The 72089-nt window shown below is 43.3% G+C and overlaps 1 pseudogene; it reads right to left on the minus strand.

The window, feature by feature from the left end:
* Positions 1-22299: 22299 nt before the first annotated feature.
* Positions 22300-49391, minus strand: LOC133010560 (tripartite motif-containing protein 16-like; annotated as a pseudogene).
* Between the last annotated feature and the right edge of the window lie 22698 nt (positions 49392-72089).

Raw genomic sequence — 72089 nt, forward strand, 5'->3', positions numbered from 1 at the left:
TTAAGGTTGTACTTCCTGTTTGACTGTTTCAGATTAAACTTCCCAGCAGTCCATGCAGTTTTTCAAAGTCTCTTGAGTTTGATTAGCCTCAGCTGTAAAATGTTGTTTTCCACTATGTCATGATTAATGCTTTGTTACATTTCATTGAGCTGACGCCTTTATCCAAAGCGACTTTACAAGGTTTACAAGTTGAAACTAATGGTTTTATTAACGATGATCAACATCGTGCTAATGGGATTCATCCTTTCTCAGTATATATTTCTCAACTGTTACATTTAGTATTTTAATGTATGAGGAGAAACCTCTTGAAACGTTCGACATCTTACTCTTTCACAAAGTGTCGTAGAGCATCTGGACCAAAACGCGTCTAATTACTTATTAACTATTTATCTATTTTATCGGAATACTTATTATCAATCACAATCAACCACTGACTTCATTTCTCCGATTGAACCACAAACATATTTCTCTTGTTTATTGGCCTCTGAGACCTTTAAGTGGGATTCATATCACTGGGCGGTTTCACTGGGTTTAATGGTTAATCCCCAGAAGTTTCATCTCAAACAAACAAACCATCAAACCGACTGCAGGAGATGAATGTGCGGTTGTTTGAAGACGAGTTATTATCAGCGAGTTTCAGACGCTGAATCTGAATCCATTGCATCTGGGCTCTGACCAGTATGGCACCAGTCCGCCCAGTGATTCAAGGATCACGCTTCCGTCCCTCGACTTTCTCTAAACCTCAGGAGAACGTCACACGCCTCATGACGAGAGATGCTCAAGTCTTCTCACGTTACGTTTTTAATTCTCTTTTCCTGTACGACTTCAAGCGTAACTCATTTACATAATCTGCCCTTGTGTAAGCATCCATTAGCCGTCCTCCCTGGGCGCGTGTCGTTGAGCCGCGGCGCTGTCAGACTCGTCGTGGCACCTGAGTCCCGGTGCAGCAGTAATGTGACGGATAGCGCCGCTGTCGGGCCCCGGGGCCTCTTCACTGTGTGATAGATGCACTAGCAAACACTCACTCACGCCTGTTGGGCCCCGGGTTACCATCCTGGGGGGGCATCCCAATTAGTCTGTGGTCGTAACACGCTAAGGCATCGATGTGTGTTTATAAATTGTGCTCTCAAGCACACGTCATGCGCTGCTGTCATGGTTAGTGTCATGTGTTCCGGGCTGTGCTGCTTTTCTTGTCTGGGATATTTTTAGGATAAATCGCTTTCTCTAATAATATCCTCTCTGGTTGTTGTCCACATATTTTGATACGCTCGGGGGGGGGGGTTCAAATTCAGACCACAACCACAAAACCAAACAAACTGCTCTGTGGGCTGCAGCTTGCACACAATTGATTCCAGTCTACATTTGGTACATTTAATAGAAACCATTATAATTCATAATAACAATAATAAGCTGCTGAATGAGCTATTAGCAGCTCCTGTTGGCATTGTACATGTGGACAACTAGAAATTGTATTGTATTGCCAATGTATTTGCAAGGTCTAATAAACCCCCTAAAGCTGAATGAGATGAGTTCTGTGAAAAAAAGAAAATTAATTTGAAAAATAATGATTGAAAAGCCAAGAAAAGTCAAGTAACCAAGCAGCTGTGTATTGACAGGAGAGTGAGGACGAGGGAACCTCTGGGAAACGATTGTTTTCTTGTGTGTGAGACAATTTAGAAAACTCCAAAATACTGTAATGACAGATATTATTCTTTTCTTATATATGCGATCATAACATAAACTTAAATGTCCTTCCGGGTTTTCCAAGAGAAATCAGTAAATTATAAAGACGAACCAGTGGCACCAGCAATGAGAGAGGCAACACGGAGCTTTCACGAGACCACATTCTGCCAGACTGAGACTTTATGCATATTTGACAAAGGTTTGATTCCTCACAAACCATCTGGAAAACTAAACGTCCTCCTGTTTACATCCGTATTAACGTGTTTCGCTTCTCCTCTGGGTTTGTTGTGCACGTTGTTGTGTTTGTTGACACGTTACTGCCACCTGTCATATCGCTGGAGTCGTGTGACGGCTGGGAAAATGTAAATGTGCGTGAGAGAAGAAAAACAAAAACACAACGGTTAATTAACAACGGCTTTAGAGCGACGGATGAATAAATCTACCAGTGACCTTTTGAGTGATATTGGTATAAATATTCACAGCGAGGAAGTAAAGGTAAAAATTTATGGGATCTTTAGAGTGCAAACGAGAACAAAGCCTTGGAGAGAGCAGTTTGTAAAACACACACACACACACACACACACACACACAGACACACACACAAACACACTCTGGCTAAATGTATGCTCAATCATGCATCTCTGTGGTGCCACATACACTTAACAGCGGGACCCATCAATTATTGCAGATGAATCCTCGTTCCGAATTCGATGTCGGCACCTGCACTTTCCCGTGTTGTGGTGTCACTGAAGGAAGGAGATTGACGAGCACGACTGGTGAGGACAAAAGATCACGGGGGCGGAGAGACTTCCAGCAAATGGTGCTTTTGTGTGTGTGTGTGTGTGGAGGGGAGGAGGGGGTGCATGAGGTAGAAAAAAAAAGAAAAGAACCTGTGACGGATGAGCAGTGGCTAAGACTGGAACACGAGGTGAAAGGGAGACAAAGAACGAGATGTTCCAGGTTAGACTCGAACACCCTGGAGTAATTCTCTCAGAGTGTGTGATGCCGGATGGCGTCGTCCTGCAGGTCGCCAGGAACAGAACGGACTGATCGAGACACGGAGGAGAAGACAGGATCTGAGGCAGCTGTATGACAATCGGGCAAAAAAAACAACCAGAGTTGAGACAGTGAGGTGTGCAGAGATTGAAGCTTCCTGCTTTAATGAACCCTGCAGCGCTGGTCCCTGCTGCAGCCTCTGCCCCCCCCCGGCTGTCAGGACCCAGGCTCGGGCCGAGCAGAGCGCCGGTGACAGCTCTAGCACGCCGGCTTTGGAGTCAGCAACAGGAGAGATAACGACCCCACCAATCTCCTCCCACCGCCCTGTCAGCTTCCCCCGGCCTCGGCGCAGGCCAGGCAGACAGAGAACCCTAATGAGCATACTTCTCTGGACAAGTTTCACTGAAGGCGGATGCATTAATTCTTGATTCGCTGCCACCCTTTGTGGCGCTCAATCCTCCTCCGAGCGAGCGCGGATGAGTCAGGGCGAGCGCCAGAGCCACTAATGCATGTTTCAGAAAGTAAAAAAAAAAAAAACGACAGACAGACAGACAGAGAGTGAAGGAGACGGGACACGGAAACGAGGAGAGATCTTTGTCGAGCGGCATGACGGAGCGAGGAAGACCAGGGTGCAGACTGCAAGGATTTAATGACATCCAGGTAAATAAGCTTCTGTCTGCTTTCCCGAACACTTAGATGGCCGAGCCGTCCGTTATCTGGCATAATTTATTAATGTTTACCTGCTTGAGATCCCGGCGCCAGGTGCGGCCCGAGGAGAGATGTTGAATGCTTCTTCATTTGGGCTGTCAGGGTTACAAAGAGGACAGGTAATCCAAATCAGCTCCGCCAGGGACAGCTGCTTCATCACAATTATAACAAGGTGTCTGCCGTACCTGCGGCGCCTCCAACAGGTCGAGACTAATCAATCCACAGCTCTTCTCGCCGGCAGCGGTGGCCCTGGCTTTCTTTTTTTTTTACACCGCGGGAGATGTTTGATGTTGACCGAAGTTCCCGCCGTCGTTCCATTAGCGAGATCCGGTTCAATACGGCAAAACGGAGGCTTCATGTAGCGAAATGATTCGTCGTAACCGGGGCTTCGGGGGAGATGCGTGAAGAAGGGAATCGCGTTATTGGTGTCAGAGTCATGTTTAAATGGTGACTGATAACGGCAATTTATGTAGGTTTAGGCGGAGCTCATTTATACTCCCATTTCCTGCAGGCGAGGGAAAAATACAATTACAGCCTCCGCCACAGAACCAGCAATCATTTCATGCTTTTCTTTTTCTTTTTTTTGTGTTTAAAACTGGCACGTTAGCACATCTCCAAACAACAGGTTATCTATTTCACTCTGTGGCGCATTGCCACATATTTGAATGTGTTGTATCTGTGGGAGTTGCTCTACTTTCTTTCTGTGCAGCCGATGATGAACGGGGTGTCGATGCCCTGAGAGATCTCTACCTGCAGAACCACTGGATGTGACATCGGAAGCAAAACAAAACACAGAAGTGTTATCAGCTCGACCAGGACGTGCTCCATCGGCTCCATGCATCTCTCTGTGGTTTAAAAATGCAAACACGTCTCAGAGAGAACAAGTAACAGTGAGGCCAATGGGAGGAGGGACGAGTCGGACATGTCCAAAAACATGCCTAGTATATGTTATCATTACCCACAAGGTTATGGGCTTTTGTATGAGATACTCAAAGGGTTGTATTATGGACAAACTGATAAATATGGAACTAGACGGACACTTGGACGGCACACATCTTCACCAATTACGCAGAATGGGCACTTGTGCATTATATTGCATATTGAGATCAACAAACAACTATCAACACTGAACTATGCTGCAAACATATTTAAATAATTGTAATAATAACCAAGTTTCACGATAATCAGTCTGTTAGTCTTGCGTCCTACCAACAAAATAAAACGTTTGGATATCAAGGCCAAACTGTCGCCTCACTTCAATTTGCAACAAATTGTACACACAAAGAAATCAGTCCCATTCATATGTCTGACTTTCTGTCATCAAGATTCATAAATTATTCTCTGGGAAACTGGTAAAAATGATCCACCCCCTGATCCGTATCAGCAAGAGAATGTATTTGGCTCTTCCCCTGACACATAACCCAACCTTCGACCAAGTGTCGTGATATTCTATTTGGTACTTTCTGCATAATCCTACTCAACAACAAATGAAAATGCTGATAAAAACATAACCTAATATTTTCAGTCTATTCAGTGAATCCGAATATTTGTAAAAACCCAACAGCAGTGATTCCACAAACCTTCATGTGACCGAGCCGAGCAACAGGGATGTTGTTTTTTGTTTATTTACATCTTCAAATATAATGTTTCAGGACTTTACACAAGATAAATGGATTGCTGTTCATCTCCATTGTATTGGGAAGTAGCAAGAAAACCAAAGCCAATGAACATTGAATGATACAGATAATGATGCAGTTAGAACAGACATTTCCAGGCTGAATTAAATTGTGTTTTATGGCTAAATGTTGGTTTGGCAGGAAACCGTGTGGGTAGAAATCTGTTGGGTAATGGGCCAACCACAGCCCTCTGAATCTCACAGATTCTTATCCAGCATTTTATTGTCTTTCTCTCGCTGCAGCCAGGGAACATCCCATAAACACTTTCTGAACGAGATGTCAATCCCTACATCTCCATCATGCAGGCTGGATATTGAACAGTGTGGATATCAATTTAGAAATGGAAGGAGAGGATCTATTTGTGTTTGGAATCTACTGCCACATAGATTCGATTAAATTTGAAGAATAAATATATATATATATATATTAATATTCAGTATACTGTATACGTCAGTATCTGATAGATGTTGTAGCTGGAAAGTCAGAGGATCAACAAAGTCATCTTCCTCTGGGGACAATCTCCAGATTTCATACCAATCCATCAACTGCTCCCAGGCCACAGACATCCTGGACGCCATGGAGGTATCACGGTATCAGAATCCAATTATACGTCAACATGTCAACCAGAAGATCCCGGTTTGAGCCGCTCTGAAGTCTCCATGGCCACCACACTCCTCCCAGCATGCTCCGCTTCCTCCTGCACTTTCCCTTCATAGCAACAAGAGAATTTCCCTGAGGTCATGAATGAAGTATCACAGCTTTATTGTCGCCTTTACACAACCGAGACACTGTGTGTGTTAGAAGACGCACGGCCATCTCCAGCAGTCACTTATCAGATCTTTATGTTGTTGGTCCCAGACGAGTGAAGCCGGAGCCGGGTGGAGACGCTGCCACATGCACCAGTGTCTCCACCCGGCTGCAGCATGTGTGGCAGTAGATCAAGCACCTGTTTCAACCCTCTGCGGATCTTATCAGGCCGACAGTTATGGATGACCGTGCATCCCGAGGCCGATGAACAAGTGACTCGGCTCTCTTCTCTCTCTCTTTCAGTCGTCACAGGAGCAGGACGGGGGGGGGGGGTTATTCCTCACACCACAGCAGCTCTGCAGCCTGTCCAGTGGTCGAGAACACTCTGCTCTGATTAGATAAACCAAGCTGCATCTCACAACCGCCCCCCCCTCACACACACACACACACACACACACACACTCTGAGAGCAATTCCCACTCACGCTTCATTTCCTGCACTTTCTTCTTCCTCCTGCACTCATCTTTGTCACAGTTTTCACGCTCTCTCTTTTCATTAGGCACTGACACAAAGTGAAAGCCGGGGCTCGGGGATGTGCCGAGCTGGCACCGCACCACTTTGCCGCCTTGACGAGAAGTCGGAGAAGGGAGAGCACGGGGAGAAACATTTACTCATTCTGTTTGCAGCAAAGGGGCCGGGCGCTCGGCTCAGACTCCCTTTGATTGTAATCCTATCTAGGGCAGCACAAGACACTGGAGACTTCATTCCCTGAGTCTTCGTTTTCATGGATAAACAGGAGACGGGCTCCAACGGTATAGAGAAGGTTTTCTTTTTGCATGTTAGCTAATTTTGCAAGCGCTGCAATGCATCCTACAGAAAAATCTTCACACAGTAAAGTTGTGTTATTGTTTTGTTGTTGCTGTGGGGTATGACGCCGTTGTGTGCTTCTTCTTCTGATTCCCACCAATGCTATCTTTAGATAAGTGGTGTGTGCAAGTTGCTGCTGCACTGATGCAACTGGCTCTAATGCCCTTGAAGGTATTTCAATATACATCTTCATGCACTCTCTTTATCGTTTCTACACAGACGTTGTGTCAACTATCAAAGCTGAAGCAAAAAATTACAGAAATTCTCAAAACCTGGTAAGAGTTTGTCAATTGCGCCAAATTCTGCTGAGCTACACTACGTGAAAGTTTGATTTAATTTGTTTTTTTTGCAGTATTTGGAGATTCGGATCAAATCCAAGGCCGCAGCACTTGTGAAATGAAAGTCTGAATTATTCATAGATATACACTTGAGGATCTCAAAAGGCTTCTGTGTCGGGGGACCTGTGAAGTCAGTGGCCTCTCCACCCCCCCCACCCCCCCCTCACCGCCTGCTTTAGAGCCTGTACATCAGCCCGACACGCGGATCTGTCGTGCCGCCTTTTCAAGTCAGGTTTTTTTCACAAAAGCGTCAGAAGTTCAAATATTTCATGTGCTCAGCGTCAGGCGGCGAGCAGCGGCTGCACGCGCGTCTGAGCCGGAGACTCGCTGAGCAGCTTCTTCCCCCCCCCCCCCCGAGTCGACAGTGAAGTCATTTAAAAAGTAATGAAGAAGAGACGAGCGGCAAGTCAATCTCACGCAGCAAGTGTGATCACTGTAGCATGGCTCCATCATCTATCATGCATGTGCAGCAGAGACGTGCAGCTGTTCTCTCTCCTCTCGCCTGTCGAGATGTCTTCAGTGGAAAGCCGCTGTCATGACAGAGCGTGTCATGTGACACGGACGCTCTACTTAGCAACAGCGTTAAAATATACAACAACCTTAAGAGCTCACGGTGACATCATCTAATCCAGGGTCACATTCAGATACTCTAGCTTTATTAACATATGACTCTGATGACGACATTAGTATGCAGGCGTGCTTAAAACATTTAATTCTTAAGCTACACTGAATTCTAGACCCAATAATATCAGGTATAATGGCACTGAAGATTAGTTTGTTCGGGGTTCGCGTGGCTGAATGTTTGATTCCAGAAGAGATAGTTCTGGTTTCCATGTCTCAATGCCATCAATATTTAACAAGAGTTGTTAAATAATAGTTTAGGGTTTTCAGAATCTCTCGGTCTTGTGCACGCGAGATGGGAAGATGGAGCAGGAGAGGGACAAGGAGATGGACCAGGAGAGGAACCAGGAGAGGGACCAGGTGATGGACCAGGAGAGGAACCAGGAGAGGGACCAGGTGATGGACCAGGACAGGGACCAGTAGAGGGACCAGGAGAGGGATCAGGAGATGGACCAGTAGAGGGACCAGGAGAAGGACCAGGAGAGGGACCAGGAGAAGGACCAGGGACCCAGGAGAAGGACCAGGAGAGGGACAGGAGAGGGACCAGGAGAGGGACCAGGTGATGGACCAGGACAGGGACCAGGAGAGGGACCAGGAGAGGGATCAGGAGATGGACCAGTAGAGGGACCAGGAGAGGGACCAGGAGAGGAACTAGAAGAGGGACCAGGAGATGGACCAGGAGAGGGACCAGGAGATAGGACCAGGAGAGGGATCAGGAGAAGGACCAGGAGAGGAACCAGGAGAGGAAAACGAGAGGGACCAGGTGATGTACCAGGATAGGGAAAGGATACGGAAAGGATAGGGAAAGGAGCGGGACCAGGAGAGGGACCAGGAGAAGGACCAGAAGAGGGACCAGGATAGGAACCAGAAGAGGGGCCAGGAGATGGACCAGGAGAGGGACCAGGAGAAGGGCCAGGAGATGGACCAAGAGACGGACCAGGAGAGGGACCAGGATAGGGGCCAGGAGATGGACCAAGAGACGGACCAGGAGAGGGACCAGCACAGGAACCAGGAGACGGACCAGGAGAGGGACCAGGAGAAGGACCAGGAGAGGAACCAGGAGACGGACCAGGAGAGGGACCAGGAGAAGGACCAGGAGAAGGACCAGGAGAGGGACAGGAGAGAGACCAGGAGAGGAACCAGGAGAGGAACCAGGAGAAGGACCAGGAGAGGGACCAGGAGAAGGACCAGGAGAGGGACAGGCGGATTGGTGCAACATCTGGAGTAATGCAGATGTTGAGACCAAAACAATGCGACTGAGGATACAAGTTGATAAAATGAGGGAGGCTTGGATAAGCCTTGGAGATGGGGTTAGAAGTTTGGAGAGAGCTATACTCTTCATGCCAAAAGGAGCCAGTTGACGAAGGTATATTTTCAGGATACCTCCTGGGTGCCTTCCATTTCCAGGCACTACCACCTGGAAGGAGACCAGAGAGGTATGACCTGAGTTTCCCAGAGAAAGGGCTGCTGGAAAGACGGATATCTGCAATGTCCTTCTCCACCTTCTGCGTTTGTAGCCTTCAGCATTTTTTTATACAGTTTCTTTCAGGGCAGGATTCTGAGGATGTTTGAAGAACTGAAGCTCAGTTTATCTGAGGGCCGACCGACAGTCTGAGCAGGAGCAGAACAAATTTGCATGTGAGCTGCGGCTACTGTCGAGAGAGGACTGGGTTTTTAGGGGGTGACGCTGCAAAATGTGAACATGAAATGAAGAAATATAAAACCGTTATGAATGAAAGTCGGGGGGATAAGCTAGGATTCATCAAGGGAACACGAATGTCAGGAGGGAATAACTTATTCAGTGTGAACCAAACTCGACATTTGCATCTTCAGAGCCAATACGGTGCAAACATAAAGTTGGTTGCCCAAAGATACAGAGTATATTATGTTAAAAAAAAAGAAGAAAATTCTATATTTTTCCATCCTTACAACCCATTTCATCTATTTTATCCACTGACCTGCAATGTTTGGCCTCACCACTGGATTGTAAAACCTTTATGCATCTGTAACCCTCTCGACCTCTTGACCCTTGTGACTGACAGCCCCTTGCATCAAGGAAAAGTTAAAACCGTGGGGAGAGTTTCACCTGTGTCCCGGAGAACATCAGGCCAGTGGATGAGAGTGCTGAGTTTAGCGGGGGGGGGTATCGTGATCACTGGAATACAGAGACGAGGAAAACAGCTCAATAACAAATCGACGCCATCCTTTAAAGTTCAAACGAGTGCTGGCGCCCCGGGGGGGGGCCACGCTGCAGCCCACCGAGGCCCATGTTAAACGGGATGACCTGACATTTTCAGCTTCCGTCTTGTTCACACTTGGCATTAACATGCATGTGTGTGTGGGGGGGGGGGGGGTCTCTAGTGGACAGCCCGGAGTTGTTCGGTTCACACCTGGTGTTGGATGGAGTCTCTGCGTGTGTGATCAGATCTCACTTCCACCGCTTCATATGCAAATAAACATGGTTTTAGGTCATTTCTGTTTACAAAGAACAAATGTTTCTCACCGAGTGTGAGAGGAAGGTCAGTTCTGTGTGTGTGTGTGTGTGTGTGTGTGTGTGTGTGTGTGTGTGTGTGTGTGTGTGTTTGTGTGTGTGTGAGACAAAGGGCGATCTGGGAAAGGAGCTGAGCGAATTTATGGGCTGCTTCAAAGGTTTTTACTCTTTTGAAGTCCAAAACAACAACAACATTTAGAGGATGAATGTGGGAGCCAAGACTCCCGAGTGTCGTCGGCTGCCACATTAACGTGGACGCATGGGACCAAAATCAATCAGAATCACAATGAACGGCTCTTTATTTTGGCGGTCCATTTGCTGACACTGCACCTTTTCCATGAACCTGTGTTTACTTATTGTTTCTTTATTACATTTTTATCGTCAACTTCTCAGTTTCTTGACGGAACAAACTTGCATAGACACTCGATGTTGGTGTAGAAGAGGTGTTAGACGATATCGATGTCTCCCTGCGATGCAACCCGTCTTCAGAATGGAGTTTTGTTTCATTCACCTTTGTTGCTTAATGCCGTTCTGATAACACAACCCACTGCAGTCAGAGGTTCCTACTTCTCAGTCTGAGCGTGTAATGTGCAGGATGAAGTCACATTGATCCTGTGGTCAAGTTACAGCTGAATAATGTAGAAACAATACTTAATGAGCCACAACTCACACACGCGCTCTGTTTGTGTGGTTATTTTATTGTGTGGGTTTCTGCATTATTTAATATTAACGTTGTAACTGGGTCAAGTGTCACTGTGTCTTGATTATTCTGGGCTTTATTCTCTGCACTGTTGCTAAGCAAAGCTTTGTGTTGTCTCCTTAATTACAGAACATGAAACCAGGGCACAAATGTTCCGAACCCAAGTGTTTTTGAATTAAGGGATTAAAACAAATATTAAAAATATTATTTTTAATAGTGTTTTTCAGCCTGTGGTGACGACAACTACTAAATCAGGATTTTTCGAGGTCCTTTAATTGCTGCAGTGCTGTTTGGGAACTGGCTTTTTACTTGTAACTTGTCATTCTCACAGTAAAAACACCTCCACTGAGGGAAAGTCACAGCGGTTGGTTTGCAGCGGGGGGGGAGGAACATTTAAAACCAAAGTGAAAAACAATGGAAAATTATGCTGGAGACAAATGTGTGTAATCAGCAGCCGAGGTAAAGCTGCTCCGCCTCTTCTCACCTCTTCGGTTTCAAAACACCTTCAAGTGTTTTTCCTCTGGCTCGTTTTATTTTTTTATTCTCACCATGAGAATAACAGAAGCAGCGTCACGTCAACGCTGCAGTTTCACAAACAGGACGGCTCCTGGTTAACTCCCTCACACTTTAACAGAACCTCTAGCGTCCTTCTCAGGTTAAAGAGCCGCTGGTAATGATATCAATTATGTGACAGAATTGCACAGTTAGTGTCGCGGCGACTCAAGTGTTAAATGTGTCCAATTTAAGAAACAAAAACTAATTGATCAGCAGAATAAATCAAAAGCTCATTATGCACAGAGCGCTGAACACGGCACTGAGCTGGGAAATGAGTTGTGCCGTTTACTCACTTGCTGCAAGTGCAGGAAAAAAAACAGCATCTGCAGTCGGAACTAAAGCTTCTTTCTCCAGCGTAACGTGACCCTGTTTAATTCACCGTGGGGGGGGCTCATCGATACCGATGTACTTAAAACATTAATATCACACCTATTAGCCACATCATTGGAGGGATTGTGGGAAAAAACGAGAATTCATGCTGTGCTGTACGATTCGGTGGAAATTCATCCTGATGAATTGGATAAAATGATGTAAAAGTTTTCATTCCACTAGTAATGGTTTGTTTTAACTGTTTGCATTCGTTCAATTCCTCTTTGCACACATTTGTAATACCTGATTATACCTTTAGGTTCAATCCTTTAAAAGAGGCTGTATATTTCCTGCTCATATTCAGGTTGATAATTTAAATAGGAGTTATTATTCAAAGGTTTTTATAAACAATCACTTTCCTCAAACTTTCCATTGCTGCAGCTCCTCTTTTCAGCCTCTGTCTGAAACACTTGGTTTTGCTCCCTGTCTCTTTAAGGTACACACCCTGATACAGTATAGTCTACTCTGATTGGCCAGCTGGTCCCCGCCGTTGTGATTGGTCAACTGTTTCCAACACGTGTCGGAAATGTCGGCCTCTGCTTTACGTTCCCCTAGATATCGAACTAGCTGCTAGGTTTGTATCGTGAAAATGTAGAGGTGAAGTCCTGCAGGATCTTTACCTCGGACTTCACAGAACTTTTACATTCACAAAAAAAATCTATATACCACAGTGTAGGAGAGAAAACCTGGAAAGGAATCTTAGTCAATATAAAACAAAACAGACTTACGAAACTGCACAACAGATGTAAAGATGGTTTCCCAGTTTGTGGAGTTTTCAGGCTCTTCCATTGTCTGCGTAGTTTTTCTGCCGTTACTCCGGCTTCCTCCCAGAGCTTAATGGGAGCGCTGGGAGTAGTTTCCCTGTGATACACTGGGGTCATGTCCGTCATGTTCCCTCTCCTCTCGCCTCCTATCAGCTGGGATTGGCTCCAGTTCCCTCCTGCGACCCGAAACGGTTCAGATAATGGATGTTACCGTGACTGCAGTAAATATTTGGGTGGATTTCAATTGCTTAAGCAAATATGCCCTTGAAACAGAGTCACTGGGTAGAACCGTCAGAGAGCTTGTTCTCAGTAACTCCAACATGCGACTAAAACCTGGTGTATCAGGGCCTTTGGATGCATTTACCAAGCAAACAGACAAACAGAAAGTGCAACTTACCCCAAATGCACGTGGCTTCCAATTCCCACACGTCTCCTCCTCCTCTATGTGTGTTTCTAAAACCAAATGTTCTGTTTGAGCAGCGACGCGACGACACGTCCGTCCACAGCTGCGTCTTCCTTTTGATATGCAGCGTGACACTTCCTCGCCAATTTTCTGTCCAACAAAAGACATGTGGCTTTAATTTAAAATTAAGGGACGTGAAGAGCTCGGCGTGGAAGGATATCAGTGTTTGAACGAGAACGGCTGATTGTTGCTGAAGACAGAAAATGGATCTATCATCTCAAGAGGATTTAAGAGCACCTGGCCCTCCACTCCGTCACTGCAACTAAATGACCCTTTTTTTCCTATAATACGGAGGAGCCGGCTCATTGTTGGCAATTTCATTCAGAATGCGGCAGAGTATTATCAGAGACAATTGGGTCTGAGCTGAATCCGGGTAAGGTTATCAGGCGAGCCGAAAACTCAGCAGTTCCATTTCGGAACATTAATCATTCTGATTATTCCTCAACAAAGAGTTCGGATTGAAGACGAGGTGGTGGTGGTGGTGTGTGGGGGGGGGGGGGGCTGCCTCTCATTAGCCAAGGAGAAATGATGTCTGCAGGAAAAAAAAAAAACTTTTTCCCTCCTGGTGAACCTGCATGAACGTGTGGAGCGTGAAAACTGAGCAACAACAATGGTCCCGCTGCCAGAAGCCCACATCACCACGTGGAGCTGGTGATTTCTGTCCATCTGTTCCCCGGCACAGGCGGATATTCAAGCTAATCACCATGACGACTATAATCAGCGCCGGCCATTCAGGAGGCCTGATCTGCTGAGCTCACCAGAGACCTGTGTGTCATACAAAGGCAGGAGTTGTGGAAGAGGGTTTTGGAAAAAACTAAAGAAATGTGGAGAAAGTAGCGAGAGCAGCAGCAGCTATAGATAAAAATCTAGAAATTAGTACATAAAGCATTAAGTACTCAAAAGGCACTTCTGGCAATAATGAATGTTATAATATGGGAAATATATTTAAGTGTGTATTTACAGACGTCAGTATTCATGATTGAAAATCAACAATTACTATATATTATATCACCTCCGTTCCTCTGGGGTCTAATTATGTCTTCGTTCTCAATGTTTGTTGGACACGGCACAAAAAACGCCAAATGAATATGGGATATTTCGGTATCGATTAATTAAGGGAAGGCATATTGGGAGTTCCTGTTATCCACAAGCATGGGAGAATATTTCAGCTGTACTGAAACATCGTCTTTTATTCCACACAATAGGATTTAAAATGTGACTTTAATCTTCATGTAAAGATGCATTTCCCATTCAGATGAAGGGAACCACAGCATCTGGAAGTAAACATGTTGTGTTGATGGTGAATGTTAGCAGGGCGAGCAACAACAGCTTGTTTACTTTCCAGGTGAACACTACGTAAAGATGGACGACACAAAATATCCTGATCGCCCCCTGGTGGCTGGCTGCAGTGTAAGTCATAGACCCCACCTTCCAGATGTTAGAAGATGTACACTATGCATTAAAAACATGCAGTTTTTAATCTTGTTTATTCATAACATTACATTTCATTTAGCTGACGCTTTTATCCGAAGAGACTTACGATAAGTGTTATTCAATTATTTTGTGTTTCTGGTAAGTTTGGATTTAATTAATTGGTAATTTGATGCTGTTAAGACTGAATTAAACGTTATGATTAACAACTCACTGACTCCTTATTGTTTAAATTGGGGACTTTGATTCCAGCTTGGATACAGATCCAAGATATTTTGACTTCAAACTGTTAGAAGTGGAGACGTGTTTATATGCAGTCTATTATTTACACTGAGGTGCTTGTGCTGAATGTGTATTGCTCCTGTTGCCAATTATAACAACCTTATTTTAATTCTCTCAAACTAAATTATCAAAAATATTTGTATCTACACCCTTGTTACTGGTTGAAGTGTGTTGAAGTACCTTTGAGCGAGACATTAAACTTCTCATTGAATGAAACAAACACGGTGAAGGACTTTGTGGTCGACTGGAAATGCCTGAAATAAATACTTGTCCATTAAAAAAGAATTAATGTATCAACATTGTCTCACTGACACTTAAATCGTTAATAAAAACCCTGAGAATCTGTGAAATAAGATCACGACCCCGGGAGGAGTAAACAAATCAATCTTATCTGGATGTGAAGACAGCGAATAGACAGAACTGTCCTCTTCTAATATTTCAAAAGGGAATCAGACGTTCTCCAGAAGAAGGCTTTCAAAGAGACAGGGACACATTTGTGACAGACAGGGTCTTATTCTCTGTCTCATATCCTCATCTTGACAGCACACATTACGTTATTGTTCCTCCCTTTATCTCTCATTCCAATCGCTCCCCCTGTCAGATTCTAACCCCCCCCCCCCCCCCCTCTTCCTTCTGTCGCAGGACAACTAAATGGCTTCCTCCCGGTGGGTTTGATGTCACCGCTGCCCTTTAGAAACAGAGCGAAACTTTCAAAACGTCGCTGAAACAGAGAAACCTCCACAAACCAGGATGTGAGCTGCTGACATGTCGGAGCTTAGACGCGGCAGATTGTCTGTCATCTTCTTTTCATTTTCATCTCAGGTTCCATGTGTATCAGCCTTTGTTACGGACCCGTCTGAACACTGGCTGCATTGTATTACACATAACACTGATGTGCACCTGTATTCATGTTTAATATGACGCTAAGCTCAGTAAACTGCGAGTTACGACCCGTTTTCTGCAGAAATGTCATGAATTACAACAGTTGTTGCAAGAAACTGAAAGATTTGTCTGCAGCATCACAGAAAGTTAAGTCAACGTAAATTAGTTTTGTTCATAAAATTAAAATAAAGATGTTCCTGTTGTTAGGCCTGACCCAAAACGGTCATATTATATTATATCATAGAACATATCACGGATAAAAAGGTGCTGCCATCATGTACTTTAGATATTTACCCATTTTTATGGCCTCAAATTATGACCAATTTAAGCCAAACTTACCAGAAAACATGAAAAATGCATTAGTGTGATAAGAAAAAACTAAATGACAGAAAGCAACTTTGTCAAAAATTGATTGAACATGTATTTCTACATTTTATGTCCCATCTGCTAACATGGGGGAGGAATTGTTCATTCTGCCAGTGGACGTCTTATTACACAACACTGTTCTTCTTCAAAATCCTATAAATATAAATAATTATGGTGCTGGTTTATACTTTTGTTACCTCATATACAACAACAGCTAGCAAACAGTTTGCCTCTATTTTGCAAATACATTGTTTTTTGTTCTTTCTTACAAAAGAGAAGCAGTTGAAAGTCAAATGGATTCATCACAGTGTTTCCAAACATCCACAGTGATGATGATGTTGAAGAAGATGGATTTCTGTTTCAACCTCATCTCCATCGAGTCCAAAGGAAAATGTCCAAAAACAAATGAGAAGGAATTAAGGGATTTTTCAGTTTGAGTCTTATCGAATTTGGAGTCTTATCAACTTTCCTATTAGTCGACCTGAATGGGAATAATTTGTGCGGTTGGAACGTTTTGCTGCACAACCTGAAAGCGATTCCAGCGGCGACGTGGTCATTAACAGATCTGGACCTGGGTAACCACAGGTGTGAACACTTGTCATATCTGCTCCCTGGCTGGATAATTGAATGTTGGCAGGTGCGTGAGCTAAGTGACTGGGAGAGCCAACCTCTCTGCCACTCTGTCACTTACACTCTACACCACTGACACAATTACAGTGTGTCACAGGGATATTCTTTGCTTGTTTTGAAGTGTTTTTTTTTTTTGCTGTATAATTAAAATTGCAATTAACACCTAGAGTCAAATTACTAGAACACGTAAATGGTAAATAAATCAGATTTTGATGTGGTTAGGATATTGTTGTGCGTAATTATGATTTAAAAATATTTATTACATGTTAATTAACCAATTAACTATGAAAACAATGTAAATTTTCTCCTGTAAATGAACTAAACGGAAAATACAATCACTTTTGCACCGTCACTGCTTCTGTGTGTCGTGTTTATCCTGCTAATGCACATAGATTGAACTGGAATTAATGTGTAGTTTCATACATATTAGCGTGAGAGTGTGGGTTTCGCAATTTAGAGATATTGTTTTGCCTCCTAGAACAGAACAGGCCTTCTTCTCTCTAATGACATTTTAATTTGAATTAAAAACCCATTAAATCAACGCCTTATTGTGTTTTATTTAACGGTAAAAGGAGTTCAAATGCAGCTGAATGCAATTAATACCTGTGTTTATTAGATCTTCGCGGGGATTAGTTTGGTTTTATATGTAACTGCTGCACATGTTTGCGTCTGTCGGCCGATTATCATTTTTCCATTTTCATGTTTTGCTGCAAGTTACAAGTATTTCCTCGTCCTCTGGCGCGGATCTGTTTGGCAGGTGCAATCAGCGTATGTTATCCTTCCATCTGCTGTTTGGATAATATCGCACCAATATTGCTTTTCTCTGAGTGACTGCCTGCCGTCAGTGTCGTGTCGAACCCTTCCATTGCGGGAAAGTTTACTTTTTCATTTAACAAGAAAAAAATAGAAAGAGGAAATAGTGTTGATTTAGCCCATCAGTCTCTTGGCTCAGATCCCACATCACCGAACCTTTTCTGAGCACAGACGATAATGTCAGCTGTCGACGGCAATGGAAAGAAAAACAAACTGTCCAAAAAATGTGAGATGTCAGGTTGTTTGCAGGACACCAGTGAGGATGAGTGGGGCTGGTTGTGATCTTCCACTGGGAACCTTTCAAGCCATTATTCATCTGCACAGTTCCGTGGGTCCAAAGAAATTGCAAGTTAATAACTCAAGCTTCCGCAGAAATAAATGTGTCTTGCTCAGGAAACGCTAAGCCATTAGATAAGTATTATATAAAATCACAGTTTAATCCTCAGCACTGATGTAATCAGCGGAATGGCGCACATCTGAAATCTGATGCTGGAATTGGGAAGTCTCCAAAGTACACTGAACGCTCCGGCCCTCTGCTGCCAGGCAGCTGTGAGCTCGGCTCTTTGTGCCAGATGCTGGGAGCTCGGCACACGGTGGCCCGGGATAACTCACGGACCGGAGGATGGATTGGGTCCGAGCACGCGGCACAGACACATCCTGGGTTTGGATTTAAAAAGGACTTTTCCCCCTGATGAATTGAATCCATATTAGAAAATATCAGCTGTTGGATTTGTTCCCTCTGATCCTGTCCGCTGTCATGAAACCTGGCAGACGACGGAGTCTGAAGAGGCTCAGATTTCTCTCCAGTTTATCAACCGGTGGAGAAATGGAATGTGTTAAATCATCATCTGCTCCGTATGGATCAGGAGCTGGAAGAGATTTAACTGGTGATTCAGACGTCTTCTATAATTTGTACATGTTCTACTCTCGTCTTTGTGTTTGTGACAATGAGAAATGTGAGAGTGAGCGTAAAGGTGAATATCAGTACAAGAGGAAACGGAACAAGAAAATGTCTTTAAAGTAAGGACGCCTTAAAGTTGTGTGTAGAAAAGACAAAATACAGGAACGCAGGATGGATAATGAAATACTTTACTAATTATCAGAATGATGGGATAGACAGTTATTTTATAAAATGATCACAGAGATATTACTACTTAGAGTAGGTCAAGCATTTGTCACATATTTTTAAGATTATTTGTCTAACAATTGGGCTTTGTATCATAACTTTATGAATTTGACTTATTACCGTATAATTATCACGTTATCTTATGATTGTGACATGAATTTAAGTTAACTTACATATACGTGTACTTTTTGCTTGGTTATTCAAAATTGTACTTATAATGTCATAATTTTCACTTAAACATAAGTTTAAATACTCATTTACTTAAAAGGACAATCTGCTGGTGTGTATTAAAAATTGAATAAGACCTAAAAACCTGAACCTGAAACATTCTCCCTGAACAGCTGCAGCGTCGCATAAAAAAAGAAAAAAACATGACGTTGTAATGAGATTTGCAATAATTTGTTTCAAAGTGTAAATCACAGGAGCCCAGATGTCACTTCTGTTCAGACTGAGAGGCAGAGATGTAAAAAGGGAAAAATTCATTCTCTGATAATCTGTCATGTATCATCTCCGGCTCTCATCTCGGTCCCACATGATTCTGCGACGCAGGTTTGTCTGAACTTTTGTCGACCGAGTGATTCCTCCTCCGTCTGGCGTCTTCTTCCTCAGGTCGTCACTTCTGAACCAGACGATGGTTTTGATCTTGTTTAAAGATGTTGAATATTTGAATAAAACAGTTGGACTCATCAGTGAAGTGATGAACTGAGTTAAACTAGAAACAGACGAGATCCAGATGTTCAGGTGCATCTGCTCCAAACTTCACACACTCAGATTTTGGTTCCACTTCATGTGCCTGATTATTTCACCATATACAAAGGGATATACTTTACATCAACATTTAAAATGTGTTAAGTTCTTCCTTGTTCCAAACCTCATGCTTCCACCAAGCTTTGTGTAAATCTGTTGTTTTTGTAAAGATAATAACTTCAAGTCAAGGCAGATTCAACCAACTTTAAAACCAAAATAAAATGTTCAGCTAAGAGCAAAAATAAACCTATTTTCATGTTAATCCATGTGTGAGATCTGTGTTTACTTCTCCTCATTGTTTACCGAGCTGTTGGAACATTTTCCTCGTCTGGCGTCTTCTTCCTCAGGTCGTCACTTCTGAACCAGACGATGGTTTTGATCTTGTTTAAAGATATTTAATATTTGAATAAAACAGACGAGATCCAGATGTTCCCGTGCATCTGCTCCAAACACCACACATTCAGAGAGTGGTTCCCTTTCATGTGCCTGATTATTTTTTTATCACCATCCATGAACCTGGGAAAACAGTTAAAATATAGAATTTTCAGAAAGTTGAACAAAGGGAAACACTTTATATCAACATAAAATGTATAAAGTTCTTCCTTGTCCCAAACTACAATCCTTCCACCAAGCTTTGAGTAAATCTGTTGTTTTTGTGAAGGTAATAAATTCAAGTCAAAGCAGATTCAACCATCTTTAAAACCAAAACAAAATGTTCAGTTAAGTGCCAAAATAAACATATTTTCATGTTAATCCATGTGTGAGATCTGTGTTTACCGAGCTGTCGGAACATTTTCCTCGAGCACAACTTGTCAATTCACATCAGCGAAAAAAAACAACATGCACCATTTTTTCTTTCTGATTTCAAATATTTGTTGGAAACTGTATCTGGTGCGAGTCGGTGTGTGCTGCCAGGATCTCAGAGCTCGCCTCCAGTGTGACTCTTTCCCCTCACGTAGGTCGATTCCAAACTCTGCCAGCTCTTTATCAAATTCACATTGTGAAGGTACATTTCAGACACGCTGGTACAATATGGCACCGTGCCTGGATTGGCCAATTAAAATAAAAGACTCACAACAAAATATATTGTTTCACTGTTTGTCTGTTTAAAAAGAAAAACCTGCCAAAATAAATAAATCTCACAAGAAATTACTTAATTTTATGGAATGAATTGCATAACTAATATATTTTCTTCTTATGTAAGATCTCAGTCTATGTGTTAGTATCACAGTTCCCCACATTCGCAGCTCTAATCCTGAAGACATCCTGTCAGTCGGCCCAAAGGAACAGTGTGAACCGGAGAATATTACCAAACACGTCAGTAGTTTCCATGGCAACCACACAGATGCACTACCTGCTACATGGAGGTGTTATTTGAGGATTTTCAGAGAAATCCAACACGATCATTACCTTTACGTTTTTCCAACGAACACCTGGAAGTCGGTCGACACCGCAGGCGAGAGGTTCATCTCCTGAGAATCTCACCCGCAACCGCCGATCAGCTTTGCTTTAGCAAATATGCAAATGAACCGTGGAGAATTAGCCGCCGCCGCCGCCGCCGAACATTTCAATTAGTTTCATTGTCAGTCATATTCCGTTCATCATGGTAAATAGCACCATATGCTCTCAGCCTTTACTGCAAGTTGGGGGAGAGATTACGAGCAGATGATTTAACAAGTGCACGGCTCCTGATGTAAAGTGAAATGAAGCTCGGCACTCGCATGAGTCGAGGGCAGCGCTTCCTTCCCCCGTGATTAACCAAACATTTAGCGGGCGATTTAATTGGCTCGGTAACAAAGTGACCACGGGGCCTGAATACATTTGTAAGAAACTCTTCGATCAGACTCGGAGGCTCGTCGGCAGCTCGGGCGTCCCTGGCCGCGGCGGGCTGTCAGCATCGTGTGGTTATGGCGTGAGAGGCAGGAAATGCAACACGGGGTAAATACTGTGAAGGGCGACTAAGTAGGTTCACTTGTACACTAATCAAACATGATTTATTTCCCTCTACTCAAGTGGGAACAACTACTGTAGTTTTCCCGTCGAAGATTGAGGGAAATCGTAGCTTAGCCTCGATCCAGGGACCCTCTGATTTGTGATGCACTATAAATGCATGAAAGAAAAGAAAATATTCACAATGTTCAATCAAGAATCTAACAAAAAACATGATTTTGGCAGCTCTGAAAAACATGTGAAGTCCATATTAGAGCGCAAACCTCTGCCAAGGCCTCTTAAATTATAACAAACCTCATAGTTAAGGTCACATTATGTTTCTCATTGATGGTAGTTACAGGTTTCAAGTCTTGTTTGTTACTATGAAGCGGTAGAAAATATCCAGTTCCAGATCTAAATGTGCATTGGCAACACATTACACACACTCGTAGATATCAGTGGGGAAGGAAAGGCAATTTTAAACGCTGTGTCTTGCAATGTTCAAGAAATGGAAATAAATCCAGGATCTGCAACAAATGTGAAAAACATGTGAAATGTTCCTTGGATCGTGACCCATCATGGAAACCGGTTGAGTAATATTTGCGAAATCCTGCTCACTAACAAACAAGTTGAAACACGACCTCATTGGCAAATATCTAGTTTCTGATTTGTGTTGCACGAGAGGAAACAGTTTGACATTCTACATTCTTAGAGCCTGAATTTGGAGAAGGAATTTAATGAACAGGATAAAACTAAATGGATCCCTCAGGACGTACAGACAGGCAAGTAAACAAAAGCAGAAGACGTTTACAAATCTTACAATCTACAACCATGGCAGCTTTCAAAAAAATATATGTGTCGATCTCTTCATGCGGCTGTCGGTGGGCTCGTCCCACGTGTTAAATTATCATGGAGGTCTACTCGCGGGCGCTCGCCAAGCGACCTGCGGTTCCAGGAAATCAGGAATCAGCAGCCGGGGTGAAAACCATCAAACTGCTGTGGTGGGAAATGCACTGTGGTTTCCCCCCCCCGTCATCTGGCCCCGCTCCATCAGAGGCTCTCTCACACACACACACACACTCACACAGACACACACTCCTGTATTGCTCTGCACATCAGCAGATCTGTAACCTGTCGGCAGTGATGAATAGAGGGCGTCTGCAGCCGCGGCTCCACCACAGGCACAGATGGATGCGAGTGGGCTGGTAAAGTGCTTCCTGCGCCACAGTGGCCGACACAGTGGAGACCAGCTCCAGTGGGAAATGTTCCTGTGTTGTGTTGGTTTCTTTTAGTGCGTCGTGCCCGAATGTCCTGGAGTGAGAGACTGAGTTACACTGTGGTCTACATGAAATCACACAAATGTTTTTTTCATTATCAGTCGCCTTAAGTGATGTTTTCCTCGTAACCTTGTGAGAAAGAGAGTGATTCTTTTCTTTGGAGAAACCTTGGAAGACAAGAGAATCATCATCCCCCATCTGCGTCTGTGAGTGGCAGGAGGGCGGAGCAACAGACGGAGGCCGTGCACTGAAACCCTGAGCTCCTCCAGACGTTACCTGCAGGAGCTGGACGTGTCGATGCAGAATGTCAGAAGCAGCTGAACCGGACATGAAACAGACTTTACTCTGTCGGCTCCAGACTGCACCGGCCGTGTGATGTCAGACTGAATCCACAGGCAAACGGATTCAGAGGCTAGATGAGAACACGATGCAGGGACGTCATGAACATCTGATCTGGAGTTGTGAGGTTCTACAGCAGCTTTCAAATATGTCTTTTATTTCGCACATTGACCAGATGAGATACAGCCACACACAGGTGTTTGACCTATTCTTGTTTTCATGACATTTAGGCTGAAAGAACCATTGAGCAGAACTGAAGCTCAACTCAAGTCTGACATTTACTAAATTAGGATCTGATGGGAAGTAGAACCTCTGACCTCCCACATGCAACTCAACTCACTGCATTGATGATGTTGTTAAGATGCAAACGTGTTAAATCCAAACAAAAAGAATATTAAGATGAAAAGGAAGAGCCACACATTTTTGTTTGAGAGTTTTTGGGTGATGTGTAAACAAAACCACATGATGGCCGCAGCAGAATTCATGTCCTGCTTTTGGCTGCTCTACTTAGGCTCCACCCCCTCATCGAAATTCTCCTGCTGCGTTCTTCACATGAGGAAATGTACTGGAAATTATACCAGACTCAATTCTCTGGACGTTTTCTTCAGTTAATGTCGGAAAATGGCTAAAACGCACGTTGCACATGCAAACAGATGAAAGGATTGAAAAGGATGAAAACACAATGCAATGACGTCATGACAATTGAAAAACACAATACGCCCAACCGGATCCAGCCAAACTCTGACCTTTGACCTAATCTTGTTTTTTCTGATATTAAGGCTGTGAGTACCATTCACCAGATCTGAAGCACAGTCAGCAGCTGTGTATCAAATTGGACGTTTACACAATTGTGTTGCGAGTTGTTCTCTCCTCCCACATGCAGCTCATTTTCACGTTTTATGTCAAAACATTTCTTTTACACATTACCCACCTGAACGTTTCCGCGGCCCACGTAGCGGCGACGGCTGTCACCAAGTGTCAGAGGCAGCACAGGCTGACACCCGGCCCATGTAATTCACTTTAATTCACTTTTGTACTGCACCGTATCGAGTAATTGCACAGCTAATTGCCAGGGCTAATTGAGAAGTATTTAGAATTAATTATAAACTGTTCTCTCAGATGACGTGGAAAAAAATTGGTTCAATTATGTACTCTTTCAAATCCACTGGTAATCGCAGCACTTAGCCTCACAGAGCATTCAATAAAAGGGAAAGTGGATCCAGGCTGCTTTTTACTCTCAGTTTGTTTATGTATACTCGAAATATAAACAGTTATTTTACTGAATTAACTATTTGTTTTTTACATTTTATGTGAATATTTCAAAAAAGAAATGCAGAGGACTTTCTGATAAAAGCATTTGCAGAGTGTTAATCTCTAGGCACAGGTGGCATTTTGTGCAGATTTAGATTTTGAGATCTTTATCACTGTAGGGCAACAAATATTCCTGTCAGCTGTATCAGAAGAATGGACATTTATTGTGCATGTGTTTCATACGAGCAGTTTGCAGAATATTGCTGTGCTCATGGTATCTGATCTCAATACGGTGAGAAAGTGGCCAATCAGCCTTCAGGGTGAATGTGAGCGTTCCTCAAAGAGAAGAGTCTGGTTCTCCAGTCCAGACTCTGCAGCAGCCGTATCTAAAGAATCTCTTGAAGACTCTTCACAGGGAACCTCTGCTCCTCAACATCACTGACTGTGCACCTCTTTATCTGAATCACATGCACCTATTGAGCAGATTTAGCACCTACACAACTCTTGGAGTCGGCAGCGAGTCGCTTTGGATAAGAGCAAATGTAAATGCGAATGTAAATGTGACTCAGCTTCTTTGCAACGTTGATTCTCCGGGAGAAATAAATGACCTCCTCACTGCTGTAAATCCTATTATGCAGCTGTCACAGATATTAGACCCCCTAATGACCCTGGGGAGGGATTGAAGCATGAGCAAACATCGGAGAGACCATAAACCATTAGACGCGCTGTTATACTGCTGCACTGGATTGTGTGGTCTCCTCAGAGAACTCTGTTGCTGGCGCCCTGCAGAGTGAAGCACGGCTGTGCACTGGTAATGTTACGATCACACAGCAACTGAAGAAGCACTTAAGCCCGAGACATGGTTATAAAATAAATAATTGGTGGTATTGAGGTGCACTGTCACCTCAGAGCAAGAAGGTTTATGTGTGGATGTTTCCTTCAGATTCTCCGGCTTCTTCCCTCAGACCAAAGACAACAGGCAGCTCAGGTTATTTCCCTGTGGGTGTGAATGTGAGTGTTAATGGCTGTTTGTCTCTGTTGCTGCTGTAAGACATGCACTTCACATTCAGCTGAAATCTTCCAGAGGGGCTGCACGTGAGAACACAAATGTCTGAGTCTTGTGCAGGGTGTTTCCTGCCTCCCGCCCAGTATCAGCCGGGCTCTACCTTCCCTATGACCCTCAAATGATAAGAGATATAGATAATGGATGGATTTATAGAAACTCAGGAAACGGGCTGTGGTTGCTTTGTGTTCAAACTGTCGAGCTGTGTTGTGGAGGAAGATCACGCTGGTGCTGCAGGGTCCCGACCCCGGGTGAAGAAAGCTGCTCGGGAAAAAATTGACCTCTTCACCTTCTCAGATGCTGCAGCTTAGAGATACAGTCTCTGGGATCTGGACAGTTTTCTCCCAACACATACACAATTTAATCCTCCCAATTTGAGCCATTTATTCCCATGAGCTGTTGCAAGAATGAGGTAAGAATGCTTATACCGTTGTTTAATCTGTCTCTACACCCGTTTTCCTTATATATGCAACAACAGTTCAGCTCGAGCAGCAGAAAAACATTTATATTCTACTAAAAAAGCAAATGCACAAAGATAAAAAAAAAGAAAAACAAGGAGGAAAGGATGCAGCATCCTCGACTCGGCATAGTTTGCCTTGAGGGCAGCCCTTTGCACGTCTTCTGGATTTTTACATAATCGCCGTGCGCTGCAGTAGGTAAGAGCTCTCATCACGGACAATTTCACACAAGGTCAGTTGTGTCAGGTAGGGAGGTGTCACATTAGATGAGAATAACAGGAAACACCGGAGGAGCAGCAGCTCGGAGAGAGAAAAAAGGTATTTAGGAGTAAAGTAGCTGAAGTGGTGGAGAAATTGAGCTGTTATTTTTTTTACTCTTGCCATTAAACCGTGTCTCGGTTTGACGGACGGGAGCATCTCGGGCTTTTCTGATTAAATTTACCTTCACGTGACTGAACATCCTCCAGTCGCTCAGCTGTGCTTCGGCTATTTGCAGCTCAGCCTCACGTGCACAAACAGTATCGGATGCATTAGTTCAGGCAGAGACCTTCAGCTAAACAATCACCAGCTGTCACTATGGCAGCTGGGGGGGGGTTTGGTGCTTTGCTCAAGGGCACTTCAGCTGTGGATGTGGAGGGAGGGGGGAAAGCGCTATCATTCACTCCCCAGGAAAAGTAAAAATGATGGGCTGAGTGGAGCAGAGCTTTCCACCTCCCTCCACATCCACGGCTGAAGTGCCCTTGAGCAAAGCATCTAATTCCCCAGCTGCTCCCCCGGCGCTGCAGCTGCAAAATTCCCACTGCTGTTTGCATGTGTGTGTTCATGGGTTAAATGCAGAGCTCAAATTCCAGTGTGTAAAAAACAGAACATGATGTATAAAGGATTTTGTATTTTTGGTTCATAACCTCCTTTGTTACCAGGAGCAAGGAGGTTATGTTTTCACCCCTGTGCACGACCTTGATTTACACCAAGCTGTGTTTGTAATATGAAGTCAAAGCCAAAAGATGCCAAAAATTATCTTAGCTGACCGAAAAATAACTATATTTTCATTTGGATTAATCCAACTAGATATATAGCTGCTCTCTGACTCACCTCCAGTCTTCAGGCCGAGCCAAGCGGACTCTCAGCTCTAGTAAGTGCAGTACAGTTACTTTGCCCCCGAGGCTCGTAACCCAGACTGATTCACAGACTGCCTGTCGTTACCCGGAGACACTGAGGGACACAACAACCATAACCTCCCAGCTCCTATATGAGTCACTCTCCGCCGGCATCAATCATCCATCACATCCCCTGAACGCTCTCAGTTAGCGGCAGGAGCTGCAGCCACATCAAACCTTTACCGCTCTCTGCACCCAGAGTGTTCCGGCCGTAGATGACCAAAAACGACCGGTGTTCTTTGTCAATAAAAGAGGATAAAGGTGTTCTATTAGTTTGAATTGAATTGAATATAATGAAAATAGAACAATATTGAAAAGGTGGATTTATTGGCTGGACAACCCGTCGTTGAGCTTCCTTAGATGAGATATAGTGTGTGACACCGGTTGCCTGCTTTAACGTCTTCTTTTACTGGCCGCTGGTTGAGAATGCCGATATTTGGATTTTATATGCTGTGGTCTGAGATGACACCGGGGAGTAAACAGCAAAACAGGGTTTATATTTACAGGCTAACTCCTGCTCAGGGAAGTCTTTCTCCCCAGAACAATTGCATATTTCATCAAACCCCTTCAGTGCCTTCTTTTGTAACAGTTTTGAATTCAGAGTTTCACAAGGAAAGGAAGGAATATATTCAACCAGGGTCAATCCTTTTGGATTTTATATGCCAGGGTGTTCGTGAGGATATTGAAGCTCCAGCCGGTTTTGGAGATCTTGTTGAGGAAGAAAAATACAGACTGGAAATCTCCTCATGTGGCCCAGTAATCACAGAGCAAACCGCTGTCCTGTCCAACCGCTCGAAATGTGAAACGTCGTACAAGACAGCCGACGTGTTCCTTAAGAAGTGCAAAGAGCAAACTTCCTGGAGGAAAAAGAAACCCTGATTTATGGAGCTCAGCTGTCTGACCCGTAGGAACTTTATCTTGGCAGGATGACAGTGAAAGCAGACGAGGCCGGGCTTGACCTAACCTGCGTGTGCTCAGGGGAGTTCCATCTCCAGGACTTCCTGTTCCCTGGGATGACAGGCCTCAGAAACCTGCTACCACCCCCCCCTGCTGCGTGGACGGTGCTGAGGCGCACAGGTAAGAGACAGAGGGAGTAAAGAAACCTTTCATGAGCAGTGCCAGGAGGTTTCTGACGACTTAAATAAATTATATTCTCACAAAACATCTCAAGGACGTCCGCAAATTCTTATACAAGCCTTGTTCAAAAGGAGTATGTGTGTTAAGAAAAACTATTATTTTTGTCTTGCAAAAAAGAACTTGAGACGACTGATACCAAATGATAAAAAAAGATGCTACAGCCAGAGGTGGGTTAGCTTAGCATAACAATGCTAAACACAGAGGAAACATCTCTGTCCTATAGACTGTACAAAGATGGATGAGGACTGTTCCACAAAATGTGAAGCCAAGTCGCCCCCTGCTGGGTGGCTGCAGTATACATTACAAAATCCTGTCTCCTCCATGTTATTGGATGGGGCATTGACCAAATAAAAAAATTCTCAAAGACTATTTCTGTCATTTAAGGAAGCTTAACGTGGAGACATGTCGTCCATCTTCATATAGAGTCTATATGCTCTGTCCAAAAGGAACATACCAGTTGATTAGCAGAAAACCCAACAAAGACCGATTTCCTGCCTTTATTATAATATGAGCTAAGCTAACATACAGCCGTGAAACACAGCTTATACCAAACCTTTCCTTTAACTAGGCTTAATGTACATAGTAATAAATAAAATATATCCCTCAAAAAATAAGCTTTTTTTATTGTTAATACATCAGAACACACACACACACAGAGAGAGAGAGAGAGAGAGAGAGAGAGAGAGAGAGAGAGAGAGAGAGAGAGAGAGAGAGAGAGAGAGTGATTGACAGCTGAGTCCAAATCGATTCTTTTTGAAATCTTGAAACCTTTTCAAGCAGCGATGGTTGATTTGACGGCTCGGCTGAGTTATGGCGGTTATGTGGACGCCTCTTACAAAGCCAAGGTCAGCGTCACACTCTGAAAGAAAATGTATATGTTTTAAAATCAAATACCAAATTTCCCCCCTCATATCTGAAAAGTCAAACTTTCAGATGAATATTGAATGAAGCAGATCTGTGCATCGCGACGTTAATTGCGGAGACTTAAAAGCAGCAGCGAGGATGAAACGGTTTGAGAGAGACAGAATCTCTAACACCTTCTCACATCGACGTGTCCTGTGTGTCCACGCTGCCTCTGAAGTCTGACCTTGATAAAAGCCGAGACTCACACAGAAGCTAAATGTGCTGGAGGTGAAACAGTTGAACTCCTGGTAAAAAGGGCTCCCTGGACTGTTTAATATTTTACTTGTGTATTTCAACCGAGCTCAGAAACATGAGTAGGCCTCTATGTTTGTTCCCCCCCCCCCCTCCCATTTCTCTCAGCAGTCATTAGCCTTCATTTATTCTCTTTTCCTGGGACCCTTGAATCTTTGCCCATGTAAAGGACATCGCCGAAGTAAACATCCAATCTTACTTCCATATCTTCCCTCTTTGAAACATGGCCGTCAGTAGGTTGACACAACAACCTGAAGCAATAGGTTTTAAGAGGGAGGCCTTTAAATTTAACTCAGTCCTATTCGTCAAGTAGAGTGAAAATGGAAAATTTAGGATGTTGACGACAAAATTCAGACAACATTTTTGGGACATTATCTAGAGTTAATGTCTAAAAACTGCTTAAAAATAACTGTTTACTGTGGTTATTGTAACTGACTGGCAGCTGATTCCATGTCCCTTATATCTGGGGGGACCTGCATCTGAACATGTCGATTATACTTTCTTCAAATTTTTATAATTTTGATGCTTTTACTCATGTATTAGACACAGATAAACATCTACAAGGTATTATTAATACTAATATATCGTTTTTATATCCATATTTAGGTTTCATTAACACCTTTATACACACAAGTGCACTGATGATGCTTGGTGCTGCAGTCCAGGTGGTTAAAAAACATTTTTTATGTTAAAATATGGACCTGATTTTCTGGTTCCACAGAATCCACCAGTGTGTGTTTCTGCTGTTTACTGCCTCCGAGATGCAGATTCAGAAAATGCCCTGCAGGAATCGCATAAGGCCACAAACAGTCATGGGAGTTGCATTTTTGGGTTATTATATTTTGTGAATAGCTTCGAGAGGCCCCAACCAGTAATTGTGTTGTGCATTCTGTCGTATAATTATGAATAAATTGAATCTTGAAGGTTAATGCACCGGTCTCCACTAGAACTGGGTTGAATTACACTGAAATAAGCAGAGCTCTGTTTATGTGTACACACATCAGAAGCGGTGGTTACACAATACGGCCCCAAACTGCATCATCCGTCAAGAAGCACGTAAAAGATTAAAGCTGCAGGACTATGAATTCCGATGAAAGACAAACCACCTCAACTAAAAGATGATTTCAGTGGATGTAATGAAAGTGAATTTATATGTCAAATAACATGAGGTGTTAAAAGAGATAAAGTAAAACACATTCATCTGACTTGGAGAAACAAAGTGTGTGAAGCAAAGTGATCTTGATCGCTCCCTGGTGGCTGACTGCAGTATAGACCATAAACCCTGTCTCCTCCATGTTAGCAGTTTGGACATTTACCAAACTAAAACAGCAAAAGTAAAGTTTCTGTCATTTTACATGTTCCTATCAAACTGTTCATGTTTAGTCTGGTTTTATTTATTCATCTGATGCAGTAAACACAGACTGATTTGTTCATTTGGACCAGAATGTGTCCTGATGGTCCAGATGAATCCTGCCTAGCTGCCGAGATTGGTAAAATCTTTATGGATGGTCTCCCACTGCCCACGTGAGAAGGATTCTCCTGGTTCCAATAATGGTTGATCTGACTTTGACAGACGCTCAGTGTGTTTGTGCGGGACAGACACTGCTGTCCTCCTGTCTCAACTTTTAAAAAGAAACTCTGGATCCCATGATGTAGATAGTAATGTTTAATATAGGATGTCTCTATCTGCAGCAGCACTCTCTCTTGTAGCGGATGAGATGGGACCTTTATTCCTGGAACTTCTATACAACCAAGTGATTTGTTGTATAAAAGGGACCTTTGTTTTTACGAATAAAGTTATTATTTTGGTTTAAAGGGGATAGCATCGCCCTTCATCCCCCAACAAATCCCCTATATCGCTGGGACCTCTTATCCTCAAATCCACATCGAGTTCCCTACCCTGCACGCTCACAAATTAGGTCAAAACCATAATATGGCAGCGCCCTCATCTGGGATATGGCTTCATTTCTCTAGCATGTGAGGAAGTGTCCATCTTTATTCAGAGTCTCTGGGTTAGACAGGCAGTCTCGGCGTCTACGCATGAATGAGAACATGTTTTTAAAGTCTGCTCATAAAGACTTAATAGCTGCTGAAAAAAAAGAAAAACTTCATCCAGTCATTCTGAGCTGATCTCTATTTCATATTCACTTAACCAGGACGTCAAACTCAATCTACTTCAAGTAGCAACACAGTCTTTGGCTGTTTGCCTACTTTTCCTGAAGGGCAATTTATACCTGTCATGACCAGCGAGATGAACCTTGTACTCGGGTGATTCCCTAAGAAATCCTCTAAATTAGCCATGTTTACAAATCAAGGGCTGTCAAGGTGATTAATTACCTGCCGCCATTCCCAGATAATATCATGTGACATCTGGCCTCTCCCTTCCTCCGCGGTGGTGGCCGAGATCACTCGTCTTCTTGATTAATTAAAAGATCCCCATGGTTTAACATTTGCCAGCGAACCCTTTGGAGCACAGGCTTTTAATTTTTAAACCTGTCCTTGACACACAGACACACACACACACACTGAGACACACACAGACACACACAGGTCCAGGGAGAGAGTATTAGACGACAGGTAAATGATGCAGGGGTGAGGTATCATCTCAGATTTGACAGTTGGACGGCTGGAGCTGCGCTAGACAGGACAACATCCCATAATATCACTTTTATTCTTCTACCTGTGTTTGAGGAGAAGTGAGATAATGACTTCCTCTCTCCAGGCGGGACATAAAAGTTACGATAAAAAAAGAAAACACACATCTCAGATTGTGTCTTTTCCTTCTACATCACTTCTTGGAAAACGTAATTTCTCTTTTTCAGAGTCACAAAGGAAAATTCGTTCTGTCCCTTTTTCCAAAAATCAAGTTCAAACAAATCTGAAATGACACATAATCTGTTCTAATGAATTCACACTGGTGCTGAGGCCGACTGTGCCGGGTTGTAGGAAGTCACATGAGCTTGTTCACTTGTCAAAGCTTCTCTTTTCACTGCTCCCTCCATTTTCAGACAGTTTTTCAATTTTTCAAAAGGTGGTTTCACTCTGTAGCTTGGTTCCTGTCCCATCTGCTAACATGGAGGAGAGAGGGTTTATAATCGCAGCCAGCCATCAAGGGGCGATCAAGATATTTTTGGCTTCACTTCTGTGGAGCTGTCATGTCGTCCATCTTTATTTACAGACTCTGGCTGCACCTTAATTACATTTGCCTGCTGCTGTTGTCTGCTAATGTGAGTCTGCTCATTCTTACCCTGTTGAGTTTATAATTATTAGTTTAATATTAATTTATTCATGTAGCACTTCTTACTGTCATCCACATGTTTTATTACATTAGTTCTGCACTGTGATGTTTCATAATCCTGTATGTGTGACATGTGTACGTGTGAAAAAGCAACAACAGCAGTTTGAACTTTAATTGTTTAATGAGTTCATTTCTCAGGGCGTTATATATATTTCTGAGTTGACGGAGTAAATTGAAATTTCAGACACTTATTTATCATCGTTGTTTTGTTTGTCATCACTGACAAGTGCGGGGTTGCATGAAAGTAATTTGGCATCTATTAAACAGTGTTAATTGCCTTGTTGGGGGTTGGGGGGAGGGGGGGCTGTCAGCAGAAAGTTGTGTGCACGCTGTGGAAACTACTTTGTGTTGTTGAAAGACGATTTCACACTTCAGAAGATGTTCAGAGATTTGGGTTTTGGACGTTACTCAAAGTAACAAAGCAGCTGTATAGAGAGTTGAATATTCCACATTCCTTCCAACACGTGTGAATACTTTATTGACCAGTTACTTCACAGCAGTAAAGCTTGTTACACTCTGGTTAAAGTTAGTTTTTTAAAGCTCCCTTCCACTCTCAGAGCTGGAGGTTGGATCCTGTGCACTCAGCTCTCCAACTGCACTCCGCCATTATCCATGAAGAGCAGTTGAACAAGCCAACAGTTCATGGGAACGGCTGATTTATTAGCAAAGCCGAAAGATTTACGGAGAATGCCGCCGCGCTCACCACCCCCACTTTGGTCCCGATATTAAAAATACAATTACCATATTTCATCTCTGGTGACAAGCCTTTGAAAGCGCTGATAAACCATGACTGCATCATTATTTTCACCCTGACAAGCAGTCTAATATATTCCACAGCAGCCGAATTTCATTTGATATCTCATGACACACTGCGTTGCTCTCTGGTGCCAGAACTCGAGTAAAGCAATCACACATCGTCTCCTCTTTAGTGCACAAGCGTCACAAACCACTTTACATACATCTTTCTAATTTGTGGCGTGATCCTTTATCAAATGTTGAAGCTAAACTCCAGCGATTCTCTTTCAATAAAGCTCATTTCCTTTTGTTGGCAAAGTTTTTCTTCCAATTAGAAAAGTGAAAAAGCCCACGGATTTGTGTTATGTAGAAAACAGCCCATCTGGTGGTGTGGGATCCTGTAATGATATTGTTCTTTGCTCACAGGATGAAAGCGTAGTCTCAGCTTTGAATATAAACAATTTGCACATCTTAAAATGTAATTAGTCATTAAGATATTTCCTGTGTGCTGCTGCCTCAGCCTTTTGTGAGAGGAGGGAGTCTGTTCCATCCCGATAGCAGCTTCATTAGAAGAGAGAGCACCAGCCCCATATATTAAACACTTTGATGTTTTCACATCAACACAACTGAAGGAGATTAGCTGCAGGAACACTCTGCTTTATTTACATGGAAACCGCTCGAAATAACTGGAGCTTCTCTTGTGTGGTTTCATGATGACAATTTATTTACAGGGTTTTTTCTTCACGCAATTATGAATTTGTTGGATTGATTTGATTTTTCTCAGGATGTTCTCACACCTGAATGTTGGAGCCGAGCTTTGTGTGTTCATTTTATTGTATTTGCCACATTTCCTTGAATAAAATGGATGAAAAAGTATATATTTTTGTGGTTTTAATAAATGAACGTCCTCATTGTTCGAACATTATATCGTTGAAGGTGAAGACTGCAACAATCCTGCAGCTGCTTCAGTCTTCTTCTTCCATTGTTTAATATTGTCCAGCGATTAGAAAACAATATTTCAACCGTGCAAATGAACCAAACCATTGTTCCGTGGGTTCTGTGACGGGACCATCTGTTCTGCTTGGACTGAACTTTGGGTTTTGAGGAACCTTTCACACCTGTTGAAGGTGTGAACGTGTTCTCGGGGGCTGATTTATTGTTCCTGGATTCATCAGTTTTACACCTACATGTTCTGCTGGAGCAAGAATTGCATCAATACACAAACACACACACATTAAAACACTGTAAGACTCACACAGCACATGCCCACTGACAAAAACAACAAAACTGAGCCTCGAGGGTTGAAATTATTCGATTTATTCAAGCTGGTGTAGTGTTTAAAAAATGAAAAATAAACTCACATCCCTTCTTTGTTATTTACAGTTTTACTCAGTATTTTTATGAAACAATACTCCTTGAATAATAAAGCCTCATATTTCACCCACAGGGCTCACGCTCTTTACTGGCAGCTCGTAATATACAAATCTATGTTGTAAAAACATCAGTTATTCACAGAGTAAAAAAACTCCTGAACCTTCTAATGTGATGGACCGACAGAGCATAAATATCTTATGTCCGCTAAGACCAATATTTGAGTTTAACGCAAACCACCATGTCCCACATTAAAGAGAAGTGAAGGCCCCCCTGTAGATGATGGGAGGACGAGGACGATGATGGAGAGAGAGGATGAGACAGATTGCACAACTGTACACAAGTTATTGGACTTGCTTGTTTCTGGGAGATGTGTCACCTCCCATCAAAGAGGTTCCAGGTATTCAACCTCTGTGGGTGGAGGTGGTGGATCTCCTTACCGCCCCCTGCAGCCAGTCCCAGTTCCCTCGCCTCCTCCACCAGGTCTTCTTGAGAGCCTTCTTCGGCACGCAGCCAGTGACCTCAGCCGACTTCAGAAAGCCCAGATGTTGGAGTGTAGCCTGGAACATCTTTCCACTGGGTGGGTAAGTGCCCGGCGTCCTGCCTGGGAGCGCTCTGCTGCCAGGTCTGAGTGTCTCTCACGTTTCCTCTCAGAGTCCAAATCATCGTTTGGAATAAACCTAATAACTTACATAAAGTGGGATTACACTGGATGACAGATGGGGCACCACAGTCTGCTCTGGCTTTAGAGTTGGAAGCTCAAACTCTTATGTACAAAGTCCTCGATACTGCCTCTTCTAATCCAGATCACTCGTCCAGATTGAGAATATGTAGATCTCTTTTACGAGGCCCGACTCGCTCTCACAGCTGTGCAAACTTTGCATATGGTCGTAAAAGTGTTTAAATGGATAAATCTTTGTTGTCGTACAGTGTTTGGCTAATTGGAACCTCTTGTCGTACAAACTAAATGTAAACACCTGTGTGGGTAAACTATCAGACTTTAAATGCCTCTTAATATCCTCTGGAACTGGATTTATGTTTTTGTTGCAGGATTACTCTAAAACGGATTTTCTTGAAATTTGGAGGAAGGGTGAGTTATGGGCCGGCGATGACCCCATTAACTTGTGGAGTGGGCTCAATTAAGGGGGCGGATCCAGGGCATTAGCTTTGGCAGGGGGTGCGTTCTGGTAAGTAGTTTGTTTTTGGTTGGCACTTTCCTGATTTGTCATTTTTAAACGGCACATTTGGTAAAACGTTCTACTTTTTTACTGCTTTTCAGATTGACCTTGTTATTTTCTTTCCCTTTTGGTTTTGGGAAGGTGAAATGTCCATTTCAACATATAGATTGATTAGTTAGGTGCCAGGGAACTTTATTAGCAACCTCTCCATCGAATGTTAAACTCATTCAAATACAGATTTACAATGAAATACACCTGAATCAGTTTAAACTCATGATCATGATTGATGGGAAGGAAATGGGAAGAAAACAGAAAATTGTTTTAAATTCACACGGAGCATAAAGAAACAGACGTCACAGATCGAAACCATCTTTCTGCTGACTAATATTTCCAAGCTCACAAAATCTCTTCTTCTTGACTGCGTCCACTTTCATTTCTGATTTCACAACAGCGTCGTCATCCTCTCGCATTTTAAAATTGAAAACTGCAGTAATGTCTCCTCGATCCCCTCTCATGCCTCGCAAATCCAATTCAGAAAATCACGCCGGGGGATTATTTCGACTGGAGGACCTCTTCACTGCCGTGTGACACTTCTTCAGTCTGATTGTGACAATCAAGCAGAACCGGATACCTGAGCCCAGAGAGCTTCACGACGGGGGGGTTATCAGACAAACACGTGATGTTTAATATGTGATACATGACAGCTTGAGACGTTTGAATCAGGGTTGAAGAGCAGTTTCAGATGATGGGCTTGAAAAATATGATATTATATAACAAAACGTATTGGAACAGTTTGTTGTTTAAATAGAAATAAAGTGAGTTTTTATACAATAAGATTGAAGGGACATGCAACACTGGCCCCATTGTGGAAAATGGAGAATGAACAGAATAAAAGAATCTTGTCTCGCGGTATCGAGCCGCCACAATGGAGCTAAATGTTTGTGTCAATAATTGATTGTGTACACGCAGCACTCTGCTGATCAATGTAATGTTCCTGCTGTGTAAGGTAACTGATGACCGACCTGCTTTCCTCGAGCAAATTACAAACTCTTATTTATTATTAATCAACAGATTTTCATTTGTTCTCAGACTCTGTGCTTGTGGAGCATCATTCAACCGGGGAGCAGGTTTGGAAAATGCTCCTGGAAGCATAAAGTCTCACAGAGAGCGGCGTCTTTAAAGTGGCTGAGCAAATCCATTCAAACATGCTGGACTGGGCCATACTGGTTGTACAGTTATTTATTTTTTCCACTGGGGAAGCTTCCTATAGTCTGCATTATAATTCATGTGGACAGTGACAATACACAGTTCAACCTCCAAGCACAGAAATACCTGTGAGTGGTTAAAGAAAGTCGTGGTGGGGAGGGGTTGCAGTTCGGTGGTCTGAGGATCTCGTCACTGCTTTTTGCGGATGATGTGGTCCTCATTGGATCATCGGCTTGTGACCTTCAGCACTCACTGGATCGGCTGGCGGCCGAGTGTGAAGCGGCTGGGATGAGGATCAGCACCGCTAAATCTGAGGCCATGACTCTTAGCAGGAAACCGATGGATTGCTTACTCCGGGTAGGAAATGAGTCCTTAGCCCAAGTGAAGGAGTTCAAGTACCTCGGGGTCTTGTTCGCGAGTGAGGGTACTATGGAGCGTGAGATTGGCCGGAGAATCGGAGCAGCGGGGGCGGTATTGCGTTCGCTTTACCGCACCGTTGTAACGAAAAGAGAGCTGAGCCGCAAGGCAAAGCTCTCGATCTACCGGTCGATCTTCGTTCATATCCTCACCTATGGTCATGAGGGCTGGGTGATGACCGAAAGGACGAGATCGCGGGTACAAGCGGCCGAGATGAGTTTTCTCAGAAGGGTGGCTGGCGTCTCCCTTAGAGATAGGGTGAGAAGCTCAGTCATCCGTGAGGGACTCGGATTAGAGCCGCTGCTCCTTTACTTAGAAAGGAGTCAGCTGAGGTGGTTCGGGCATCTGGTAAGGATGCCCACTGGGCGCCTCCCTTGGGAGGTGTTTCAGGCACGTCCAGTTGGGAGGAGACCTCGGGGAAGACCCAGGACTAGGTGGAGAGATTATATCTCAACACTGGCCTGGGAACGCCTCGGGATCCCCCCGTCAGAGCTGGTCAATGTGGCCCGGGAAAGGGAAGTCTGGGGCCCCCTGCTTGAGCTGCTCCCCCCGCGACCCGACCCCGGATAAGCGGATGAAGATGAGATGAGATGAGAGATGGTTAAAGAAAGTGTTGAGTCAGGAATGGCATAGACCTCCTGGGATGAGCAGCAAACCAGCCCGAGACTGGTTCCACATTACCCAGTGCACCATTAAAGAAGGGAACTTATTGCCCCTCTTGCCCTTTACCCCTCCACTGGCACAGTTTGATTATTCAGGTCACTAATCCTCCAAATTATGAATTGGCCTCCATATCAGGTGCCGTTTATTCCTTAGGTAGTTTTTTTATTTAACCAAGACCCCCAAATCTAATCGGTTCATCTTTGAGTCTAAATGACACCTGGTAAAAAACTTGAGGACATTTCCTGAAGGGAGAATTTGAGATATAACGTTCAAGAGGCCAAAAACCTTCAATCAGTTCATCTGTGAGTTTCAACCGAACGTTTGCTTTAATTTTGAAGAAACCCCCTGAAGGTGTTCTGGAGATATCGTGTTCACGAGTTTGGTAAGAAACCAATCTTCCGGCATTAAAATATGTTTTAGCCACTTCAGGCCGAGCATTAGCTTCGTAAAGCCAGTTACAGTCGATCCACAAGTGCTGATCAGGAATTAGTTGCTTGCTTTTCTTACATTTGTGTGAAACCAAACGACCCCTTAGATTCAAAAACAATTGAATTTCTTTAATTAATCTGCCTTTGTTATGACAGTAAACTGTAAACGTGGAAGCTTGACAGGCTTAAAAACAACTGGTTTAACAGATCGTCAATATGAGGGAGGAAGAACAAAAGTTAATTAAAACACTGAAAGAAGAACATTGTTAAATCATGGATGAGAAAACTCGGCCGCTCCTGCTCCCGCGACAGAGTTTAATGAGACTGACCTTTGAGGGTGAAGAGCCCAACACGTCCTCAGATTATAAATAGAAACGAGCTCTGACCCCCCCCCCCACACTTCAGGATGCCATCAAAACCTGTCAGAGCTGTGTTGCCGCATCTATGACTCACCCATCTTCAGGAAACTCTCGATTCGTTTCGACGCAATGACAACACGCGCTCTCAGGCTGAGTACAGAGTCGGTGCAGTCGGACTCCCGGGAGGCTCGTGGCGGCGTTAAGTGTTTGCTGCAGTGGCAGATCAATGCAGCACGACTCCCAACGCTACACAACACACACAAGTCTTGTTCCGAGGTTGCACGCAGCTCCTCGCTAAGAGGGAACATTGCACACTTTGAAGCTGAGTCACCGTCAACGCATCTATTTCATAATCAAGTCACAGAAGTGGGTCTCTCTCGAGTTCAACCGCGAGGATCACAACCCGCGGACCGCTCTGCCTGCGGGTCCCTCTCCGCTCAGACGTCAGAGTGTGTGTGTTTGTGCGAGAGGATGAGTGTGTGGACTGTGAAGTGCATATTAAAATGAGGAAAAATGGGTCTATGGGTGGAGAGATTTCATTCTGAAGTCAAACGAACATGTCGGACAGAAACACACTCCCCCAGGTGTGTTGGGTTTCATGACTCTGTTCTTCAAACTGAATCTTTAATCATTGTCTCCAACAAACAGATCCTCCATCATCGATATGAATAATATTAAATGTGCATGAAAACAGATTGAATAAAAGAAATGTAAGAAATAGAGCTACTTCGATTTAGTAAGAAACAAATTCAGAAAAACACATTTTGGCAAAATTAGGAATCGATTTTTAAAATCAATCTGAACTTGTTCATAACAACATCTTCTCCACAGGAAGCAATTATGAGGTTTCACATTAATACAGTATTTTACATGACCTGCTCAGACCTCAGCTTCATAAAGGGAACCAGGCTCGGAGCATCTCTTTTGAAGGAAACTCCAACAATGATAGTCAGTTGTTATATTAGGATTTTTATGTAAAATAAATACATCAGTAATCCTAAAATAATCAATAAAGATGGACAAAGTGCTTTGACAAGTGGATGGTGATGGGAGATGGATTCCTCACATGTGTCTCTCTGAGGTTATTCCCTGTTAAATGTGGTTTTCTTTAAGTTCAATTACTTTACAGTCAAACTAAAATTGATGTCATGCAAAGTGGAACAAAGATAACTGATTCCGACGCATCTGTACACATTGAAACAGATTCCCACTTCATTGAATTCTCACTTTAGGAGTGAAGAGGAATTGACGGATGAAAGTTTGAGATTTTTTTGACGTTTTTTCTGATATCAGGTTTATTTAACGCATTTATTTGACCTGTACCTGTGAACTGATCTATAACTCAATAACCATTGCAATCGTATTTTAGTAAATACAGAAACTAGAAGGGTGCTCAGACAATCCATTCCTCTGCCAAGGCTAACGCTCTATCTCGATACTTTAGAGAAAGTGAAAACAATTTCCTGAATCCACTCAAATAGTTTTCTGGGGTCATGTCCGACCAAACCTGGAGGGTTCATGGAAATCAGTCCAGTAGTTTTTCGATAAAAACGTGATCTTCTTGCAAAAGATTGTGCCAGTGATATTTAGTATTGTCCTTTTAGATGAAGAACATTGAAAGTAATATCTGTCCCCAGTTTAGATTCAATACAGTTCAGTGTAGCCTGTTTGTTTTTCAATCAAACATATGGTTAAAATGACGAATGGGTACATTTCATTGGGCAGTAGTAAACATTGTCAATAAACCTGACTGAACAAAGCCCTGAGTGCTCGGTGGAAAAAACCTTGGGAAGCAAACCCTGTCAATCACAAGGTTATTTTTTTACCGTAGTTCAAGACATGATTGAGCTTCCAATATATTTATGTGATCAATAATAAATGTATGCAGCCGAGTGCCGAGTCTCAGTGACTCACGGCACAACATCAGATCTCCTCATACGTCCTCTCTGCACAGAGTAATGGAAGCGGACAGCTGAGTGAGGCCTGGCCCTCCAGAGAGCCAGCGGCAGTAATCACGAGGTGTCTGGTTCAGATCCCATGTGGAGAGAGGCAGAGTGTTCCAAAGTGAGAGCTATTATCTGACCCCTCGCTCACTGATGCTGCTGAACAACCACGGCTGCCGGGTGAAAACCATCATCGCTGGTAAACGCAACCCCCCCCCCCCCTCTGCCGGTGAGATAAATGAATCTTCTCTCGGTGGCGCTGACAACTTTATGTGCTGCTATTTGTCCACCAGAGGACAACAGGACAACAGGCGGCCGCGTTGTGTTATGTTGTCCAGGACGAGAGGGAGCCACCGGGGCTGCACTTAAAAACCACTGGAGGAGGCTCGACAGTGGAATGGAAGCTGGAGTGGGATGTGATGACACCTCTCATCGCCTGGATGTTTACACTCTCTGCTTCTGCTTTTTGCGTCCAGGTCGACTCGTTCATTCTCGTCTAGTGGACGATTTGTGATTCAAAACCTGGCGACAAGCTGACCGGGTGGTGGAGGGGAAAAGGACGTGTGGTCAAATAAGGTTATTACCCATTCGGTTGTGTTTTGCAGGATTACACAAAAACTACTGAACAATCAGATTCCGTCTCTCTTCACATTATCCCAGACCGACTCCAGAATGTAGAGTTCAGTGCGTTTATCTCCTTGTTCTTCTTACTGTTGCAGATAAGCCTCTATGACTCTGGCTTCACATTTAGGCTCAGTCTCATGCTGCAGAATGAATGCGAGACGGATCAGATGCCTCCCTGGTGTTATTATGTTATAGTTATAATAATCTGAACATCTACTGTCCCTGAAAATATAATGGTAAAAATACTTTAATAAAGGAGAGGATATCTCTACCCAGAGGCCAACACACTACTTGCCATGTTGACGTTTTAAAATAATTACTGTATCTGCGCCATATTTCAATGGGTTTTTCTTTGGGTTAGTTGTTGTTAGATGAGGTTATTTTGTTTTTTAAACCTAGGACAAGATAGAAAATAACCCTTGTATGTTTGAAGGTCTGGTCAACCAGGAGACCCCAGGAGACCCCAGACACGTGGTTAGGACAATGGTGACAACTTGTGATGGGACTACGAGCTACTGGTCTACTTCATTTCCCAGTTTCTGACTTGCTCCAACATTTTATTAATCCACTAATCTATTGCGACCAACCCATAAAGGACCTGGATATACAGCAGGTTTACAGAAGCTAGCCCATCCAAACTTGATGTAGGTGATGGAGAGAAGTGACACACACCGGTCGATGCTCCCACAAACGTTTGGCCCTTTGGTTATTTCATACAAGTCCGAACAGAACAAGTACACAAGAGCTCAACCTTTAAGTCTGGACAAGATAAGGCCTCACATATATTTAAATAATTGTTCACATAAATACTTTGAATTTAACAAGTCAATAAAGCAATTTCTCTCCAGCCAGTCTACTATCGCAAAGAGGCGATATTTACTTTCTAGTGTGAAAATGTAATTTACCAGTCAGTGTCACAACAGGAGCTGTGTGTCAATATGTGACCAGAGACGGCTGCTTAGCATTCTGCCTGAGAGATGAAGAGGAGGGTAAAGTATTAACTGCAGAGACCTCAAGTTGTGTCTCGCATAATGACACAAGCACATCTGACAAATGGACGCGCACGGCCGGTTTATTGAGATTCACAACGCGTCCGTGTCCTCTCGGTTTTAAACTTTGGTAAAGTCTGAGCGGTGGGGAGGGGTTTTTTTTTATGTGTGAATTGAGTTCAGCACAACCTGTGAGGTCCTGATGTCTTTATCTCCACAGAGAAGCTGCAGGGCCTCAAAGACGAGAAGGACCAGGATACTGTGTGTGAGCTCATGGCAAATTTATATCAATGAAATATTATTTACCAGCCAATTCCCTGGTTCTCACTCGTCGATGGTGAGCATGTTTAATTTAGCATTCGGTTCGTCGAGTTATAGATGTTGATGGTTGCCGAACTGTGTGAGGAAGGTTTGATATTTTATTTAAAAAGAGTCGAGTTTAAAGGGAAAAACAAAAAAATACACTTTTCAAAATAAATATCCTACCCGATAAGAGAGGAAAGAAATGTTTCAACAATAGACTATATAAAGCAAAAAGATGACACCCCCTAGTGGCAAGCGGCAGTACACGCCATGAAACAACCTCACACCTCCTCCATGTTGGCAGATGGGACAAGGACTAAATTCAAAAATGCAATTTCTGTTTTTTCCCCAAAAATGGTGAAACTTTACGTAGTTGTGAACCTGATGACACTAAGGTACAAAAATGAAGATATGGCCCTAACATCCACTGGTGGCCAGTAACACCTACTGGTAACTTAAACAGTGTAAGACTTTCAAACATACAAGGGACATTCACCATCTTGTCCTATATTTTAGAAAAAGCACACAAATGTATAATCAAGTGTTCATGTTTCTGATAAGTTTGGTTTTTATAAGTTAATTCATGTTTATGTGTGTATATATGTGTCAACGGGACCTCGACCACGCCTCCACACGGATCACTACTGTGCAGACTCTGGCTCCAGGTGACGTGAAAAGCACAAGATGGCGTCTGAGATATTTGGCTTCATCTTTGTATAAGTTCGAGTGTTTGGTTTAAACAGAAACAAGCAGTACACCGCCGTTGTGAATCTTAGGAAATCGCAGAGTGCATCACAGGAACAAGCGTCCACAGTGTTTTCGGTGCCCAGGTTATCAGCATGTGATTAGCGCCCCTCAGTACAAGTTACCTGATAACTCCTGGCATGTTCCTTTATCTGTGAAATTAAATGTCTTAGCTCAGGTGCTTCTTTGTGTTAGAGAATGTAAAGGACTCTGTTGTGAGCTCTGTCAGTCTGGAGCCGAGTGTCATTAGCTGCCGTCTCTCCCCGAAACAAGGACTGTGATTAGTGTCCAGGCTGCCAAGCAGTAATTCTGCTCCTGAGGGTTCATTTGCTCCTGGACTCCCACAGCCATTAAACACCAGTGCCCAGTAAAACGATTATTCAGCGATAAAGTTTTAATTGTGCCATTGTCTGTGAAGAAGTTGGTGGGTGGATAATTAGCAGTCCTGAGGAGAGCACAGGGGGAAATGTGCAGCAGCAGGGATGTGTCTCCGAGACAAGTGTCACACCACAGAAGGGGAAACTTTAAACTGAAGTCGGCAGCAGGTTTTTCTTAATCGCCCGGGTGAAATAATAATAAAGAGTTCATCGGATGTGTCTGCGGGATTCTGCTCGCCGACACAATTCTCTTAGCTTGTGTGATTGAGTGCGTGTGTGTGTGTGTGCATGTGTGTGTGTGTCTTTTTTAAACCATGTTATGAAAGTGAGGATAGTTCTGCTCCTCATTTGTCTGTTTTCTCTTTTTAATGCAGAATGTTTTATGTTATTGAATATGAATATGGGAGGAGATTATGTTTTCACCCATTGGTGAGCAAGAATACATGAAAATAACTAAACTGATATCTACGAAATTTGGTGGAGTGATGAGATGAGAGTAAAGGAAGAAAGCAATAACTCTTGGTGTGGATCTGGGCCAGGAAGCAGATCTAGGAATGTTTTTTCATCTTCATTTACATTTCAAGATGTTTTTGTTTTCAGCATTTTTCCCAGGAAAAAATTTGGGGGAACTGGATTTTAAAAACCAAAACTAAATATCTATGGTCCCGGCCCATTTGCCAGATTTGGGCCGTGAGTAATCCACAGCAATACCACAAATCAACCAAGGGTGGCCTACATTTGCTTGGTGCCATTTTGGCCATTATCACCATTTACCACAGACTATACTTTGCCTTGAGCACTGCCTGTTTGCCAGAAGAGCCGCACATTTATTTTGTGATATAAAAATATATATTTACCGCTTTTAAAAGTGGATAAATTTGGACTCATCCATTTTGTATGGGGGCCTGAAGTGCTGTATCATTGCCTGAAGTGGCCTCATCCATCTGCCATCTGGGCCACAGTAATAATTGGAATCACATTGTGAAGATTCATCGCTAAACGCACTTATTATACGGTTTTTATTAAGGGTCTGGACTTCAACATGTTTTTTGGGATGGTTCAATTTATGATCATTAAGATATCAGTGCCTGTTGATTTGGTATACTGTGGTTACTATGGTAACAAAACCTGGTCGGAAATACCTCTGTGCAGCCAAACAGTTTGTTCCTCTCCTTTCTCAACCTTACCAACACGTCCCTGGGGGTATTAGTGCAACCATGACAACCAATTAATGAAGGAATTAGCCTCTCACACAACCAATGTTTCCTGAGCCGCAGACGAGGAACTTGCAGGTTTGGGATACGAGTGAATGAGAGTGTGTAGGAAAATGACTTTGGAACTAAAAATATATTTACATTGGCATTACATTAAATTCTGGAGTCATTCTTGTTTCAGTGTCTGTAAACCAAGTATTGTAGCATAACATAATGTTTCACTTTAAGAAATACGGAACGGATGCTAGAGCAATTGCAGAGGTTGAAAATGTTTAGTCATAGAAATACGACCGACCACAGCTTTATAACTATGATGCACTATGTCCAGGAGATGAGGGACAGACCAGGGACAGGAGAAACTAGAGCTACATCACAGCTCAAATTCTGTTGAGCTGTGATGCTCTGGCTTGTTGAATTCCTTACCTGCAGGATATCGAATCGCTGCAAGGAGAATGGTAGAGCTTGAAGGGCGAGGAGATTTCCTTGAGAAGATGAGCTGGAAGCTCGACCTTTGCCCTCCGGTTGTTGGATAGAGAAAATTTGAGCTGGAGGAATCCGGTTCCTCCACTTGCCGATGCAGGAGGAAAGGCCGGCAGCCTCCCACTTTGGAGATGCAAGAGAGACGGCTGCCGCCTGCTGTCTTCGGTGGGTTTCAGGGAAAGAGTTGAGGAGAAGAGCTGGAGCAGCCCTCCGCCCTCCGAGGGATTGGAGAAAGAGAGAGACTCTGGAGGAGCCTTGGTCTTTTATAGAGCCCAGTGACCCCAGGTCATGTGACCAGAGTGACCAATTGGAGTTGACCACGGGTAGAACTTCGCACCTATATGTGAAGTTGCTGAAACAAAGGGGACATATAGCCTCCTGGGAGTTTGAGTTATTTGACCTTCTCAGGACAAAGAGAACACATTGCACTCTGGGAGATTGAGTTCGCTCCAGTCCATGCGGCGTGTGGCCATTTGGTTTCAGCTTTTGTCAACACACGTAGGCCGAGAAGGAAGCCTTTAGTTTCATAAAACATGTTTCCCAACAGAACTAAATATGTGTGATAAAGGAAGGTCAGTGTTTGATTGACAGCTGATCTCTGTGCGGAGCAGAAACGTCACCACGACGAACTTTGATCAACAAACATGGAGACAAATAAGTTAAAGATTTAAACACAGAATCTAAATCACTGCTTTTGAAGTCTATTTGAGTTTACAGAGCTCAGCTGTGGATCCAGGACAATAACCCCCAACTCCAGCATAGAGAGGCTGAGTGAATGTGGTCTGGACTCTGTGGAGGAGAGTCATGGTGTCAGAGACGCTGTAGAAGGACAGAATACCTGCACTGTGATCCAGGTACACTCCGACTCTGGAGGACACAGGACCTGACACTGGAGTCTCGATGATGTTGTAATAAAATATATAACTGTTTACCTCACAATATAGACTACAAGATTTATCAGTCTCCAAATTCACATTCATGTGATTCTCCTGCTCTTCTGATATTCTTGTATGCGACTGCTACATCAACTCCTGCTCCCCCCCTCACCCCCACCTCCAGATCCCAGTAACAACGTCCAGTCAGACTCTCTCTACTCAGGACCTGAGGCCAACCACTGAATTTGTCTGGGTGATAAGAATAAGACTGTTCTTCTCTCATACATGTTACTTTTCTGTTTCCCTCAGATAATAACAGACTTCTTTCTGCTGTGTTTGGATCCATTGTGATTTCCTGTGAATATCTTAAGAAATCAGCTCTGGTCTGTGGCTCTGGTTGTCGCAGTACTTGAGACACAATCTGTAAAATCTCTGTCTCACTCAGAATGTTCTGTAGTCGACCTCTGACCTGGGACACATCTGCTTTCACGTCCTCAAAGTCCCTCAGAGGACGGAACCTGATGGTGGATGAGTGTGTAGATTCACTGAGTGGTGACAGTGAGGGGTAGTTGTGTAGAAGCTGGTTGTGATCCTCTGTGTCTAAGAGCTACTTCAGTTCATGGACTTTCCTCTTCAGCTCAGTGATATCCTGCTCCAGTCTCTCCTGAAGACGGATCAGCTCAGTGAAGATCTCCTCACTGTCCTCCACTGCTTTATCAGCAGAGCCATTGACGGCCTCCTCCTCCTGTTGAAGCAGCTTCACGTCTCTCTCTGTGTCCTGGACTCTCTGCTGGATTGTTTGTCTCCTCAGCCCGAGCTCTCTCTGCCTCTCAGTCCTTTCTGCTGCAGCTGACACTGTGTCGTGGTCTTTATGTTCCTCCACAGAGCAGAGACAACAGATACACTGCTGCACTGAACAGAACATCTTCATCACCTCGTCATGACGAGAGCAGATGTTCTCCTGGAGCTTCTCCGAGGGCTCCACCAGCTTGTGCTTCTTCAATGGAGGTGACTGAAGATGAGACTGGAGGTGTTTCTCACAATAAGAGTCCAAACAAACCAAACAGAACTTGAGAGCTTACAGTTTTCTCCCAGTGCAGACATCACAGGCCACATCTTCAGGTCCAGCACAGCAGTGATCAGCAGGAGCAGCTTGGAGTCCAGCCTTCTTCAGCTCCTCCTCTAAATCAGCTAACATGGTGTTTTTCCCCAGGACAGGCCTCGGTGTGAAGGTCTGTCTACACTGAGGGCAGCTGTAGCTTCCTCTCTCCTCCTCTTTGTCCCAGTGGTTGTTAATACAGCTCTTACAGTAGCTGTGTCCACAGACAGTAGTCACTGGATCCTTCAGTAGATCCACACAGATCGAACAGCAGAACGTTTCTCTGTCCAGTTGATTTTCTTGCTGCTCCATTTCAGCAGCTGCCAGTGACTTTAGAACAGATTCACTTCCTCTTAACAGAAACAGATCTCTGCTCCTCTCCCTCTCGTTCACTTCCTCTTTTTCCCACGTTTTAACTATCGAAAAGAGCAACAGTTTGGTCTATCGCTATCTCTGTACTAGACTAATAGATCTGTTCAGGTCAAAAACATTCTTTTCACTCTTCAGATCTTATAAATCTTTCACCTTTACATCTAAGACATCAAAGGATTCTAACATCACTGACACTGTGACATTAAAGCAAACTGACAACAAAGAGTTATTTGCTTAATGAATTTTTTGGAGTGTTCTTTTATATGTACAACTAATTGTATATTGTTTAGCAGCCAAGAGCAGTTCATCAAAGTTTAAAACATGTCACTTCCTGTTGCCAGCAGGTGGTGCTGTAATGATGAGTCAATATTGATATGGATCTGATCAGGGCAGGACTGTGAATGTGTGAATGATGTTTGAGGCTGAAGGAACAATACACAGAGGAGTTATAATAAATCCCTTTTTTTTGTCGAATCATCAAAATGTCATGCCAGGGTCACACCGTGTGATGAAACCATGTATACCGAGGTAGTTTATATCTCCATCTTGTTGAGATGACATTCACAGAAGTTGAAGTTGATCTAATGAAAGCCCAAGCACAAGTTCATCAGACTTATTTGTTTGTCATTTCGGCCAATCTTAGTGCCGGGGCTTCACTCTAGGGGGCGCTAGTCAGTTATTTTGTCATGCCCATTCCTTAAAACCATATAAATATCTTCAGGGGGGTGCTGTTGTTACACAAATGTATTTTAAGGGAGACTTAAGCATGAACACTGAAGTTACAGCAATTTTGTGTTTGACGGCTAATTGATGAACTTTGATGCCACGCCATTAATATGGTGTCTATAATCTTATTCTTACATTATAAATGTCTTGAGACACTTTTGACACAGTCGGAATACTTCAAAGTGAAAGATGTTCCAAAAACAACAGATTTCCTGTTGCCACCAGGGGGCGCTGTGATTTTAATTCATAATTTCTGTGAAGATGTCATCAGGCCGGGACTCTTGTCTTACATGTCTAGTTGGACTTGAATGCACCTTGTATGCCTGAGATACAGAACAACGTGGTTTGATGGCGTTTAATCAAACTTTTACGCCACGCCACGATCACACCGTGTGATGAAAACTCAAAATTCGAGGTGCTTTATATCACAATCTTGTTGTGATGCCACTCGTGTCCATATGAAGTTGATCCGATGAAAATCCTGGGACAAGTACGTCACAGAAAAAATGTAGAAAACGGCCAAAATGGACACTAAATACAAAATAGCGGGCTTCCTGTCATGATACACCTGGGCTACGATTTTTGTGAAGATCAGTGAAAGCTAACTGAGGGGCTTTTCCTTAGATGGCTTTTCCTTATATGGCGCTGTTGAGCCATTTGGCCACGCCCATTTCAAATTAGTCCAGAATACAATTACTTGTTAGGGTTTTGAATTTCCTGGAAAGTTTTGTTAGAATTTCAGTGTCTAGGCCTGAAAAAGCCCGAAAGGAAAATACAAATCCTTCGAAATACAACAGGGCCCCCCCCACCGCAGGTGCTCGGGCCCGAATAAAGCCACAGCAGAGAACCTGAGTCATGGTGTGACGGGAGCCGGTGGAGACGTGGGGAGGGGGAGGGGTCTAAGGAGTGAGTGAACATCAGCAGACGCCATAGCAGGTTAAAGATGATGCTGTACTGCTGATACTTCATATCAGAAAATCCATATATGCTGTGTGTTCACGTTATGTGTGCACAGCAACAGGACTTAGTTTCTGTGATTGGTTACCTCCTCATATCAAAGCTCACTGTGGCTCCTTCCTGTGCCGTTACTCGCTGACATATTTGAAACTGATTCACTTCCATAAAAATGCTGAAAATTACCCTTGTTTTGTTTTATTTTTGATGAACGATCACAGTCGGTGTGAACCTCAGAGAAAAAATAAATCAAAGTGTTCCTTACGACTGCGTCGCAGTAAAAGCCACTTGTGTTTTTTAAAGCTGAGCTGGTTTAATGTGAAGTGGCGGGACTAGGAAGTGTTTGGTTTGCAATAACTTGATACAGATAAAGGAAAATAAACATTTCATGGGAGTGTTTGCTTCCAGAGGATATGGTTACATGGGTTTAAGAAATAAAGAGAATTTGACAATTGTATGAATTGTTTCAAATAACTTTAAAGGCTTAAAGAGCCTATAATTAACTAAATCATAATCTATTTGCTTCATAAAAGCTGTAAATCGAGTCTCGATCTCTGCAAACAGCCTGTTGCATTTAAACTTTCATTGCTTTTCATTGTTTTACAACCTCGGCAGTTTACATTGTACCGTTAATGCTTTTTTTTAACTTAAATTATGATTCAAATAGTAAAAACTACTGTTTGTACTTCTGTCTTTGTGGGGATCAGATAGATTTTTAGAACTTGTGAGGACATTTTGAGAAAGATCATGTCGGGTGTGATGCTCTGTCGTCAGTCGGCCATATGCTGTGATCTCATAATGGCTGCAAGACTATTGAATGAATTTAAAGGGTTTAAAATTACAAATTAAAATTGGGTTAGGGTTAGTATAATGCATGTATAAAGTAGGATGAGAGCCTGTGGAGTGAAGTGCGTAATAGAAAGAGACAAATAGTATTTTTGTGATTATAGTAAACAGCTCCAGGAAGATTTCCTTGAATCAAAATAAACAGTGTGTGTGTGTCATGACTTTTGTAACGCAGCTCAGCCACCGGTCGTTCCTTTCAGTCACGCTGTGGATTAGCAGAATGTCTGTGTGTTATCTCAAGACGACACACTGTTCAACATGCTGTGGAAATAGTGCAGGAACACGGTGAGATAATCAGAATCGTTCACAGCAGCAACCTGGATCCTCACGGTTTTCATACCTGCATCTCTACTACAGAATTCCTTCAAGAGGGTAGAGAGAGAGAGAGAAGGTTAATCTTAGAAACCAAAGACTAAGCAGCACATGTGGTGAACATCCATGGAGAGAGACAACACCTCTATTCACAGGCTCAGCACATGTTGTGTATGTGTCTTTATTTTTAAATCCCAGCTCCGGCCTCTGAGGACATGTACATACTGAAAATCAAAAACCATTCAGCTAAAATACACACTGTTAATGACAGATTATTCATTTTGATTATTATTATCGTATCCTCTATTGCGGTTTCCCTTTGTCACAATTTCTAAGCAAACTAAATAGCACAAAATCAAAAAGAACCTTCACAAATACAGAAAAAAGCTATAACTTAGAAACTGCTCTGGACAACTGGGGCGACAGAAATAATTAAAGATGTTTTTAGGTCAAGCTCCCCGGTCAGTTTGGTCTGTTTTTAAACTGTTTGACTCACTTCACACAAGAAATACCTAAAGTAGGCTAACATGGTTTCTATATAAATGTTTCTGTTATTTTATACATTATTTTTCTGATTATAGCAAAGTAAACAGAGATGTGACGAGTGTGTTGCTGTGACAACGTCAAAGTTTGATGCAGTTCAAGTCACAAAACCCCCCCCACAGATTCCACCAAATAACCCAGAGCACTGGACCCGAACACACTTTAATTGACTTCACCTGCGTGGTCGTGGGGTCGTAGTGCAGGAAGAGGATTCTGGTTTGTTTTGTCATTTCAAGATTTCAGCTTGAGCTCTGAGACATTTCCCTGTGTTTAATTTACAGATGAATCCAATAATTCACATGAATCTATGAAGAAAATAACCATTAGTGTCAGTTATTGTTAAAACACTGTCCATACAAAATGACTGAACTTTGCTCAGGAGCAAAGAAGATCGATCTTTTGCCTCCACTGCCACAGCAGATATTGATAACATGTCCCGTTACTCGATCAGATGCCCTTTGACCTCAGGCTCAGAATAATACGAGGATTATAACTCGTTTATCTTTTCCGTTTTGATTAAAAACACAAAAGTTGGAGGTTGACATCAAACATGCGCTGGAATTAAAAAGCACAATTACGTTTAGTTTGAATCAAAAGTACATGTGATTCTTTCTTTTATCTCTGCATGGTTTTACTGTTAGCTGCCAATCACCACGTTATTTATATATATATATATATATTTAATCCTACATTGACACATCTCCAGAGTTTGAGTGTGGTGAGATCTCACTTCCTATGAGCCACATCCTGACACCCTCATTATCTCCCACCGTGTGATTCCACTCTACACTGTATTCTCCTCTGGTTAGTTAGTGTTAATATAATAATGAAATAAGTCTAATGAATATAATTGTCAACAGCCTCTTTTCTTCACTACGGAAATGAGACGAAGGCGAGACGGAGACACTCAAATGAAATGTTCAATATAATATAAAAGACTAAAACAGACCAATAAAAATAATTGACTCAGACGATTGTCACAGTTCTAGAGACACTTGAACGAGATTTTAACACGTTATATCATCAGAGTCAGAATTCAAAAAATAAAAAAACGAAATCATGAAATTACGAGAATAGTCATAATTTAATGAGAAAATGATATTATTCATATTGTGGGGGAAAAAAATTACTTTAAAGAAAATGAGGTATACCTCAAGCTGACAGGGACATTTGACCCAGAGCTCAGACTAAATAAACAATACTAAGACGACACTGTTTCTCTTCTTCCTTTAATCTACTCTCCTTTATTTAACGTGATGGGACTTCACTTCCTGCTCTGCCACTGGGACACGCATGCACATTTGGCATCCCTCTGTTCTCTCTGAAAAATTTGGCTCACGTAAAGTCAACTGAGAAATAATTTATCGAGCTCTCGTTTTCGGCCTCGGAACATTTGATTTTTTTTTGGTCTCTTCTGGAAACAACAGAAGGTTTTTATGCAAATCTGCAGGAACGTGGTGAGAAAAATCTGTTTTACTTTCATAACCTCTCTCTGAGGTTCGATCCGTGACGCTCGGGGGGGTTTGGCTGGAGTCCACGGGACTTTTTCTGCATCTTCATCAAAAGAGGGCTCAGGGAAAAAAAGCAGTGATAATTAAAATCCCAGGCCTCATTGAGATGCAGCCCGGATAGCGTGCATTCTGTGACGTGGGTTTAAACCTGCATGAAGACTGGAACTTCCTCGTGCTACTGGAATTTAATCCTTGGTTTCTCTCAACTTTGAAGCTACAGGACATCTCGTCACCCACTGCTCTGAAATATCTTCAAATAAACAGCAGCAGAGCCTGAAGTGGACAAACAGTGAGGAGAGATTCTTTATTTTATGTCCTGTGTAATTTACTGAAATGACAGTCCAGTCTCGTACCGGAGGGTCGACTGCATCCCAGGATGAAGTGTACAATTAATGCCCAAGTACAGAGGCTGTATTTTTAAGATTCAATGGGATTTACTGGAGCTTTGAAAAAATGACAAAGGAAAAGTGTGTGATGATACAGTAAAACTAGTTCTAGGAGGTTAAAGTTCGGTTCAACAAAGACTAACTTTGTCTTAACGTTCACCAAGAAATCCCCCTCAACTCCCCCTCCTCTTCCAAACATGGAAGAGAACATGTGAAAACCTCAGTTGTCATAGAAACCCAAAAGGTTTAGTTTGTCAAGTCTGGGCCACTGTAGAGAGAACCTGCTCCTGATGTAAATATAAGGTATTTAAATATTAAGGGCTCATTCTAAGGTAAAGAAAACAACAATTCATACAATTCAGATGAAACACACGAGTGAAAACATCACAAGGATGAATTGATATTCTTCCTTCCACCTAAATCTGAACCTTTAAATTCTTCATAAATCTAATTAACGACGACCTGAGCTTGAAGCCATGACACCACGTTCGTCTAAACTTTGTTCCGGTCGATCCAGTAGATGAGACATTTCACGTGATATGAGAAAACGTTGACTTGCTGATGGAGCTATAAATCTGGGGATCAATAGGAAACATTCGATATAAACGTGCGTTAGCCTGAAGTATCTGTCCTACACGTGACAATACATCCATCGACCACTGGGATGTTCGAGACCTTCTATAGATCTGGAAGCACGACGAACATCAACAGGAAATATGATGCACACTGATAAAAGCCTGTTTCCCTCTAGTTTCTTATCTTGCACATGTTTACTGGAACATTTCTGTCATTATTGCTTTAATGGAGATGTTTTATTGATCATCTCTAAGAACCCGTCTCCACGTCCACTCTGCAGGACGTGTCGGGACGAGAGGACATTTCTGACGTTGTTGTCCTCTGAAGGTTTTCTCCTCTTAATCTCGCTGGCTGCTGATTTCCCTTCTATCAATATGGCTCAACATCTGCTCAGCTCCCTGGAGAAATTAACAGTGATTGATCTCATTTTTTATTTATTTTCTTTTTTTTTGGGGGGGGGGGGTTCTCAATTTTCCACAAGTAATGATCAAAATGCATTTTTCCCTCCAGTTTTCCCTGCAGGTGCGAGGTAACAACCGAGTGGCGTTTCATCCGGGAAATTAATTTTCAGGCAGACACAGCGGAGGACTTGCTTGTAATTGACCTTGTTGTTGTTGTTGCTTACTTCCAGGTATTATGGGAGGGGGGGGGCTGAAGTGACGCTATGCAGCTGGTCCCTTTTTCGAGGCGTTTTTAATGAAGGAGGCTTCTGCTATTTGCAGAGGATTCGTGAATTTGTGTTTCGGGCTCTTTTGATGTAAAACGATCTCTGGTTGAAACACGCACGCATCTCAGAGAAGAACACACGGTGCGCACATCCAGCTCCGACCTTTTCAGAAATCTCTCGTTTCATCAGCGTGTGATAATCGCTCTGTGTGGCCAAACGGTGCCGAACGTGAGACGCCACCATTCCCCTCTCTGATTGATGCGCAGATATGATTGATATGAAGTAGGCTAATCCTGGCTTGAAATTACCAGCGGTTCCGTGCGCTCATGCATAATGCATTATGCAAATGGAGTGGGGATATCAATATCTTAATCGTGTATGTATGTAAATAGTGTGAGACTGCCGGCTTCAAAGCAGATACCTTCAGATCGCTCGTCCCTGCCCCGGCACCTGTTGAGCTACTTTATCATTTTAGGACTTCAACTTTCTGCTTCTTTGATGAGTTTTGCTGACCCAGATACACAAGGTGAATTCAGAACTAACTGTTGATGCTTTTATATCGTTTTTTTGTTATTTTTGTGTTTCTTTCACTCATTTTTAATGTTTTGTGCTTTTAAATCTTGGGTTAGTGATCCTGGAAAAGCATAAGCAGGCTTTGAATTTATGAAACCGATGCATCCCACCCCCTCCTAGTGGCCTTCTCTTCAAGGCTACACCCCCAAAAACACATGAACGTGCACTGACTCGTGACTCAGTGACTCTGCTGCAGAGCTGTATATCTGCAGCGTGACAACAGATGGAAGGTGCATGCACACAAAGAAATGTATTGAGACTTTATTTATTTTTACAGTTTAAACCAGAAAAACCAATAATGTATTTGAATAAAAAGAAAACACAAATGGAACCAAATGTATAAAACTTGAAATAACAGTGAATCTTTAGGTTAAAATCTTAATCTGAAAATGTTACTATGAACTGCTGCTCTCAATTAAATGTTGTGGAGTAAAAAGTGCAGTGTTTTGTTTCTGTAGTAAAAGTACAAAATAAAAAAAGTTAAATTAAAAATAATCAGGCAAAGCAGAATTGTCAGCACTGGATCAAATGTTCTGAGTGACTTTAGTGTTCCTAACTTTACGTGAGCTGCTGTATCAGTGATGATCAGATGAATCTGCATAACAGAAGCTTTATCTCCGGCAGGAATGACCTTGTTGAGTTTCAGCATTGATCTGCACATCGACTCATCCACTCCGATAACTCTGAGACCCATTTATCACAGGTTTTATCCTGCTGCGGCCACATTTACCGACAGAAAATCAATCTATTCTAATGAGTTAATACACTGACGGGTCACGGTGGGAATACGTGAGCGTGAACGGCACCAGTCAAAAGCTCTGATTACAAAAGATGGAAATGTTCCGTAAGGGGGAAGGAGCCACGGGTGGAAACGGAAAAAGGTTGAATCAGAAAAAACGTGTGATTCAGTAAAAAAGCCCCAACTTTGATTATTCTTCATTCTTATTCTCAGTTGAAGAAAAATGTTGTAAAATTCAACATGTGTCGCTTGGCTCTCCGAGGAATCCACCTCGCTGCCCGGAATGAATTTTGGAATTTTTTGCTTTTCAAACCCTCAGGGGAGAGGAGTGGAAGTGCAGCAGTGGTGTGTGCACAGTAACCTGCCGTGCACACACACACACACACACACTACAAAGCTGTACGAACATACAAAGGCTGCACGTGTGTGTGTGTCTGTGTGTGTCTGAGGGATTTGTTTTGATCTGCATGCTGTTATTCAGCCTGAGCCCAGCGCACACACTCACCTTCAGAGAGCAAACGTTGCCGTAGGAGCTGAGTTGTTGCAAACAGAGAATTTCCCACCAGGCTCGTGTGTTGCGTCTGGTCGAACCACGCAGTCCCTTGATGGAGACAGGGGCAGGTGGGATTATGTGTGTGTGTGTGTGTGTGTGTGTGTGTGTGTTTAAGATAAACAGGAGAAGCAGGGGAAGGTTGTTTCTGTGTGTGTGTGTGGGCCTTGTGGATGTATCAGGTTTTGTCTGGATTAAGTAGTCTCTTAATTACATGGTCCGCTTGTTTTGTTTGTTTGTCGTAGCCTCATTAGCCGTTCGCTGGGGGGGGTGGGGGGGGATAAATAGCGAGCGGCAGAGTTGTGCTCAGCATCTTCGAAACAAAGCCGACGTAACAAAGTGTCATTTGCAATCACAGCTTACAGCGATCACACGGAGACAGAGTCAATACCTGCTAATGGACACAGGAAATCTGGAACCTGTCCCGGCGCCTGGGACGCGGCGCTCAGTCGCTCCGATGGCGACGCCGTTTATTCGTCTCATCAACGGTTTGATTGAAGCTCACGATGTCGGGTCTCGGTTCTTAAATTGATGCCGAGGTTTTGTTGAGCGGTGGAGTCGTCAGGATTTACTCTCATGGAGGAAACCATATTTAACTGTGTTTAGTAGAACTAAGGATCTACTTTCCTCAAAGGATTAGATCAACCAAATCCCAAAAATAGAGGTGATGAGTAATGCAGGTAGTTTTAGTTTTTTTTATCATAACAAGCCTTTATTTTGAAGGATTTATTGTTTAACACAGGCCCTAAATATGATGAAAAACCTTTTGCACGCCAAAAAAATATAATCATCATGTAATTTCAACACCTTGTTCATTGCAAAACTCGTCACAGGGAATTAGTCTAAATAGATTAAATACAAATATCCATCAATGCTGCTTGCACAATCATTTTTGTGATATCAGTCTAAGGACATGTACTAAAGGATTTAGTCCAAATCCATTTTTAGGTTTCTGCATTATGTGCATGGTACCAATCAGAGTGAAACCATCAGACGACCATCTCCCATTCTTTTTCAAAGCCATATGTGCCTGTTCCATTGCTTCTTTAATGGTAGAATTCCCAGAACGCTTCTCTGCAGAGGAAATGGTTTCACGTTCAGCTCGAGCAGATTGTGTTTGTGTGTGTGTGGGTGTATGTGTGTGTAACAAATGAAGTGTTTGTGCATTGTGCGCGTGCATATCTACATATTATTCCCTATATTAAGCAGCCGGTAAAAGTGAAATACTGCACCATTGATGTCTGACTCATCGATTCCCCTCCTCCAGGATCAATCTTTTTAAATCACATCACACAAACAAAAGAAATAAATGGATTGTGTCTAATCTGTTTGAACTAATGTTTTCCTTTCGTCCAGCTGGTCTCTGCAGTCACCTTTATGTCTTTTACCATCGAGGCTCCGATCACACAACAGTGAAGGTTCATCTCCATGTCAACAGCCCACAGTATGGAACATGCAGCTCCTATCAATACAAATGGAATCATTATTTCTGTCCCTTGACCTGCTGCAGCTGCAAAGGTCAAGAGGGAAAGAGAGAAATCTGTTAATTGGTTTATTCAGGGCGGCGGTGAAACTCAACCTCGTGGTTTCGAAGGTCCATGTAAACGGCTTCACCTCGGCAGAACCCCCACCCCCCACCCCCGGGCCTGTAAGTTCCTCCTACATGTAAACACAACCACGGTGATCAGCCTTCACCCTAAATTCTCATTATTCATCTCGTGTTCGGTGACTTATGAATAGCAAGAGGTGGAGATGTTCTGAAGCCAAGTGCGGTGGAGACGTGATCATCCACCCTGAACACACTCTCGGGTGATAATGGATGGGAGATGGGAGTTGGGAGATGGCGACCATTACGACCTTCCCTGTGCACTGGGAGCCTCGTGAAATCAAATTACAGCTCGAGAGGACGTTCATTTTCTCCACCTCCACATGTGCGGCGCCCGTCTCTCTGTCTCCTCGCCGCTCGCTGCTTCCTTCAGGCCGGTTTTTCTTCAGTTCTCTCTGGATCTTAATCTGAACCTTTTGAATCAGGAGGGGTTGAATATGCGTGAAGGCCTGTCGCTTTGCAATAAAAAAAACATGCCGTCCATCCATAATCTATACTGGTTATCCTTTGAGGGTCACAGCTGAGACCCGGCGAGAGGCGGATTACCACAGCTCTGACATGTGGAGACAAACAACCAGTCATAGCTACGATCAATTTAGTGTCTCCAGTTAACCCCCCCACCCCCCCCCCCCCCAGTCTGCATGGGTTTGGATTGTGACAGGAAGCTGAGAGAACATGCAAACAGGAAGTTCCTGGTCAAGATCCAAACCAAGAACCTTTCTGCTTCGAGGAAATAGGTCTGAAATGTAGAATAAAATGCATATTCTTTATTAGAGACATTGTTTATTTATATGGATTTCCTGAAGTTTTCCAGGCAACTTTCAATATTATGACATTTGCAACATGCATGATCAATGAAGCAATGGGCCCATGGGCAGAGAACTGGAAAGACCCCAGTAGGAGCAGGACCCCCAGGCTGAGGTCATTCTTCATGTTTGTGTTCATTTTTCATGTTTGTGGTCTTTTTCTTTAGAAATTGATGAAAAAAATATCCAAATAAACTTATCCCAAGTAGTGCTGCCTATTTTTTGTGTGTCTGTTGTTGTTTTGTGTCTGTTGTGTTTGGTGTGTGTTTCTTTTTGTGGTTGTTTCCTGTGTTTTTTGCTTTGTGTCTCTTTTTTTTAATCTTGTTTCCATTTATGGTTGTGTTGTGTCTCTTTATGGACTTCTTCTCTCACGTCTCTGTTTAACATGCTTGATTATTGTATTCTCTTTTGTTGTTTTTGTGTGTCTATTTTTGTGTATCTTTGTGTGATGTGATTATATTTACAGTCACTTTATACAACACCCCCCTCTCTCTCTCTCTCTCTCTCTGGTGGGACGACTCAGAGGAGGTCAACCAGGTTCCAGTGGGGGTCCCAACCTCCTCCGTCCCTCCGGCTCTGTCCCTCTCTTCCACCTCCTTTTCATCCTTTTCATCCTTTCTCCTCTTTCTTCTGAGCCGTCCGTCTGACTCCTTTGTATAAAAAGGGACAAAACTGGAGGAGCGACCTCAGAGCCTGGCGATCCTCTGAGATCTCATGAATTCAAAACACTCATATCGCCTCCACCGCCTGAAAGTGCTTGGGAGTGCATTCAGCGAGTCCATAAGTCACAACATTGTCAGAGCGCCGACGGTGATGCATGAGGACGCCGCTCCTCACTTCATTCCGGAGCAGGTACCCTCCGTCAGATAAGCGCAACCTTAATTCCTTCCGCTGGCCTAATGTGTTTTTAATGCAGCCCTGTGACTTATGGTGCTGTCAGTGGCGCCCGGCCTCATCGGGACGCCGGGACGCTAGTGGGCGGCGGACAGGGACCCGGGAGAAGGTGGCAAAGATTAATCACAGTGGCAGCGGCATTACACATTTGATCAAATCCGTATTGACTGAGACCAGCGAGAGTCTGCGAGCGTCGCAGAATCCACGATGCTCGGGCTCGGGTGACGGAACAACACGGACTGACCTCTGAAACTATTTATGTCGTTGATACGGAACAGAGGCAGGAACAATTTCTCAATGTTGTGATGTTTTCGCCGCAGAGATTATTAATTGATTGTGTGTTTACAAGCTCTGCAGACTTATTGTGGAATCAGCACAACGGCGATACATCGTCCGACACGTGTCACTTCGGGATCAACAGACGCTTCATTTAAAACCAGTGGGAATGTGCACTGTGTGGCTCTGCCCTCTGAAACGTCCCCGGGGGAAATAAAGAGGACCGCAGTGTTACTCCCACTCCTCCACACATTCCACGTTTACACGTCGTATCTTACAAAAAAACAAGATTTATTTGTGTTCACTCAGATAACCGTGGTAGTCATCACAGGAAGTAGCACTCGGAAACACTGCAGCGATTTCTAAACCGCAGAGAGAGGAGCAGCATTTAAAGCAGGACTTTCTATACCAATTCTATACCGTCTATACCGTTACTATTTCTTACCTTTTTATTTTAATGAAACTACGCCGTCGACTTTTAGTGGCCGGAACCATTTTGTTTTCCAGTTATCTGTACATCATATCCAAAAAATAGCTGCAGGGAATTCATTCAAATCTATTAGAATCATTCATCTTGACTCACAAATGAACTGATTAAAATTTGGTGGTCAAAAGTCAAGGACACTGTGACTTTACAAATAATATTTATGATCTTGTGAACGTGAAGTCTCAGGAACAATGGAAGGGAATATCTTCAACTTTGGTACAAACTTTCATTTGGACTCAAAGAAAAACTGATTTGATTTTGGTGGTCTGGGATCAATGTTATGGAGACCTCGTGTTCTTACCTCTAAAGGTTTTGGGGCCAGAATTCTGTTTCTATGTCTAGTTTGACCAATCACGTTTGAGCAAGCGTTTGTTGATCGCAGAATCCTTTCACATTGACAATTCAATTAGACTCACAGATTTACAGATTGGATTTGGGTGGTCAAAGGTCAAAAGGTCACTGTGGCCTCGCCGCCACCATCACCTGTTGAACATCACATCTCAAGTCCTTTAGGGAATTTCTGAAAATGTTAACCGGTTTACATTTAACACTCAAAGATGAACCGATTAGATTTCAGGATCCGAAGGTCACAGTGATGTCATTTGAGTCGAACATGGACTGAAACTGGAACTCCAGTGTTTGGCTGAAGTGCAGAAGCTGTAGCGGGGGGGTGTAGAGAGTGATCTGCCCTGATGAGCTCTGTTTACAACCACAGAGATATTAATATCACAGCATTTTCTGTGTGTATTGAGGCAACGGAAATCTGGTGTACCACCCTGCTTGTTGCCTTGTCCCCCCCACGCATCCTTGACTAATCAGCAGGAAGATAACAGGGACAGCAGAGCACCCAGGGTCGATTTATGAAAAAAGGCATCTTCCACACACACACACACACACAAACGTTCAGCCCACAGGGGGACCAGGCTTTCTGTGGGGAAGCGAAACCACAGGCAGATAAAACCTCCACACAGGATAATGACATGCATGACTACTGGCAGCATGCACACGCCATGGATCCGTCCTGAAGGTGAGGACGTGTCCCGGGCGGAGATAAACAGAGAGGAGGCCGAGGCCGTGGAGATGTGGGGGTGCGTACGTCTGGGTAGAAACGAGGGTTTGCTCAGGGTGGGAGGTCCACTGCCGGCTAATTGTGTTTTCCCGCCTTGTTCCTGCCGGTAAATCGGCCCGGTGGTGTTTCCCCTGCCACTGAAAGGTCACAGGTGCTCAGGGAGAACAGGAACACACCAATGCATTCTGGATGAGATGTTAAAAAAAGTCTGCTTTCATTTCGTTTTTCATTTCCGGCAGCTTTCCGTACGCTGCATCTTTTATCTGAGTCAAAGCAGCAACACCAGCTTCAACAGCTCAGAGATATTCAACTTGAGAACATGTGCTGTTGAACTTTGACTCATTCAAAGGTTGAAGTGGCTTCATACATTTTAACACAACTGAGCAAACAGACGAGCAGACAGCAGAGACATTTGAATGAAGAATAACAAGAGGGTCGACATGTCTCCTGCATGTAGGCTGTGAACGCCACAAACAGACAAACTGCTTTACATTGTAATTATGCAATTTCATAATGACGAATGATTGGCTGATTCGAAATAAGCTGTAGATTGTGTCTCTAATCTTATTTACTGCAAAAGTTATATACTGTTTATCATGTAATCACTTTCTTGAACATTGAAGATGTTTGCAAGGGAATAATTCATGGATCTCGATTTAAAAAATATATATTTAAAACACTTAAACACACAAAAAACATGTGAATAAATGCAATTTTTTTGTTTTGTTTGGAAGTTTGGTTGAATTTAAACAGACTGTTGGTCCTTGGTGCAGATATGTTGAGTGCCACTCTAGTTTTAGGTCTTTAATGTGGTAATTAATTCAGTTTTAATTCATTTTTTGATGCTATAAAAACAGCACAGACTCCAAATGACGTCACCATTAAAAGATGGCCGCCCCCACATCTGGGATATCATGGTTTCCTTTCTTTGGAGGAAGTGGAGACCTGTCCTCCATCTTCATTTACAGTTTATTTACAATGACTTTGCAGAAATACTTTTTACAAAAAAAGACTTTAATTAGGTGTGTGCTGGGGGAACACACACACACACACACACACACACACTGCTCTCCCTGGTATCTCATGTCTTCTGACAGCTGTCGGTATCTTTTGCGTATCGGCTGAAATTTTGCGGATGTGCTTCTCCCGAGGCGACAACGAAGGGAAACGGGCGTAAACTGGAAACTCTGGTTGGAGCTTCGGAGTCGCAGCTGACGGACGCTCGTCCATATCTGTCTCTGCTCGTCATCGATTCCATCACACGCAGCTGTCAGAGGGAGTGACAGCTGCTGTGGTTAGATGAAGGCTGGTCAACGCCCTGAAATGAAATATTAATTCATAATCCTGCACTTATTCAGGGACTGCACTTTTTGCCTCTGTGCATGTGTTTGTGGTCGTTTCATTTGTGTTAGCTCATGTGTGGCCGCCGTGGTGTTGTTACTCGTAACAATTCTCATTCCTCTGAGCCGGTGTTGTACTCGGAGACTAAGCTGTGGACAAATAGCAGCATTATTTATCTCATTAGTGGTAAATATAACCCGTTGCACTGCCACATCTGCAGGTAACAACACTGATAATGGCTCCTCTGCATTGTCGAGTCCTTTTTCCTTTTCCGTGCTTTTCTTCTCCCGGCCTCATTGCTGTGTCGGGAGCCGTTTCTGTGAACAACAGGCACACAGTTTTATCTCCAGGCCATTTGGATTTTCACTCATTTTTTTTCCCAAACCTCATTTCATCCGTGCTGAATGGTGCTATCTTTGGCTGCAGGCTACGGGCTGTGCCTGCCTTCCCGAGCGGCGCCACAGCCGCCACATGGACACTGAATAACAATCATGTGTCGCTGTGATTGGACAGTTCATTACCACCTGACGTCACCGCTGTCGCCGTCCGTCAACCGGATTAAGATGGATACGTTTATTAAGTCTGGATCTGCGCTTCGTGCTCCATCTGCTGCGGAGATATGAATCTGAAAACAATTTAGTATTGATTTTTTGTGCCTATCGATTTCTCGCTCTCATGTGCCCGAGGCGAGTAAGAATTGTCCTGATTGGCTACATGGTCTCTGGCTGTGTTTATGTTCAATTAAAGCATGTGGGTCAGTGAATGCACCGCTCTCTAATCCTGCGAGCCGGGGGGGCGGACTGACACTGGAGCCCCTCCTGTGAAATGTGACTCTAGCAGAGTTCAGCCCTCATGCAAACCATCAGACACTGGTTCTGGAGACTGGGTCTGTTTGTTGATGGAACAGGAAACACACGGTTCATCACAATATACGGAAATGTGCCAGTAACAATCTTTAATATGTTCAACGAGACACGTCCACCAGAGCCCGTCCGTCCCCCTATAAAACCACATTAGTGGAGTTGGTATCCTCACGTCACTTAGTCTTTAAATCACTCTTTATATTGGGTCATTCAGCTTATTAAGTTATTAGGTGTTAAAACAAAGCTTAATGGTACTTTGTGTTTGTTTTTTCACCTTCATTAAATGTAGGAGACCCCTCTGTGTTAAATGGAACGCAACATATTGGGTTAGATGTCAAAAATAACAAGGAAACTAGAATTTCCGCCCTGTGGTTTCAGCCTACATACATTTTGTTAAACTAATATGAGGTCACAGAAACCTTTGACTACTGAAATCTTATAAATTTATCTTTGGAAATTTGACTTGAGATCAGCTGTTCAAGTGGACAAAACCATTTTTGGGACTCTCACCACGACCCCTGACCTTTCACCGATCAAATTTGACTCCGTTAATCTGTGAGTCCAAGTGAACATTTGTGCCAAGTTTGAACAGATTCTCGCGAAGAATTCACAAGACAAAAATAGGTTTTATGAAGTCACAGTGAACTTGAATCCAACTTTTAGTCCCACTGAGTGTTTGCGCCACATCTGAAGAAATTCCCTCAAGTTCTTTAAAAGATGTCTTGTTCACAACAAAGGGACGAACAGACGTGCAGACGGACGGACAACCTGAAAACAACATGCCACCTGCTACTGTTTCAGGCACTGAGGCATAAAAATGTTAATTTAACAGTTTTTAACTTACTTCTTGGGGTTTTGTGTGAATTAAAGCCGATGTGAACCGAACAAAAGGGTTAAACTGGAACAAGCCTGCTCTGAAATATAGATGTGAGAACACAGCACTGCTTCCATCTTCCTTTGGAGTCTGCCAGCGAGAAATTCCAACAAGCTCCCGTTTTCTTAAATCCCCTAATGTAGTCACGGTCGGACTTTCTCCAGACGGGCCAAAGTATTTCATGCAAACTAATGCAGTTTAGTTTGAAGTGAAATATCTTTGGCTTCATTTTGCTTCTCTCTCTCTCTCTCTCATCGCCGCTCTTCTTCCCTCGGTTTGTTTTCCTTCTTCGCAGCTCAAATCTTACACTCTGCACTCGCTGCTTTATCTCTGTCCCGGCTTCTCTCTCCCTCCACGTCTCAGTTTCCAAAAGGCTAATGCACTGAAGCAGATAATTACTCCCCCCCCCACCACCACCACCACCACCACCACCACATCCCCACTTCTTCCTAAACAGCGTCCCTCTCTTGCATGGACGTAGGAAGTGGAAAAAGACAAATTCCCATCCTCAGCGCAAGGTGATAAACGAGGACACATATGTGGCAAACAAGCTGTCGCCGTGACATTGCTGTGGGGCATTTCACCCCATTACCAAAATAGATCTTCTTCTTTTTTTTCCCCGTCTCTTGTTTTCCCATCAAATCACATCGCATCCTGCACTGTGGGTTCAAACGTCGTTCTTTTTAAACTCGGAGCGTCGCACAGACACTGGTAGCGTTGTTGTTTTGTGAGGAAGTCGGGGAAACGACTTCCTTTCCCCTGACGGCGACAGAAAGAAACGATTATAGCTGCAACGAGCTGAGGAGTGAAGTGAAGGTCGGAGGTGAAATAAAGTCACGATAAAGACCTGTTTTTTTCCATATTCACAGAGTTTTTCCCAAACTCTTAATAATCATGTAAATGTCTCTTCTCGTTTCTTCGCTTCCTGCAGATGATTGTTTACCTCTCAGCCCAAATTAATCTGTGGGGAGATATTGAACTAAATCCATTGTTTGCTGATGAAAAATGAATTTCCGTGACGTCCAGTTGACCTCTTTTTTCCTGAGAGCGGTCACGAGTGTGTGTCCTTTTTGTGTGACTAATAAAAAATGCCCCAAATTAATGTGACAAAGCGCTGCAGGTACAGACATGCATGTACATGTCATATCAATTCCGTGAGGCTTTATACTCCAGTAGAGATGAGTCACAGGTGTGTGTCGAGCCAGAGGAGGTTTTTCTTTTACAGTGACAAATGAGCAGGAGTCTAATTCTGTCTGTAAGTGTGTGTGTGTGTGTGTGTGTGTGTGGGTGTGTGTGTGTGTGTGTGTGTGTGTGTGTGTGTGTGTGTGCGTGCGTGCGTGCGTGCGTGCGTGCGTGCGTGCGTGCGTGCGTGCGTGCGTGCGTGTGTGTGTGTGTGTGTGTGTGTGTGTGTGTGTGTGTGAAGGATTGTGTTTGGAGAGTTTATTAAAGCCCTGATTGATTTGCACGTTTTAATTTTGTTTTTATCTGTGGCTGTTTTTGTTTCGAAGCCTCAGGCGCAGTTTGAACTTTAAGGTTGGGGGTTAATACAAAATATCTGTGGGGGGGAAATGTGACATGAACGACTGAGGCTTCATTTACATTAAAATGAATAATCAGGATACAGCAGGTGCATTTTAATAGGCCCATCCTGACTGAGGTCTAATTTATTATTATTTATGCTGCCTTCCAAAAGAGATTTGTGTCCGCTTCAAATGATGTAACAGTCACTAACCATTGTTGAAACTTCTTCCTCATGTCTTTTAGCCATGTCACATGAACTGATGTCTACGCTGCCCCCTAGGATTTCAAGTGGTACTACTGTTTTGTTTGTTAACTTTCAGGAGACGAGCAAAAGGCTGCGTCTGTTTCTGTACAAATATCGCAGCATAAATGGCGGAACGCTGCAGGATTTGACTCAGAAACCAAACTTGCACCACCCAGCAGTCAACCTGAGTGCACACACACAACCTCAACTGAGCCTGAGTGACAGTTCAGATAACCACAGTCTCCCTGCCGGCTGAGAACAGACACACAAACACACACCTACTGCCGAAGCTATGACGAGGTCTGGCTGCTCGTGAGAACAGTAAAAACTTTATGGATGTTTTGACATTACAAAGGGAGCAAAACAGATCGACCTTATCCGTTATTATGACGGTTTTCAAATGATTGTGTCTCATCATGAAACTGTGGAAGGACCATTAGACAATGTCAGGCCTCCAGAGTTTAATAGCAAACACGTATGTTATTAAAAAAATGTATATATTCAATATCCTTAAGTGTTTCTTTTGGCTACAGCAACCATGCACTTACCAGTGGATACTTCTCCAGTTCTCAAAGAGTTAAAACAAAATATAAAACATATCCATTGTAATAATGATAAGTTAATATCATTATGAGGCTCTTGTGGCTGAACGGGAACAAATACCTGCAGCCAAGCTCCAATCCAGTGGAAAGTCTGACACCAGGAAACTGGTGGTTGTTTTTCATACTGTTCAACAATCACATGTGTGTAAAGTGAAGGTGTCTAGTGTATGATTATAAATGTGTGCATCGTTGAGTGCAGACTTTGAAATGTGTCTTAGGGTAACGAGCGACATAGAGGAATAGCGTCCAGGCTGACAATCTGTGCAAGGTGACTTCCAAGAGGTGTGAGAGTGAGGAGTTCGATATCGTCAGCAGATACCATCTCAGACTTCACTGCTCTGGAGAAGCTTCTCACCTGCATGGCCCACAGCCCGGGGGCGGGGGGGAGAAGAGATAACTGGAGCGGTGTCGAGGTCCGGGGCTCTCAGGTCTGTGATCCCTGCAACTCAGCTGCAGGAGGACAGATGGAGAAGTGATTGTAGCAGGACAGGACTGAGAGGAGAGGAGGGGAAGGATGGAGTTCGGATCAATACTCAATGTTTACAATTATCATGACAGAAAGAAGAGCAGCATCGTGGTGGAGAAGTTAGCCCACTTCCCTCACAAGGTTCTGGGTCTAAATCTGGGTGTGGTTGAGGCCTTTCTAGATCGCCAGCAGAACAAGAATGTTCCGAGTTCGAATCCCGGTTTCAGCCTGAGGTAGTCACCTGGGACTGGCTCCTGCCCCCTCCTCTCAATGCTTCTTAAATGGATAAGCAGTATAGATAATGGATGGATGAATAACTGAGAGTGCATAATTTATTCAGGAGCCTCCATGCACATTTGTTTTTCTTCCTTTATTGAAACAGCAAATAGAACTTTCCTTTTTTCCGTTGTTTTAAAGTGATCGTCTCAAACATTTCAATAAGTGCACATCCAGCTCTGCGGCTGCTTTACATAACAAAAGAGTGACTCAACACACAGTTCATGACATTGTTTTACTTCTGCTGCTGCAAAGGCCCTTTGTGCAGGAAATGCAGCGGCAAGAGCAAGCTCGTGGAAATGAGCAGAAGAAAAGAGTCGGTAGTAAGCGTGCGATCAAAGACAAAGCAGATACTTGATATAAGAAGTAAGAGAGCGCCGCCCACGAGTGACAGGTGATCTCTGGGAAAACAGCAGCACTAAGTGTTTTCAACTAAAGACGACAAAAGAGACAGACACATGGTGAGAGGTTGTCGCTGTGGCTGAATGTTTCCACTGGTAATCAGACTGTTTTCATATCGCGCTTTTCTATTCGGAGGAAACTAAATTTACACGTTCACACGCTTATGATGCAGCGTCGTTAACGAGATAGTTAAGCATCAAACCTAATCAAGTAATACCGATATCAAAGGGTTTTATAATCCTGGAAAAGTTTACGATGCGTCCCTCCTCCTCCGATTGGCCCTCTCGTCAAAGCCCCGCCCCTAAATGACTGTACGCTGACTGAGAAACTATATAATTTCACAACTTCACAGTGAGTAAGTTGGTGTACGAAACTGAAGACAAAACAAAACATGTAAACAGAATGTCCTCAGCAGAAAGTATGCACTACATGTAATTATGTTTTGATTATTATTATATTTTTCTCCCTTCACTTTCTTACTCTGCTTGATTTGTGTGTGTTTCATGTAGTTTTCTGCTCTCGTGTGTAATTGCTCTTCTAAGTTCACTTCTTCATCCAATCTGTTAAGGTTGCCTCATTGATTTTTACAATTTAAGTTGTCTGCACTTTCTATATTGATCTATGTTTTTTACTTTTCTACATGGTTTGTGCGTATTGTTATTTTCGAGTCCAGGATCCCAGCAGCACTGGAGGCACATGTGTGTTTCTAATGGGATTCTCAAATAAACCTGAATGTTCCAGAAATCTACTTCCTGAACATTTCCTATCGTTAGCGTCGACTTCGGTGAGAACCTGCAGCTGTTTGGTTCATCAGGCGGCTCGATGGTTATTATTTGAACTGAAAGTTGTTGCATTTCACACTTTATATTCATACTTCACATCCTGTACGTCCCTAAGAGATGATATTTTAGGATGTTTAGAACATTAAAACGACTTTATTCTGCAGGAGCCTTTGGTCGTTTTATTGATGGAGCTGCTTGGTCTCCCCCCCCTCCTGCTCTTGGTTATATAAGCGTAGAGCTTATTTATTATTTAGTTGTAGTCAAAGTGAATAGTAATTAGCCATGACCCTGTTTGATGTTGCAACTGGGGCCTGTTAAATTGATGCTCTGGAATAACTCTGGGACCAAACTGAACTCAGTTCAAACCTGTTAATTTATTCATGTGGAGCCGATCAGCACTCACATCAAACTTTGCCTCTTTTCTCTTTCCTCAGTTCTTCAAGTGTGTTTGTGCCGGAAAAGATACGAGCGATAAGAGATGCTGAGATACGATCGGAATTATCCCCAGAACAAGATTACAACTTGTAATTTCTTAATTCACTCGGGATTATTAACAAAGCCCGGAGGTCGATCAGATACTGTTAAACAGACCAGAACTGAAAATGAGGCTGATAAGATTTTGCAGTGGCTGATTTAAAAAAAAAAAGAAGCCTGTAAATAGCCTCAGATTGTGTCTCATTATTTTTCCAGAACCACATTAGCTGTCACTTTCATCAGCAGCTGCAAGACTCCAGCAGCAAGTGGGAAAATGTTGTTGAAGGAGAAACTGAACATCACATTTTCTGCCTTTTGATGTGAAGATTCTCGGAGCCAGTTCTGATGGGTAATGATCTCATGTGGGTTCTTTTTTTTTGTTGTTGCATCGCTCGAGGTGTATATTTGCCGCAGTTTAATTATTTGCCGTAAAACACACACGAGGGTGGCGAAGGTTATGAAAAAGGCAATCAACAATGCCATACGAGTGCTCCCCAGCTATGGTGCTCCGGGGAATAATACATATTTATTTGAAATTATTCATGTTTATGAGCCACTAAGATTCTCGTGGCTTCCAGAGTGGAAGACGACACACGCTTTTTATGCATTTTAAAGCTCCGCTGTGGATACAAAATCCTACAGTTCAAGTATTAGCTGCCTGCCAGTGTTTAAATATTGGCAGAACCATTCAGACCGCAGGGGACTTGCTCGGAGACAAAGCACTTTCTAAGGACCGGCATTAATGAAATACTATCATCAAACTCGGCACAGTCCAAATACAACACGCACGATAAAGGCCTGTGGATTCCTGTTAGAACTGCAAAGCGACCGGTGCAGAGGTGAGTTTGTCGTCTAAAGTCAATAAGCGCTGATTAATTTCCCATTCATGCACAGGCACGTTCACATATGTTGCTTTTCCCACTTATCTCCACCCCCTCTCTCCGAATGATATCACCAGAGAAAGTACTGGGATAGTAGATGAATCTGCAAAAACCTCAGATTATGTTTTACATCAGCACTTTTTCCTGCAGAATTGCTGATTTAACAACAAATTCTTGCTCAGCAAAGTTTCTAGAGAGTTCCTCCTGGGGGGGGGGGGGGGGGGGGGGGCTGTTTTGATCCATAAGTTCAGACTTTTCACTGGAGTCTGGACTAAAATAGAGGATTTCTCTGTCTGGATCGAACTTAACCAGCTTCTGGTTGCAAATACTTTTTGGGATAATTCATACTTTAGGACAAATTTGCAGAAAGAAGAAGCAGCTTTAAACACTAGAAGAAGAAAAAGAAGAGGAAGCAGCTGCAGGAGTAATTAAAGTCTTCACCTTTGACGATGTAATGTCTGAACTACGAGGACGTTCATTTGGTTAATTGGAACGAGTTTGAAAAAGTTAGTGGTGCTCTATCGCAATGATATTACTATTGCAACTTTATCGACAGACTGATGCGGTTCAGGTATTTTCGTTAAACGTTAAAAAGGAAATACTTTGCAGAAAGGACAACACCTTCAACCAATCATTGTTGAGTATAGGTAGACGCAGCCCTCGTAGGAGATAACAACAGGACGTACGTATGTCATGTCGACAAACACTAATCAGATCAAATGTAAACATTGAAACAAGCACATGAAGCTGGTTTGGATCTCGCTCTCATGCAGACTTCCCACAATCTCCGAGCTCCACCCGCTCATTTCATCCAATCCCTCCCTGACTCTCTCGCCTTAAGCCAATCAAACTCGAAGTGCTCTCTCTCTCCTGTCGCTCAGCTGTCGGTTCAGCACCAGGATCAATGAGTGACCCACCTTGACCCCTGCACCCCCCACAGCAGCTCATCTCACTCGAACAGTCGGTCCAGAAGCCTTTGTGCCAACTTCCTGCTCCTCATCTCCAACATGAATTTGATATCTTTACTTTTTCCTCTCTTTCATTTCTCGTTAAGTCTTTTGACGAGTCAGAGAAACGCGTCACGAGTGCAGTTCACTCGGGTCACAGGCGTTATTGACTTGAGGATTAAGTCAGGTGCACTGACCACAGCACTTAACATGTAAAATTACTGATGACAGGGCATGAAATTTTAATTAGACTCTGCGACTTTATTTATTCATCGACGTATTTGACATGTTAATGGTTATTTATCGGTTTTTCAAGACCTCAGTAATTCCAACCCTGACCTCCGTGCACTGACCATGACTCCCAGCTCCAGACTGGGAGGGAGACTGGATGTGCACTCACATGGAAGCTTGATGTTCTGTGTGTTTATCCACTAGGTTTCTGACCATCCACTATACAAGTGTCACAACTTCCTGCATCGACACAGCCGGGGTCGTACATGTGTCCTGTGTGAAAGGTCGTCCCTGCCTCCTCCCTCCCGGTTTGTCCCCTTGACTCCCTGCTGTGTCACATTCGATTTGGTAACGTGCACTTTTGAGAGTGCACGGACCTCGGTGACACTCCCATGCGAACCACACAGGCTTTTCTGTCTTGACATTCTGTTGATCCTCACGACAAGAGATAGAACAACCAGGAGAATCTCCACAGGGAGGTCAAGGGTCAGGCTGGGCTGCGGAACACGACCCCGGAGCGAGTTCAGCTACTTGCTAAAGGGCACTTCAGTGAGGAGGATGCCCCCCCCCCCCTCAACAGACGACTGGGCCAAATGTCGGTCTGTTTCTGGAGTCGTCCTCATTTCCATATCCCGCCGACTGATAATGTTGCTGCTTCGAACGTCTGAAGTGAAGGTCAAACATTGAAGAACATTCATTTCCACTGGTCTTGGCGAGCGTTACATTAATACTAAATGTTTAATGGCTGCTACTGTAATTTAGCAGCGTTTCCGTGAAGCTCTGCTGTTTTTCCCAGATCATCACTTTACTTTCCGAGCGCCTTAAACTGAGAAGTATGGAAATGCTGCTCCTTCGTTTCCGCTAAACGTGAGATATGTTTATCGGACACTCTGTGATCCTTTTATAGATTTAGTGCACGTCTTTCGAAACCTCGCAGTTAAGTACAAAACAAACAAACAAAAGACGTG

This window comes from Limanda limanda, chromosome 9 (genome assembly GCF_963576545.1).
Source record: "Limanda limanda chromosome 9, fLimLim1.1, whole genome shotgun sequence".
Taxonomy (NCBI): Eukaryota; Metazoa; Chordata; class Actinopteri; order Pleuronectiformes; family Pleuronectidae; genus Limanda; species Limanda limanda.